The sequence below is a fragment of the Phyllostomus hastatus genome, unplaced genomic scaffold (assembly GCF_019186645.2).
Source record: "Phyllostomus hastatus isolate PE091 unplaced genomic scaffold, TTU_PhHast_1.1 phas_scaffold_93, whole genome shotgun sequence".
In the NCBI taxonomy this organism is placed as follows: domain Eukaryota; kingdom Metazoa; phylum Chordata; class Mammalia; order Chiroptera; family Phyllostomidae; genus Phyllostomus; species Phyllostomus hastatus.
This window is the reverse complement of record NW_025334042.1, coordinates 17977486-18049574: the sequence shown is the minus strand read 5'-3', so window position 1 is coordinate 18049574 and position 72089 is coordinate 17977486. Positions and strand designations below refer to the sequence as shown.

Genomic DNA, 72089 nt, shown 5'->3' with positions numbered 1-72089 from the left:
GGATAATAATGATCACCAATTTCCCCAGTTTCATGCAGCTTGCATTTTTGTGAGGCAGAAAGTATATAAACACCTAAACAAGTATATAAATAAGATAATTTCAAAGCATGTCAAGTGAAGTGAGGGAATAACCAGGTGAGGTGACAGAAGGGACTGGTGGGAGGGCAGATGGGTAACCAGGGAAACTCCCTCTGAGAAGAGACACATGAGCTGTGACCTGAAGGAGAAGGCGTCAGCTGTGCAAACAGCAAGAGGAATAGGGTTCAAAGCAGGGGGAACAGCAAGGGTGAAAACCCTGAGCTGGGAAAGATGCTGTGTGTCCCAGGAGCATGAAGGATGCCAGCACACCTGTGCCGTGCAGAGCAGGAGAGTGGGCTAAGATGAGGTTTGGAGTGGGGGGTGGGGGAGGGGGGATAGGTGGGAGTCAGACTGTGTAGGGCCTACAGGTCCTGGTAAAGAGTTTGGATTTCATTTGAAGTACAATTGAAAAATACCTAATGGTTTTAAGGAGCAGCAGACTGACCAACATAATTTACTATATACTTTAGAAAGATCATTTTGCTTAAATGCTGAAGGGAGGATGAATTGGTAGGGGTCAGAGGGGAGGCAGAGTGGTTAGTCAGAAAGCCCTTGCAGAGTCTGAGGGATAAATCCTGGCAGTGGAACTAGGCTGGTGGCCATGCAGATGGGGAAGGATGAAGTCAAGATGCAGTTCAGACACAGAGTCTAAGACACGTTGATGTGGGGGTTGAGGGAAAGTCAGGATTCAAGATGTACTCATAGGGCTTTGGCTGGTATAATCAAGTATATGCAAGTTATATTTAATGAGATGAGAAGATGAGATAGATACATATATTAAAACACTAATTCAGGTGCAGGAGCAAGGCCATCATACTCTGGCATAAGCAGAAGTTAGGTGGGGGCAATGTGGAGGCTCCACAACACTTCAGACCCAGGCTCTTTTTATCTTGTCACTCTTTTTCAGTATGTGGTTCCATTAGGTGGCCTAGGATGGTGCTACAGCTCCCAGCTCTTCCTCTCATTCCAGTCTGTGCGGAGGGGAGAAAAGAGAAGGGGGGAACATACTCCTTTTCTGTCAAGAATACCACCAAGAATTTGCCCTTATCACATTTGCTCACATCCTACTGACCACAGCCTGGTCACATGGCTCCATGTTTCTGCAAGAAAGCCTAGGAAATGTAGTCACTACCTTCATGGAAAAAATGGCAGAGTCAGTAGGTTGGAAGTCTAGATAAGGTCAAAGAGTTGTTATGACTGGACTTTTAAAGTTAAGGAGATGGAAGATCAGGAGGTTGTAGACAGAGGATGAAATTCTTGAGCTGAAGATTTAGGAGGTTACTATAGCAAAGTGTAAAACAAGGATTGGGGTATGAAGGTCAAGGACCAAGAAGCCAGAAGGTAGGAAACGTCATCTGTGTAGATGCTGAGCATCATCAAGAATGATGACAGGAGCAAGCGGGGGGAGGAAGGCCTGGAGTCAAGGTCAGGAGTGAATGAGGGAGGGGGCCTGGGAGGGGGACAGCCTCCCTTCCGAGCTTCTAAGGAGGGGAGCTTTTGAAGTTGGAAGGAGGGGCAGTGGTGTAGAAGCAGCAATGGGGAGCAAGAAGGATTCCTCCTCCCGGTTTCTGGCTCTGAGGTAATTGATAGTAAGGGAGAAAGCAGCTTCCACTTGAGAGCCCTGTAGAGGCTATGAAGTTCTTAGGAAATAAGGACAGGCAATAGAGAACATTCAAAACAAGACACTAGCAATGTCAGGGAGTGTGCTGATCACAGATCAGGAATTCTAGAGGGCACAGTAAGAGGGCTTGGGAGAAAGAGGCTGGGCAGAGGACTGGGTTGGGTTAGGGGTGGACAGAGCTGCAGGAAGTTGGGAATCTTGTTCATAGAGTCCTGGAGGCTTTGGCTTGGTCCTGGAGATAATTCAGGAAAACAGAACAGGAGAGACAAGAGGAACTTGGTTGCCCACCTTCCTCTAAGAGCAGTTGGGATAGATCATAGACCTCAGTACCTGGCTGGATAGTTTGGGGCCTCTGGCAACTGATTCCCATGGTACCAGGGACTAAGGGGATATGGGTGGTGGCTGGTGCCATGGGAGTAGGAGATGTGCGGTAGCAGAATAATGGCCCCCCCAAATGTCCATGTTCTAATCTCCAGAACCCGAGAATATATTAGATTATCTGGCAAAGGGGAAATAAGGTTGCAGATAGAATTAAAGGTGCTAATCAGCTGGCTTTAAAACAGGGAGACTATCCTAGATTACCCAGGTGGATTCAATGTAATCCCAAGGGTCCTTAATTGGAAAAGGGGTTCAGAAGAGAGAACCAGATTGATGGCAAAGGGAGAAGAACTTGGCTGGATGTTGCTGGCTGTAGAAATGGGAGAACGGGGCCATGAGCCAAGGCATGTGGTCGGCCTTGCGCGGGCAAGGGCACAAAAATGAATTCTCTCCTCGAGCCTCCAGAAAGGATTGTGGCCTTGCTGATACTTTGATTTTAGCCTAGTGAGAGCCATCTTGGACTCTGACCTCCAGGATTATAAAATAATGAATTTGTTTTGTTTTGAGCCAGTACATTTGGGGTAATTTGTAATTAGAAATTGTAATTGGAAAACTAATACAAGGTGAGAGGCTCTCCTCTTCTGGTTGATTGCTCCCTCCAGCAGGGTGAGACGCATAGCAGCTGGAGAGACAAGGTGTAGTGGACACATTTCACCGGGAGTGGAGTTAATGCATTAACAGGAATTTAACAGACTAGCATTGTCTCTTTTTCTGCTGTCCTCTGCTGATGCAAATGCACGCACTTGGACAGGGCTTCCTGCCCGCCCCACCACTGCTCCCCTGGGGGATGTTTGCTATGTCCTTCTGTTTAGTGGCTCACGCAGGGAGGAAGCAGAGGAAGCTCCTTTGGATTTGTGTCTTGATTGCATTCTCCAGCTGAGCTTGCCAGAGAGGTCAGAGTGTTGTGGGTTGTCTGGCACTTGTTTGGCCATTAATAAAATAAATACTCTGGTTTCCTTTGCCCTGTGCTCAGGGTGCCTGCTCCTTTGGCCGGATTGAGTGGGGTGAAGGGATGATGTGCTGGGGGCCTCCCTGGAGCCTTGCTGGTAAAATAAAGGACTGGCCTGGGGGGACTCCTGGGGGGAAACCATGGATTTTAACAGGCATTTAACAGGATTTTAAAAGCTTGCAAGAGAATTCTAATCTGCAGCATTAGAGGTACAGTTGAAGCTGGAATGAAATTACCTCAATTCCATGGGGTAAAGAATAAAAGAATATTTAATTTTGGATTCAGACTATTTGTGCTATCTTTAGTAAGTGATGCTAGGTTGGCCATCCCGGATCCTGACTGTCTACTTTGTCCTGAAGCGCATTTAGGGCTGCAGAAGGAGTGATGGAGGAAGTTTATTTATGGCTTGTCCACAGGCTTCAAGAATTATTATTTCCCACCACACAGTCTCAAGTTGGCTCCCAGCTGTACATTTGTTAAAGTTCTGACAGGGGCTGTGGAGTTCTGATGCCCTCTGTCGTGGACTTCATACAAAGCAAAAGGACCAGGACCCCTTCTATGGCGGCAACGCCAATGGGGTGGAAGTGAAGAAACTCTCAGTGGAATTATTACAAACTTGAAGGACAAGAGACACAAACATGTCTTGTACCTGGAACACTCTGTCTCAAGACATCAGCTGTATTCAGGGAGTCAAGGAGACACAGGGGCCATGTGAGATACAAGTCTTAGTTTTGTAGTGAGAAAGTCAGCAAAAGAGGGAGAGAAAAAAAGGAAGTTCTGCTGATTGAGCTGGGGAAAGAGACGATTTTCATGAGAGAAACATTGACTTCTTAGAGGCCACACTGGAGATATATTAAGAGAGAAGGAAATGTTTCTACACCTAAATGCTTTTACAGATGGAACAACAAAAGAGCAGACAATTTTACTCATTTCTGAATCCGGGAGGATGAGTGGGGTCTAGATTTAATAACACTGTAAAGCCGAGTGAGGCCACTAGAGGGAGTGTGGAGCCAGAAAACTAGTGTAGACATTGACTTGCTTAGCATGAGGGGAAAAAAGGACCAGGAGGTTTAGTGGTGAACACTGCAAGTGTTGTTAGGTAAGTTTGAAAGGGACAATTACTGGGGATTAGGAGGGCAGTATTGCCTATGCCCCTTATTCCTTGATTTCCCCTTCTCAGCACATCCTCCCTTCCCACGGCCCAGGGCACTTAGGAACAGGGTAAGGACAGAGGAGGGAGGGCCTTCACAGAGGGAGTCCTCAGCCCTCCAGGCTTATTTCCTAATACCCCTAATAATCCACAAGTTTAGGCCTCCATTATTTCCAGACTAGGTTGTTTTGGTCCATCTTCTGTGCCTGATGAATCTCCTGAAATTTATTCATGTCACGTTTCTACTCAAAAGTCTTTAATGACCATCCATTACCTATTGGATAACTTGCAAACTCCTCAGCCATGTGTTCAAGGCCCTTCATCTTTCAGGCCTCGTTTCTTCCTCTGTGAATTATTCCCTGCTCACTGCAGTGTTAGATCTGTATTCATGCTGTGTCTCCTCTGTCAGGAGCGAGCCTCCCTCTCTGTCTGCCCGCTGTGTTCCACATCAGATGTTGCCTGCTCCCCCGAGTGAATCCAACTTTTCACGATCACATCTGCCTTTGTCAGTCACCTCACCTTTGTGGTCCCATGATACATCGTTTACATCTTCATCTTTTCATTTTTATATTTCACTACTACTTATTAAGTGCCTGCCATTTTGCAAGTTTTGGGGATACAATGGTATGCAAAATTGCCTGGCCTTGGCCTTATGGCATTTTTTGGCTACCATTTATCACACTCTATTGTAATTCTCTGTTTAGATCTATTGCTCCTACTGGTCAATTACTATTTTGAGAACAAGAGCCATAATTTATTTATCTCTCTTTCCCAATTTATTTAACATAGATCTTAACACTTATAAAGTGCTTTGGTCAATTGAATGCATCAGTTTGTTCATTCAAAGCTGGGCCCTGGGGGATACATTTGCTCCTGGTGGGTAGAGAGGCGTGATACCATACGGGTGCTGGAACTTCAACTCTGAGCAAAACATACCTGGTCCCTGCTCTTCCACTTAGGGTTGTCAGATTGAGGTGCCCAGGAAAATGTGAATTTCAGATAAGCAGCAGATAAATTTTTCTTGTTTAAGTATGTCTGCAATAAAGGACATATGCATACTAAAAGGTTGGTTTATTGTTTACTTGAGATTCATATTTAACTGGATGTTCTGTGTTTTCTTTGCTAAGTATGGTAATCCTACTCCAGGGCTCCAGATCAGCCTCTACCCTCCCTGCACCAGTGGTTCCTCCCAGAGCCCAGCCTCCACCTGTGTGCTCAGCTCCCCACTGTGTAGAAGAAAGATGCACTAAAAAGGTTTCCAAGGGCCACACCTGCAGTTCCCTTCTGAGAAAAGAGGTCACTGTGGTCCTTTGCACACAAGTTCCAGACTTTGGATCAGATGGCCCTATTACTTGGGCCATTCCTATGTGGTGGGGAAGTCTGGGTCTTATCCAGAGACATCCATCAACAGGCTGCACATAGAAGACCAGTGGCTTCTGAGGAACTCTGGGTGAGAAATACGTCCATTTCTGGTGCTCTATATTGGAAGGTTCCTAGCCAAGTCAGCAAGACCCCTCTCAGTGAATTATGAATGTGAGACAGAAGAAAAGCTCACTGAGGTGTAAAAACAGTAGCAGAAAGAGGCTAAAAAGACAGAGGGAGGTCAATATGACCAATGCATAGAGGAGATCCTGGGTCTAAAGTTCTAGCAAGACGACTGTCACCAGAGCAGCTGGAGGGGTGCACAGCCATGGCTATTCCCTGCACAGCACTCCATGAGGCTGCTGAGATGCTTTCCTGGTCATCCGGCCTTCCCGCTGTCATTTCATGAACACTAGTGAGTCTTATAAACTTGAAAAAGCCTATTTTACTAAAAAAAAGCATTAGCTTTTAGTCAGGACACATGCAGCAGATTGTCAATCCACCATTATCTTACTGTGTGGCATTTGACCAGCCACTACTCCTCTCTGGGCCTCCTCCTCCTCTTCAGCAAGGAGAAGGGTCCAGAGGGCTGTCTGAAGGTACCTAGGATGCCTCTTCCAGGATCTGACACCGCTGTGGCCTGGAGGTAGAAACTTCTTTGGAGACTGCCATTCCAGAAAGGATAACAGTATCCAGGCTGGTGAGTCTGGAACTTCAGTGCACACCACAATCAGCCGGGAAAACTTTCCTTTTCTCCATCTAGTGGGTTTGAAATGCAGCCCAGAAACCTGCATTTTAAAACCAGCATCCAGGACAATTCTGATGTGGAGATGACAAGGATCTCACTCCCTTTTGCTCATGGAATGGGTTCTAAGCAAAAGCTCAAACTTTTTCTGGAAAGGAGTTTGGGAGGCAGAGAGTCTATTGTTTTGAGTGTGTGTGTGTGTGTGTGTGTGTGTGTGTGTGATTACTGTAGTGGCTGCTGGCCTGGGCATTGGGTGCTGGAGAAGGGGAAGAGAAGGAGACTAAAGTTCTATGAGATCTGACCTTGAGCCAGATACATTGGTGATTTAATGTTCATAATAATCTGCAGGGTAGTATTGCCTCTGACAGATTGGGAAAACTGAGGCTCAGAGAGGTTAAGTAAAAAAAAATTAAGCACACAAATGTCAACTGGCATGTCTGGAATATGGACTCATATCTGTTTGGCTCTGAGGCCCATGATCTTCCCATAATGCCCTCCTCACCCCCTATTTAAGCATCACCAGAGTCAATGCCACAGTAGAGCAACCATAAACCCTTGGCTTCCCATCAGGGCTTCATTTCACATATTCTGTGTGTTTCCCACACATCCATGGACTGTCCTTGAAAATCAGTATTTCTGTTTCTAAACACTTCCCAGGCTATATTCATCCTCAGGAGCAGTAGGGGAGTCTGTTACCACAATGGAGAGGAAAATAAGGCCATTGATAAGGAAGCTCAGAGGGTAAGAGAGCCAGATGGAGCAGGTCCACATTGGAGCAGGGGAGTGAAGGGGGTCAGGATGGAGTCAGCAAGGGGCAGCTAAGGGCAGACGGAGTCTACCCTCACTCAACCCTGGAGCAGGTGGGGATGGAGAGCAACTTCTGTCCTGCTTCTAAGTCAAGACTCTAGCAGTTCTTCCTGAGTTAGTCTCTAGTTCCCTTCCTTAGAGTCCAGGGCTGAGAAGCCCACTCCAGCCACATCGAGTTTCTCTGCAGGAAGGCCTGAGGCAGACTTGGCTCTACCTGGGTAGTCTGTGGAAAAGACTCTCCATTTGGGAGACAGGACCCTGAGAATGTTGCCCGCATGGGCTGGCTGCTCTGGGAGCAGCATGAGTGTGACAGCTGATGGGCCAACTACACTGAATGCTTGCAGTTACCGGGATGCCTTGGGACCACTCAACTACCCCTGGGACACCAGGCAGGCTTTTTCCCTCTCCTCTTAAAGCCTATATGAACCACCCCTCAAATTACACACACAATGCTATAGTCAGATGTTTTGTGTGAGTATCACTTCACAGCTTTGATCTGTGGGGTTCTATTCCAGTGTGAGGTTTGCAGGCTGTGGGAAGGGGCTATAACAAATCAGGATGGGTGGAGGTTGGACACCTTGGAGTACAGGGGATCTGTCCTTCCTGAATTGGGAGGTGAAATAAAAATGGCAGAGTGCACAGTGGAAGAGATGGAGGATGTTCTTGGGGTGAACATAAAATGATGGAATTTTCTATTTGGAAGTAATCATGTGACTTGTGGACCTTCAATGAGGACTCCAGGTGAGGAAAAGACCCTAACAGGTAGTGGTTATGGCACATTATGGTCACATCTATGTGTTAGGGGTATTTCTATTCTCATTAATTCACTCATGGGGGTGGGTAGAGGGTTTGACACTGACTTTAAAGTGCAGGTTTTGAATGGAACCCAAAGCTCTCAATTTTTCTTGGCTAGCATCAGGTAGGATGCTTTCACTTCCAAATAATAGACAGTCCAATTCAGCTGGCAAAGACAAAGGGAAAGCTATTATCTCCTGTCACAGAATATTGGAGGTAGGCTTGGTTACATCAGGTGTTCAAATAAATCATCAAGGACTTAGAATCTTTCCATTTCTCCACACTGCTATTCTCTATCCAAGAGCCCTGTCTTCTGACTACTTCCCTTCAAGTAAGCAAGATGGCTGCCGCGGTGGCAGGTATCACATCCTTGAAAGATCCAGAGGCAGAAAAAAGACCTTTGTCTTTATGTGTCATTTTAAAATTACATTTTATTGATTATGCTATTACAGTTGTGCTGATTTTTCCCCCTTTGTCCCACTCCCTCAGGCAACCCACTCACCATTGCTCATGACCATGGGTCATGCATATAAGTTCTTTAGCTACTCCATTACCTTTACTGTACTTTACAACCCCATGGCTATTCTGTAACTACCCATTTGTACTTCTTAATCCCCTCACCTTTTCATCCATTCTCCCACACTCCCCTCCCATCTGGCAACCATCAAAATGCTCTCCATATCAATGATCCTGTTTCTGTTCTTGTTTGCTTAGTTTGTTTTTGAGATTCAATTGTTAATAGATATGTACTAACTGTCATTTCATTGTTCATAGTTTTGATCTTCTTTTTCTTAATAAGTCCCTTTAACATTTCATGTAATAATGGTTTAGTGATGATAAACTTCTTTAGTTTTTTCTTGTCTGTGAAGCTCTTTATCTGCCCTTTTATTCTAAATGATAGCTTTGTTGGGTAGGGCAATCTTGGCTGTAGGTCCCTGCTTTTCATGACTTTGAATATTTCTTGCCAATCCCTTCTAGTCTGCAAAGTGTCTTTTGAGAAATCAGCTGACAGTCTTATGGGAACTCCCCTGTAGGTGACTAACTTCGTTTGTCTTGCTGTTTTTAAGATTCTCTCTTTATCTTCAAATTTTGGCATTTTAATTATGATGTCTTAGAGTGGGCCTGTTTGCATCCATCTTGTTTGGGACTCTGTGTGCTTCCTGGACTTGCTTGTCTATTTCCTTCACCAAATGAGGGAAGTTTTCTTTCATTATTTTTTTCAAATAGATTTCCAATTTCTTGCTCTTTCTCTTCCCCTTCTGGCATCCTATCATGCAAATGTTGGATGTCTTGAAATTGTCCCAGAGGCTGCTTATACTATCCCCCCTTTTTTGGATTTTTTTTCTCCTTCTTGTTCTGATTGGTTGCTTTTTTCTTCCATATGTTCCAAATCATTGATTTGATTCTAGGCTTCATCCATTCTACTGTTGTGTCCCTGTAAATTGTTCTTTATTCCAATTAGTGTTTCCTTCATTTCTGACAATCTTTTTTTATACTGTTGAGGTCCTCACTAAGTTCCTTGAGCATCTTTATAACCAGTATTTTCAATTCTGCATCTGAGAGGTTACTTATCTCCATTTCATTTAGCTCTTTCTCTGGAGTTTTGATCTGGTCTTTCATTTGGGCCATGTTTCTTTGTCTCCTTATTTTGGCAGCCTCCCTATGTTTGTTTCTATGTATTAAGTGGAGCTGCTCTGACTCCATGTCTTGATAACGTGGCCTAATGTAGTAGGTGTCTTGTAGGGTCCAGTGGCACAGCCTCCCCATCTCCCAAGCTGGGCACTTGAGGTGCACTCTTTGTGTGGGCTGAGTACACCCTCCTTTTGTAGTTGAGTCTTGGCTGCTGTTGACAGATCAATGGGAGTGATTTACCCAGGCCAGTAGGCTGTAAGGATTGTCTGTGACCACTGACCACCAACCTTTGCCCTCTGTGGAGGATCAGCTGTGCAAGGGCAGGGCAGTGATGCTCTGACACTATGTATGGCCTATAGCTATCCTTGGGTGCACCGGCCCTGGGGTTTCCTGGGTGGTGCAGGCCAAGGTCAGCCCCCCACTTGTGTTTTGCCATGGGCCTCCTTGACTGAGCTATAAAGCAATCTGAGGTGGCTGCTACTTGTGCTGGGCTTGGAAGTTCCCAGGTGAAGCCAAGCTTTGATTCTAGGCTGGCTGCTGCTAGTGCCAGGTCTGGGGCTCACTCAGGCCAGCTGTTGCTTATTTGAGAGGATTTAGAAAGTTGTGCAGGATGAGCCAACACCAACCTTTCACATGGAAAAGCAGCTTGGGTGGGCCCATAAGTTGGGTGGGGAGGGGTCTCTGGGGATCTCCAAGGCAGGTCAAACAGTTTTAGCCAGGTTGATGAAGTGTCAGATATGCCACCAGCCTGCTGGCTCCATGGCTCTGCAGGGGGAAGGCTCAGAAAAGGGACAATGGCATCTGCTTGCCTGGATGCCAGATAATTCAGCCTCTCTCAGTATGCCACTGGTGCCCTTCAAGCTGCTTCCCTGGAGCTGGAGCTCAGAGGGAGTGAGTCTGAGTAGGTGAGTGTGTGTGGGGGTTCTTTAAGAGGAACCGTTTGGGGCTACAGAAGTTTCTTCCACTGACTCAATCCTCACTTTTGCAGTCAGAAGTTGTGGGGGCTTATCTTTCTTGCACTGGAACCCTGGGCTGGGGGGCCTGGTGTGGGGCTGGATAGCTCCTTGCTACTGAGTTATCCTTCCTAAATTTTTATTCACCACATGTGGGTGAAGGACCAGCCCATTCTGCATCTGTGTCCCTCCTACCAGTCTGGATGGATGTGATTTCTTTAATTCTGTAGTTGTCAGACTTCCATTCAACTTGAGTTCTGAGTGATGGTGTTCTATATTTTAGTTGTAACTTTGATGTGGTTGTGTGAAGAGGTGAGTTATGTCTGCCTATGCTGCCATCTTGACCGAAAGTCCATGTGTCATTTTTTTGAGTGTATCATAGTAATGCACACTCAAAAACTCAAAAACCATGTGATCCTATTAACCAATGTTACCTCAGTAAATTTAATTATGAAAAACCTTTCTCAGAAGTCTCCATGGCAAAATCTTCCTTATGTCTCATTAGCCAGAATTGCAACACATGTTAATACTTCAACCAATCTTTGGCAAGGAGAATGGGACCACTTCGGTTGGCTTTGACAAATTTCCATTCACCCCTGGATGGAGTCTGCCTCCTGCAACACACGGCTATGATGAGAGGGCAGAGGGGGAATAAAATGATCTGTCAGTGAAGGAAGAGGTGCTTATAAATTTTGCCTAGGAAACCAACAGCATGTAATGAACAGTCTGAATTAGATATGAAATGGTTTTAGGTTTTTAAATCACTGCCTTAAAAGTACTTTGTTAAAACATCCATTTCTGGTCCCTTAATAATATCTCAGGGATAGCCCATAGTCAAGTCCAGCTTAAAATTTTAATATATCCGATTCAGTGCTCACTTTCTCCATCTCTTCTCTCTTCCTAAGTGTAGTATAGCTCCAAGCTCTGACTTCTTTCTTCAACTCTAGCAGAGGAAGAGATTGGGGAAAATTGCAGACATGTTGGCGAGAAGACATGCGATGCTCAAGATCTATTTTTTCTTTCTAATGAAACAGGCACTTTATGCTACTATGTCCCTTTGGTTTTCCTCTCCACATCCCATCATGCTGATATCTTCTAGAATCTTAGTTCTATGGTATTATAGGCTTAGTTCTATGATATTCTTTTTTATTTTCTTAGTCCTTTAAACAATTGTTTAATAATTTTATTTCCCCTGTCTCCTGATAAATTTTCCTAGATTTGAACTATTTTTATCCATAAGTTTTATTTATCTTTTTATTGTTGTTCAAGTAGAATTGTCTCCATTTTCACCCCCCCCCACATCCCTCTGCCCCACCCATCCCTGCCATGTGTCTTTTGTACATGTTTCTTAATGGCCCTTCCCCTATTTCCCTAATTATCCCTCTCTCCTTCCTCTCTGATTACTGTCAAGTTTGTTTTTCATTTCAGTGTCTCTGGTTGTATTTTACTTGCTTGTTTGTTTTATTGATTATGTTCCACTTATAGGTGAGATCACATGGTATTTGTCTTTCATCACCTGGCTTATTTCACTTTTTTCAGGGGTGTCAAACTCATTTTCACCAGGGGCCAGATCAGCCTCATGGTTGCCTTCAAAGGGCTGAATATAATTTTAGGGCTGTATAAATGTAACTACTTCTTAACTAGGGGCAAGGAGCTCAGTGCTGGGCTGGATAAAACAAGGTGGAGGGCCATATTTGGCCCGCGGGCCTAGTGTTTGCCACCTGTGAATGCACTCCAGTTCCATCCATGCTGTCACAAAGGGTAGCAGCTCCTTCTTTCTTTCTGATAGACCACATAATAGAACACAAAACCAGCTTCAACAAATTCAAGAAAATTGAAATCACATTAAACATTTTCTTAGACCACAAGGGCCTGAAACTGGAAATCCACCACAAGGAGAAAACTCAGAAACACTCATATTCATGGAGATTGAATAGCATGAGATAAAAGAAGAAATCAAAAAGTTTCTGGGAACAAATGAAAATGAACTCACAACAACCCAAACCTGTGGGACACAGAAAAGGCAGTCATAAGATGGAAGTTCATAGCAATACAGGCCTACCTAAGAAAGATAGAAACACTTCAAATAAACAACCTAACCCTACGCCTACAAGAACTGGAGGGACAACAAACAAAGTCTAGAACAACGAGAAGGAAGGAAATAACCAAGAGCAGAGCAGAATTAAACAATGTAGAGACTAAAACAACAATCCAAAGGAGCTGGTTCTTTGAAAAGATAAACAAAATCGACAAGTCTTTAAGCAGACTCATCAAGAAAAAAAGAAAAGAAATCAAGGAAGACACAAACAAATGGAAACATATACTGTGTTCATGGATTGGAAGAATTAATATCATCAAAATGTCCATACTACCCAAAGCAATTTACACATTCAATGCAATTCCTATTAAAGTACCAATGGCTTATTTCACAGACATAGAACAAACACTTCAAAAATTTATATGGAATCATAAACAACTCTGAATAGCTGCTGCAATTTTGAGAAAGAAGAGTAAAGTAGGAGGGATCACAATACCTGACACTAAACTATACTACAAGGCCACTGTAATCAAAATAGCCTGATACTGGCATAAAAACAGGCACATGGACCAATGGAACTGAACGGAGAGCCCAGAAATCAACCCAAGTCTCTACGGTCAATTAATATTTGACAAATGAGGCAGCAACATAAAATGGAGTAAAAATAGCCTCTTCAACAAATGGTGTTGGGAGAACTGGACAGCTATGTGCAAAAAAAAGAAACTCGAGCACCAACTTACACTTTATACAAAAATAAATTCAAGGTGGATAAAATACTTAAATATAAAACATGACACCATTAAAGTCCTAGAGGAGAATGTAGGTAGGAAAATCTCAGATATTTCACGTAGAAACTTTTTTACTGACATGTGCCCTAGAGCAAGGGACATAGAGGAAAGAATAAACAAATGGGACCTCATCAAAATAAAAAGCTACTGCACAGCTAAAGAAAACAGTAACAAAATAAAAAGAGAACCAACTGTATGGGAAAACATATTTGCCAATGATACCTCAGACAAGGGTTTAATCTCTAAAATATATAAAGAACTTACATGACTATACTCTAAGAAGACAAGCAACCCAATTAAAAAATGGGCAAAGGACTTGAACAGACACTTCTCTAAGGAGGACATACAGAAAATTCAAAGACACATGAAATGATGTTCAATGTTGCTAGCTATCAGAGAGATGCAAATTAAAACCACAATGAGATATCACTTCACACCAGTCAGAATGGCCATCATGAAAAAGCAACAAACAACAAGTGTTGGAGAGGTTGTGGAGAAAAGGGGACCCTTGTACACTGTTGGTGGGACTGCTGACTGGTACAACCACTATGGAAAGCAGTATGGAACTTCCTCAGAAAACTAAAAATGGATCTTCCTTTTGACCCAGCAATTCCACTGCTGGGACTATATCCTAAGAACACTAAAACACCATTACAAAAGAACCTATGCACCCCAATGTTCATATGCACCAAAATGTTCATAGCTGCATAATTTACAATAGCTAGGTGCTGGAAGCAACCAAGATGCCCATCAGTAAATGAATGGATCAAAAAACTATGGTACATTTACACAATAGAATTCTATGCAGCAGAAAGAAAGAAGGAGCTCCTACCCTTTCAATAGCTTGGATGGAACTGCAAAGCATTATGCTAAGGGACATAAGCCAGGCAGTGAAAGATAAATACCATATGATTTCACCTTTAACAGGAACCCAAACAACAAAACAAAGAAACAAGCAAAATATAACCAAAGACACTGAAATAGAGGACAGGCTGATAGTGACCAGAGGGGAGAGAAGAGGGAATTTCAGGGGAGAATGGGAAGGGTTTACAGGAACAAATTTAAAGGACACATGGACAAAAACTAGGGGGAGGGTGGTAATGGGAGGGAAGTGGGGAGGGTTGGATGGATGGGCTGGATTGGGAGTAAAAGGGAAAAATCTGTACATGAACAATGATTTAAATTAAAAAAATGTCAAAAAAAAAGAAAAAAGGGCCTAAATAAACACAATTAGAAATGAAAGAGGAGAGATTACAACTGATACCACAGAAATACAAAGGATTGTAAGAAATTACTACTAACAACTATATGCCAAGAAATCTGAAAACCAGGGTGAAATGGACAAATTTCTAGAAAAATATAATTTCCCAAAACTGAATGAAGAAGCAGAAAACCTGAACAGACTGATAACAGCTGATGAAATCAAAGCAGTAATCAAAGAACTTCCAGCACACAAAAGCCCTGGACCAGACAGTTTCTCAGGAGAATTTTACAAAGCATTTAAGGAAGAGCTAACTCCTGTTCTTCTCAGACTATTCAAAAAAATCCAAGAAGAGGGAAGACTCCCAAACTTTTTTTTTATGAAGCTGGCATCATCCTAATCCCCAAACCAGATAAAGACACAACAAAGAAATAAAACTACAGGTCAATATTGCTGATGAACATAGATGCTAAAATCCTCAACAAAATATTGACAAACCACATCTAGCAATATGTTAATAAGATCATACACTATGATCATATGGGATTCATCCCAGGGATGCAAGGATGGAACAATATTCACAACTCAATAAATATAATACATTGCATAAACAAAAGGAAAGACAAACATCACATGATCATATCAATAGATGCAGAAAAAGCATTTGATAAGGCACAACACTCATTTATGATAAAAACACTCAGCAAACTGGGAATGGAGGGAGCATTCCTCAATATGATAAAGTCCATATATGAGAGACCTGCAGCCAACATCATACTCAATGGGCAAAAACTAAAAGCTTTCCCATGAAGATCAGGAACAAGATGAGGAAGCCTGCTTTCACCACTTCTGTTCAACATAGTGCTGGATTGAACTATTTGAATACTCCTTCCATAGTTAAGTGGAAGCTTTTGTGGCAAACCTTCTGTGTGGTTTTATTACCAGTATTATTTAAATGAAAAAATCATCTTTAAGAAACTTGAATGTTGAATTATTGTCATATTCCTTTGCAGAATTTTTTGGATATAACCATATGCTTAAACTTCATTGATCACTGGTACATACAATTATATTCATACATTTCCTAGTACTGAACCATTCTTTTGCTCCTGGTGTGGACTGCACTTACTGCTAGATTCTATTGCTAATATCTTAGGATTTTCCCTCAATGTCTTCAAGTAAGATAGATTGGTCTGTTTTTAAAAAAATGTTATAGGCACTCTTTTGGGTTTTGAAATCAGTGTTTGGCTGGCTTTGTTTCTGTACTTGTGACGTTTTCTCCTCTCTCTGTGCTCTGGAACAATATCAGTGAAACTGGGTTTTTTCAAGGGGCAGTAGACTTCACTTGTGAAATCCTCTGGGCCTGGAATTTTTTGTGTGATAGCTCTTGATAGTTTCTATTTCTTTTTAAATAATTCATCTGTTTATGTAGTTTAGCTCTTCTGGGATCAGTGTTCTTGGATATTTTTCTAGAAAATCATCCATGTTACTCAGGTTTAAACTATTCGTTTGCAGATTGAAGCAAAAACAATCTTTTAATTATTTGAGTTTCCTTTTTATCTGTTATGTCCCCATGCTTGTTTCTTATTTTGTTTTCTCTCACCTCCATACCTCACCTCTTTCTTGTGTTGTTGTTGCTGTCAGGAGTCAGATATCAATTTATTTATATTTTTCCTAAGTAATCAGCTCTAAGGTTTTTTAAAGTTTAGGTTCTATAATTTTTTCTTTTTCATTTAATTAAGTTCTGATTTTACTTTTATTAATTTCACCTTTCTACTTCCATTGGATTTGGTTCTTTAAATTTTTGAGTTGGTTGCTTAATTGATTTATTATTAATTTTTATTTTGACTAATGTTAATATTTAAATGGAAATTTCCTGTGTGTACCATTTTAGCTTCATCTCAAATTTTGATATGTAGTATTTTCATTATTTAAAAATTCTAGATATTTAATAATTTTGGTTTATTTCCTCTTTAAATCAAGTCATTTAAGAGGGTTACAAATTTCTGTATGGATGTGATTTTTGGGGGGTGTTATCTAGTTTTGTTCTTAATTTTTAGTTTTACTGTTTTATGATCAGAGGATGTGCATTTGCATTATTTGTACATTTTAGAGCTTACTGAAACATGGGTTAAGAGTGCAGACTCTGGAGCCAGACTGCCTCAGTTCGGATCCTTAGCTCTATGGTTTTATTGAACTTCTCTGTCTCAAGTTTCATCGCGGGCCTGTTACGTTGACTAAAAAATTAAAATCTTTAAGGTGCTTAGAATAGTGCTTGGCGCATTTTTAAGTTTTATACACGTGTTAGCCATTATTATTGTGGTTGCTTGTCATTATAAAATTTTGATGAATTTTTAATCAGTTCTGAAGTGAAGGAATATTCTCTCTTCCCAAGAGTATTGAATCATCTCTCTCTTACTGTTTAAGTTGCTTAGCTATGTACTTCATAGCTACAGTTTCCTGGTCTACCTGCCATCTAGGGAGTGAAGGTGAATTCAGCTACTAATCCTGCATTTCCCAAAGTTTTGGTGCTCTTTTACAAGGAGCAGACATATTTGTCTGTTAAAATTTTTGTTGTGAATTGTAAACTTTATTTATACTCATATACTCTTCCTTGTCTCATTTAATGTGTTTGTGCTAAAATCAATGTTATCTGATATTAAGATCATTATTCTACTTTCTAAAATTTGCATATGTGCTTTTGCCCATCCTTTGACTTCCTATCTTTCTGAGTTACTTTTCTTCTCTATTGAATTTTATGTAATTCCCACAAATGAGAACATCTTCATCATAACGTCAGTGCCAACATTAAAACTGGAAAATTAACATTTGATACACTATTGATACCTTATTACCATTTAAACCACAGGCCCTATTTGAATGTTGTCAGTTGTCCCAATAAAGTTCCCTATGACAAAAGAACCCAATCCAAGACTAGCATTTAGTTTTCGCAGTTCCTCAATCTTTCCTTGATTTTCATAAATTCCACTCTTGAAGATTACAGGCCAATTGTGTAGAATGTTTCCTAATTTGGGTTTGTCTAATGTTTCCTTATATTAGATTCAGGTTCTGTATTTTTGGCAGGAATAGCAAGAAGTGACACTGTATTCCTCACATTATGTTTTATCAGGTGGTACCTAATTTCTGCTCGCCCTATTTCTGTGATGTTAACTTTGATCACTGGTTAATCTGATGTCTGCCAGATTTCTCCACTTGGAGTTACTCTTTTTCCTCTTTGTAAATATATTGTAGGAAGTTACTTTGAGACTGGGTAAATATCCTGTTCCTCATCAGATTTTACCAGTTAGTTTCAGCACTCATTGATGTTTCTTGCATGAATTATTTATTCCTGTGATTGTTGCCATATAGTGACTTTCTAGTTCAATCATTCTTTCTATGTTCATTAGCTGCCATTCTACTGTAAGGAAAGCCTTTCTTACTTCCCAGTTTATGAATATATTTACATGGACTCATGACTTTTTACGTAGTCAATAAATTATAATCCCGTTACCATCATTATTTATTATTATCATTACTATAATATTTTGTGTTTTTTCCCTTCCTATTAAACTTGGTTAGTCTGGGACAATTTGAAAGTGGTGGGATTAAGCTAGTTTTCTCGTTATCTTTCATACTCTTTGGACATGTATCCATCATTCTTTGAACACTTTTTAACTCTCTAGGACAACCAGGCACTCTGAGCCCATAATGCAGTTCTTTGCCCTAGCCCCGATATCAGTAATTTGTCCAAAGATCTGTGTTCTTTTAGCGGTATTTAGAAATGAAGATATAGGAGGTTTGCTCATTGAAGTTGGAATATCATTGCTTCCAGGCTCTCCCATTTGTCAAAGCCAGGGAATATATGTTTGCATGAATGTATCTATGTTCATACAAATAAATCATACATGCACATTTATACCTAGATGTATTTCTACATCTATAGGGTCTGGCACAAAAACCACCCCCTTTTTTAAATTACAAAATCATAAGCATGTAATTCTGTAACATAACAATATCACACTCAAGCATACCATATGATATTTTAGGTGAAATGTTCAAATTAAAACTATAAATGATTACACCCATATTATTACCCTACCAACCACACTCAAGCAGGTGTTACTTCTGCCGGACCCTGTATTTATATATATAAATTCTGGCACCACAGAATTCTGGCTCAGTCACCCTACATCATGTAGACCCCCTTCTCACCCAGCTTGTGCTCTGACACCCCATGCCAGACCAGTACTTGCCCCCACCCCCTGTACTGCTGGGCAGACCCCCTCCTCATCTCTCTCCAGATCCAACACTGTGCTCCAGCTTTCCAGCATTGCCCACCCCCTGGCCATGCAGAGGCCTGCCTTGCTGGCTCTCTCTACTGGTTTTTGCACTGAATTATTAAGGGAAGAAGGCAGGGATGCAGACAAACAGAAAGGAAAACAAAATAAAGCAGTTATTTTGTTACTGTATATCTTTTAATTGTTTATAGTTTTGTTTGCTTTGTGACTCAATCTGAGAATGTTTGCTTTCTTCTGAGACTTTAAAAAAAAGACTTTGTTTATTTTTTTATTATTTTTAGAGAGAGGGGAAGGGAAAGGGAAAGACAGGGAGAGAAACATCAGTGTTTGAGGGATCCATCAATCAATTGCCCCTCTCAGACCCTCAAATGGGGACCTGGCCTGCAATCCAGGCATGTGCCCTGACTGGGAATTGAACTGGCAACCTTTTGGTTCACAGGTTATCACTCAGTCCACTGAGCTGCACCAGCCAGGGCTGAGAATGTTTGCTTTTAATATATGAATTTGTGCTATTTTTATTTATTCACATGAAAGGTGTGTTTGGTACTAATTTTATCTTCTTAATGCTATCCTTCAATTTTAAAAATTTTTTATTATTTACGTTTTGCCATAAGGTCTATGTTTCCTTTTTGTGTGTAGTTCTTCTGACAGTATAAAAGATGTATATGTTTTTTAATAGTCCTACTGATTATTGTTTAACTATAACTTCAAATGATGTACTCAGTTCCTCACTATTTAGAGTTGATTCCCTCTATAAGAAGTGATTAAAATAGCTTTTCTATTTTCTCCTTTCTCTCCTGCTCTTCACCATCTGATTTTCATGGGTTGAAGTATTAATTTTTCTAGTGATTTTCTTTATACCTTTATTACTGGTCTCAGCAGGTGAAAACAGTTTTTGAACCCTGACGGGTGTAGCTCAGAGGGTTGGATGTCCTCCTGCAACCGAGAAGTCACCGGTTTGATTCCTGGTAGGCGCATATGCCTGTCCCTGGAGAGGTACCCAAGCAGTGTTTTTCTCCCTCTCTGTCTCCCTCACTTCCCCCCTCTCAAAAATACACAAACAAGCAAATAAATGTAAAATATTTAAAAAAATAAAACAGTTTTTATACTCTAACTACAAAAGTTGAGTAAGTCAGCCTACTTTTATTAACTCCCTATCTCTCCTCTATCCCCACCATCCCTATTCTGATCTTTGGTTACATTCTAATAGTTGATAACATTTACCTTCTGCTCCATAGCAATCACTTCTCAGCAATTTTAGCTTTTGCCCTGCACTAAAGTGAATTTAGCACTCTCATCTAATCCTTTTACCTCATTTTCTCCATTTATCTCTTGGCTGGTTAGAAGTTATCATTTAATATATTTTAAAAGGGCTCAGAAGAATGAAATTTCTTGAATTCTTGCATGCTGAAGATATTTGTCTATTGTCTTTAGCCTGATAAAATAATTTGAGGAATTACAAAATGCTTGGATCTCATTTTTCTTCTCTCAGAGGACTTTGTAAGGATTTCTCCATTCTTTTGGTGCTAAAGTTTGAAGCCAGCCTGATTTTATATATATAATTTTCCTCCCAGTTCCTCAGTAGGCATGCTGATAGTTTTGCCTGAATGTCCAATGATTATTTTTGTTTAACAATTTTATTTTTAATTATAGTTGAAATACAATATTATGTTAATTCCAGGGGCACAACATAGTGATTCAACATCTACATACGTTACAAAGGGATTGCCATAGTAAATCTTGTGCTCATCTGTCACCATCCGCAGTTTTCTGATGTTACTGACTGTAGTCCCTAAGCTGTGCATCACAGGCTGTGACTTATTTTACAACTGGAAGTTTGTACTTAATTCCCTTCCTGCTTTTCCAGTCAATCTTTCTTTATCTTTGAATGTAAAAAATTTTATTCAGCCAGTTCTTGGCATTGGTTATTTAAACTCTGATTTTCCTTTCAATATGTAGATTCAAATTATTATTAATTTTAGTTTTTAATTGTGGTAAAATACACATAACATCTAATTCACCATCTAACCCATGTCTAAGCATGCAGTTCAGCAGTGTTAAGTACATGTACAGTGTTGCACAATCTCCAGAACGTTTTCATCTTGCAAAACTGAGACTCTGCATCTATTAAACAACTCCCTATTCCCCCCTTCCCCCAGCAATATTCAAATTTTCTTTTTCTTTTCCTTTTTTGTTTTGTTTTTAATTATCACCCAAGGACATGCTTATTGATTTTAGAGGGAGGGGAAGCTACAGAGAGAGAGAAAGGGAGAGAAACATCAATCAGCCCAGAACCTGTAAAATAGGTATATGTTCTGACCTGGAATTGAACCTGAAACCTTTTGGGATGTCGCTCAAACCAACTGAGCCACACTGGCCAGGGTGAAAATTTTCTTTTATCTTTAAGGAACACTGTCTTCAACTGTGTTTTTCTTTTCTGTGTGTCCAGTTTTCTTTTCCAGGAACAGTCATTATGCATAAGGTGGATCTAGGTACAAAGGAGGTATCTTTGATTTTGTTCCTCTGAATGTTTCGTGCACTTTAGAGATCTTGTTTTACCATTCTGCCCATGATCTGTCATCATCAGGGGACATCATTATGGACATTCACTGTGTCAGCATCCTCTCTCAGATAGGTTCACTTCACTGGACGCTACAGAAGCTCTTCTTGGAAAGTGTTATTTGGGGTTGTAGGTACACTTTCATCCAAAATGGAATTTAGATACTTGTATTTATTTTCCTTGTGGTAAATCAATTCAACTGCTTTCAGAGATAAGACATAGGTAGATGTATCTTTACTCCTCCTCCTTACATTTGGAATTGTGTTATTGAGTGCTTTCCCCATTAATTTGTATTGATTTATTTAGAACAGTGATTGTCAACCTTTGTAAGCTCGTGGCACACATAAGCTAATTACTAAAATTCAGCAGCATACCAAAAAACATATTTTTGCTGTCTGACAAAAAAAAAAGGTATAATTTTGATTCAATCACACTGGACAGCTATTGTTGTGTTGGAGGTTGTCATTTTTTTTAAAAATTTCACAATCTAAGGGGAAAGAGGTCAGTGCCCTTACTAAATAGTCAGGTATTGCATATTTAAAAAATTTTTATGGCACACTGGTTGATAATTGCTGATTTAGAATATTATCCATATCTGAACAGCAAACTTAGATAACCTCAGAAATTGGGAAAACAATTGCAAACACAGAAATAATCCTTTTATAATTGAACAATTATTGTTTGTCATTTCATGACATTTGTGGTGGGAAGGAGGTAGAAAGCTGTGTTTGGCCTTTTATCTGGACACAGATATATTTGCATGTATCTCGAGTGGTTTGTTCCACTGAGATCACTCTCTGTTCCCCACACTCCCAACAAAAGTGGCGTGTTAGAATGGACAGACCTCTACCACACAGAGGAGCTGTGTGTGCCTTTTTCTTGTTAGACGGTCTAGGTCCTTTGAACTGTGGCTATTGTCTGTGGGGATGAAAGGGATTTCACTGGGCTTGGGGTTTCCCCTGACACAGTACCTGGGAAAGCTGTTTCACTTCATCAGACTTTGTGATGATCACTGCAGCTTCAAAGCACTGAGGTTTAAAGGTGAGATCATTAAAGTTTTCTCTCCTTTGTTGGGGAGGAACCTGGCATATGTTGGGGTGCTGCAAGGCAGATATCAGCAGAGCCTGAGTGGGTTCTGTCAATGGGGAGGATGGGGGAAGTCTCCTGAGCAATCACTCTCCTGAGTGAACAGTGCCTACATGAATCTCCGTTGTTCAATATCAGTGTACAGTGTTCAATATCAGCATACAGTTAAGCATGTCTTATCCACTGAGTAATAAGAATACTGAGATGGACTGACTTTTTTTTTTAGATTTTATTTATTTATTTTTAGACAGAGGGGAAGGGTGGGAGAAGGAGAGGGAGAGAAACATCAATGTGTGGTTGCCCCTCACGTGCCCCTTACCGGGGACCTGGCCCACGACACAGGCATGCGCCCTGACTGGGAATCGAAGAGGTGACCCTTTGGTTCACAGGCTGGCACTCAATCTACTGAGCCATACCAGCCAAGGTGGACTTACTTCTGAAGAGTTACTTACCTGGTAGAGATGTAGCACAAGCACAAAAAATACATTCTGAGAATAGAGAAGATGGAAACATTGATTTCATAGGATGAGAATGGAGAGATGGGTAGAAGTGGTGAATTCATTCAATATTGATTCCAGGTGCTGTTTTAGGAACTGGAGATACACCAATGAAAAAAAATAGAAATCCCTGCTCTCATGGTGCTTACATTCTAGTGAAGAAAACAGATAAATAAGTAAATTATATAGGATATTAGGTAGTGAGAAATGCCACGAGATAAGTTCCAGAGATCTGTCATACAACATAGTGGCTGATACGGCATCGTGCACTTAAAAACTTGTTAAGAGGGTAGATCTCATGCTAAGATGCTAAGTGTTCCACAGACACACACATACAGAGCAAGGGGTGACAAGAAGTTTTTTGGAGGTCTTGGATAAGTTTATTACCTTGATTGTGGCAATGGTAGTATCATGGGTGCATGCATATGTACAAACTCACCACAATGTATACATTAAATATGTGCATTTTTTGGTATATTACATAGACCTCAAAAAAGCTGGGGAAAAAAGAAATGCTAAGGATGAAAATAAAGTAGGGAATATGTAGGAGACTTGTAATTTTAGATAGCTGGTCAGGAAAGGCCTCTTTCAAAAAGTGGCATTTGAGCAAAGATCTGAAGGGGGAGGGAGGGAGCCATGTCAATTATATGGAAGATGTTAATCCACTGCATTGCCTTTTGCAATTTTTGAAACCTTCAACAAAAAATTCTAGATTCCAGCTTTAACATGTGCGAAAGGTTACTCAGTTAAAAAAATTCTTTTAGAACAAATTATTAGAAAAATAAACTGAGAAGATAATCTCATTTACAATAATGTCAAAAAGAATAAAATACTGAGGAATAAGTTTAGCCAAGAAAGTAAAAGATCTATGCAGTAAAAACTATATGACATATGTATCAGTTTAATGGAACATTATTCAGCCATGAGAAAAACGGAAATCTGGCCATTTGCACCAATGTGGATAGAGCTTGAAGGCATTATGCTAAGTGAAATAAGTCAGAGAGAGAGAAAGACAAATATTGTATGATTTCACTTATCTGTGGAAACTAAGAAAACCGAAACTCTTGGAAACAGTAGATTGGTGATTTCCAGGGCCTGGTGACCGTGGTCACAGGGTATGACCTTTCAGTTGTAAGAGGAAGCCAGTAGCCCGATGAGCTGATGAAGATGTGAATAGTGGTGTGTATTCGTTTCCTGCTGTAATTAACTGTTATAAACGGAATGACTTAAAACAACATAAATTTATTGTCTCTCAGTTCTGGAGTCTAGAAGTTCAAAATCAAGGTGTCAACAGGCTTGTGCTCCCTCTAAAACCTGTAGGGAAAAACACTTCCCCGGCTCTTCTAGTTTCTGGTGTTTGCTGGCAATCCTTGGCATTCCTTGTTTTATAGAGGCATTGCTCCAGTCCCTGCCTCCATTGTCATATGGCCATTTACCTTTGTGTGTCTTTACATCATCCTCTCACTGTGTGCCTCTGTGTTGAAATTTTTCTCTTTTCATAAGGACATCAGTTTCCAAATAAGGTGACATTCTATGGTACCAGGATTAGGACGTCAACAGATCATTTTGGGAGGACACAATTCAACCCCTAAAATGGTGGCAATCTACACAGTATGAAGTGCCCTGTTCACCCAGTGTTTATTATAATTACTGCTCAGAGGGGGCCTGCTCCTGAAGGTCTCTTTTTGTTTCCTGGGCAGCGTTCTCAAAAATGCACCATGTGTAGCAGTAGTGGGAGGAGTAGGAAGATGTATTTCCTCATTCCTTTAAAACAGGGTCTAGGCTGAATACCCCTCCACCCCAAGATAGAAGAGGAGTGACTCAGACATGGTAGGAGGAAGGACAGTCTAGAATCAATGACTCTGGGGTGAGAGAGAACAGAGATGCCATGTGCTGGGCTTAGGGAGAGTGATGGTTCTTCTCCTCTGCAGTCATGAGTGCTCCTTCCCTGTTCACCTGGGTGCTCAGCATAGTCACGGACAGAGGTGGAGGGAAAGAAGGGATGCAGAACGATCACATGGATAAGTGTAATGGATTCAGTTAGCGCCTCATTATTTACATGAATAATTGTAGTGAATTCAATTAGTGGCTCATTATTTTACTGATCTTATCTAATTAGGCTTCACTTTGGCCCAGTGTGGAAATTATGAATGGAAGGCAGGAGGGATGCATTTTTAATAATGGCACAAGAAAGTGGCTTTCGCAGCAATGGTTCAGGCTTTGACTATTTTCAGAATGACAAATCCTGGCCCTTTGGAAGTTAATTTAATTTTTAGAAATGCTCAAATGTCACTAGGAGCCATGTGCAAAGAATAAGGAGGCAGACCGGAATCCAGAGGCATTTGGATCAAAATGAGGCCCAGCACATGTGTCCATGGCTCAGTGTGACTAAAAGGGCTTATTAGAGGCAGTGTGCTGAAGGCAGGCTGTGACTGGCTCAGGGCCTGGGCTCCAGGCAGGGTTTTTCTCCCTCTCTCCTCAGGGCCCACCCCACGGAGCACAGGCACACGATAGTTGCATGCTTTTGTTTTAATTGCTCTGGGCGACACACATGTTTAAGGCATTAAGTTCCCAGATCCCAATCTTTTCAGATACTAAGAAACCAAAATTTTCTTGGATCCAAAAGAATCTTCCTCAGTCTTTGTATAAAGTCAGCTCCACCTGGAAGAAAGCAGAGATGGGAATGAGGTTTGAAGGTTGCGAGGCACCATCCACCCCTTCTGTCCTTCTCAACCCCATCTTCTTTCCAATCTCACTGCAACCCCAGGGGCCTGACACAGTCAGAGGGAGGGAGGTTAGATTCACCCGAGGCTGAGGACGTGCCCCCTCGCCCACCTGGGAACAGGTGAGAGGGAGAGAAATGAGCCCGATCTGCACTGGGAAGGCTGGGAGTGGGAACTCAGGGGCACCTGGTATTGGAGGACTGTGTAGCTTGAATGTAGATGAGAAATTGGAACCATTTAAGGCACAAAACAAGGGAAGCTTTGATGGAGAGGGGCTGGGGCAGTTCCAGGTCTCCAGTGTTGGGTGGTGGGGGCATGATCTTGCCCACCTTCCCCCACCACGTGGATAGTGGGCAGTGAATATTCCCGTTTCCTCAAGGCTTTGCCTTGGGATGCATTCACCTTCAAATAGCTGTTTTCCATCCTGAATTCCTTCATCAGCTCTCTTTTCTGCTCCATCAAAGGCCTGGTCTGCTAGCAAGAAACTTTTCTCTATGATGGATTCTAATTTTGGAGCAGAAGAATCATCATCAGAAAAGCCACCTCATTTAAAGAGAACTACCCCTCCCCCGCCCCATTATCCCTGTATAAATTCCTAAAGTGGAGCAGTTTTGCTGAGAGGCCCAGCTTCTCTCACACAGGAAAGTGGGTGGGCCAGGAAAGAAAACGTGTATAGTGCTGGCAGCAAAATCTACTATTGCAGAGTTTCTGTGTAGGGGTGCAGTGTTCACCCTATGTTTTTGCCTTGTGTTCAGGTGAATGAGTGAATATCTGCTTCTTCTGGCCTTGTCTTTGTGGGTAGAGGCATCATATACACCTGCTGCCAGAGACTTCTCCAGTTTGTTGTCTGATATAAAGACAGACTTACTCAGGGGATTTAGTCCTTGCCTCCGTAAGGTGATCCTGGCTGGGGCCTCAGCTGCCCCTGAAGTCTTCTGGGCTGCCGTGGCTTCTTGGAGTGAAGTAGATTCTGCTGGAGCTGTGATCTCAAGTTTAGCTACAAACACACCCATTTGTTGATTTTAGCAAATTCAGGTATTTTTTTCCCTCCTAGGAATGTGTGTTGGGGCCTCAGATACCTAATACTTGCTGGGTGTCAGGATACAGAAGTGAAATGGCATACACCCTCCCTCTTATGGGAGATGGGATTTGTACACACTACATGCCCATTATGGGCTGAGTGTTTGTCTCCCACAAACTTATATGTTGAGATCTGAAACCTCCAATGGGATGTTTTAGGAGGTGGGGCTTTTGGGAGGTAATTAGGTCATGAGGTGAAACCCGCAAGAATCAGATTAGGGCCCTTGTAGAAGGGACCGCAGAGAGCTCTCTCTCCCCTTCTTTCCACTGTGTGAGGATGCAATGAAAAACTGGCAGTCTGCAATTCAGAAGAGGGTTCCCACCAGAACCTGGTCATGCTGGCACCCTGAACTCAGACTTTTAACCTCCAGAACTATGATAAATACATTTCTGTTGTTTAAGCCAGTCTGTAGTAATTTGTTGTAACAGCCTGATTGGATTAAGACAGAGCCTCTCAGAAGATGGGCAGGGCTGGGCACTTCCCATGGGCAGGGTTGGAGAGGAATTGGGGCAGGAGTATGGGTCATGGTCGAGAGCACAGTAGAGAGAAACTGGGTGCTGAAGAAAGGACTTTGGCAAGAAGGATGTTCTAAAGGGACTTTTTTTAGGGGCAGGGAGTCAGCAAGAGCTCAGGGGAAGACATGTGTGGGATAGGTGAATGAAATGCAAAGAAGTTCATTGAATTTAGCAGACATGGGTGGTACATGAAGGAAATGGGGTCTGAGGTCAGATAGCAGGAACCTTGCAAAGGATCTGGGAATCACACAAGGTGTTTGCTGGTAAAGATATGAATACTGTGTGCCATATTGCCCTTGTTATCTAACTTCATCTCTGTCTCCCTTTTGTTCACAATAAGCCTTTTTCCCATTCTCCCTAAAAGCTTGCCTGTCTGGGTTCTCATACTTCTTCCTTATCCTTCTCCCATCCCAGTCCATGCACCTCCCATTACCACCCAGAGCAGGACCCAATTTCCTCCTCCTGAAGTTCTCCCCCATCCTCCACTGACATCCCAGCTGTTCAACCTTCCCCAGGGTGGCGGTCAGAGGGAGAGAAGGACTCACAGCTCAGAGAATCCTTAGTTGTAGCAGCTTGAATGTAATCGGTGGTGGTATCATCTGCAACCAAGAAGAGAGATGACAGTGAAGAATCAAGCTGATCCACACTGGGACCGCTCTCCCTCCCATTCCCAATCCTGAGCTCTCAGGAATGTTTGTGGACACAGGGATACATTTCCCTGTTGGTTGAACATGTTCTGCCACACCAGTAGGTTCATCAGGTCATTTTTTCTGATGTTTAACTCCTCCTACGTATTTTTTTTTTAAATAAGCTGTCCTCAGAGAAGTGAAATATTCCTCTGGAAACTGCCCTCCTCTTGACCTGTTTCTGGCTCGTGAAGGTGTCTAAGACTGTGTCAGAGATGGCTGTGGCCTATGGAGGTGGAGGATGACAGTGCAGGGGCCATGGGGCCACATGTGAGTGGTTTATGGGACTGGACTCCAGCCCTGATTCCCCTTATCTGCCAACACAACATTTATGCAAAGCTCTCTGCTAAGTGAAGGGGATTTAATGATGAAAAAGGTGGACAAGACTGCCCTGACAGAGCTAATGTTCTATTACACAATTATTTAGTTTCCGGTGTGATGGTACAATAAGGGCAAATGAGGTTTAATTGATCCTTCATAAATTTTTTTGAGGAAGACTTTTTTGAAGATTCATACCTGAAGTGAGATTTTGCAGAGGAGAAAGCATTGGTCAAGTGACATTCAGAGTTGGCTGGGGGAAGGAGACAGGGAGAAAAAACATCCCAGGCAGAGGGAAGAGCAAGAAGGAAGGTCCAAAAGTTTGAGGAATGGCAGGCAGGGTGGATCTAGGCCCAAATAATGTTTTTGTGTAATTAGAAAAGACATCCTGAGAGACAGCCATGGGTAGGGTATGCTGCTTGGCAAGTGGAACATGGGCTAGATTTCACCCCACCACCACTTGTCTGGCACCCTTGTGCAGGGGACAACCCCTTCTGCTATATACATTGGCCCAGAGGCCCTGCAAGAAGGCCAGTGTGACAATCATAGTGGGTAAAGGAGAACAGTGGGGAGATGAGCCAGAAAGCAGGCAGGGCCAGGGGGTTCCTAGTTCCCTGAACAGTGGGGTGAAGAGGCCACATGTGGAGAACTGGGGACAGTAGTCACTTGCAGAAGCAGGAGAAGCAAGGACAGCACTGGGAGAGGAAGAGGAATAAAGACAGGAGCTAGGACTGCCCTAGGCTTTGAGGACCTGGTGGGTGCAGGGGTAGGGCCATACTCACGGGCACAGACCAGGGCTTCAACCAGAGCAGCCAGAAGAAGGAGAGCCGTGAATCTCATGCTTGAGGGTCAGGAGTGAGTATAACACAGAATCCTCACAGGGTCCAGAATAGAGTGCTGGGACTGCTGGGCCCTTTTAAGGATACCAAGGACCAATGGGAAACAAGTTTGGAGGGGTGTGACTTCCGTGTCCTCCACCCCTTCTTCCCCAGATTGTCACCTGCCAAGTCAACAAAGGTGAGCTGGGCCCAGGTGTTACCTGGCATCTTTGCTGGGATGTCCTTTCCCTGCTAACTTTCAGCCATCTCTTTCCTTCTCCACCCACCTGCCCTCTGGGTTCACATCTTAGGGATCTCAGGGACTGGAGGCAGAGCAGGTTTGGTTTGGGGAGATTCTAAAATGTATCTATTGAGGGTAGTGGTAGGATTCTTAATCCTGACATGTGTCCAGGATGAGGTTGGGGGCTAGGTGATCACATTGCCACTTTTTGCCTAGATCTCCACAGGGCTCAGTGCAAGGGCTTAGAGGTTTCACCAGGCTAAGTGAGCCCCATTCCATGGGAGGCCACACTCAGGACTTTCGGGAACTGAGTTCATGGCTCATTTCTCCTCTTGAGGAGATGGCTTTGAAAGCACATGTGCCTTCTCTGGAGTTGTCTTCTGCTCTTGAAGTTATCTTTCCCATAGGAGAAACTTCCCCAGGCCCACAGGGACCCCTGTCAAACTCTATGTTTGGGCCAACCAATGGCATCCCACATTTCTGAGAGGACATACTAGTTGAAGGAAGATGGTAGTTCACTGAAGTTGGAGCTTAGCTTTCCCTTCAAGTGGGGAGCTGACCCACGGTCCAGAAAAGCAGATAATTCTCTTTGACTTGGGAATTCTTCCTCCCCTACGCTTAGAATTAAGAGGCCTGGATTCTGCATTCTGGCTTTGTCATATACATAAGACAGTGTACTGTCATGTGCTGCTAAAGTTTAGGGTTTTCATTCGTCATCTAGAAGTTACAGCTCCTATGTACAGGAGAGTGGTGAGATGACATATGGCAAAGCATTTCATAGACAATACACTTCTGTGGAAATGCATGGGATTCTTGAACTTTGCAGAGGGTTCATCTTTCTGGGCAGGTTCAATTCAGGCTTTTGCTAAATGCTAAATTGAATAGGGCTGCAAAGTAACAGGAGCCAGCTGAGGAGCTGATGGGTGGAGAATAGGGTGCTGGATACCAATTTGTGACTCTCCACTTGGTGGTGTTCTCACCAAGCCCTGGGTGGTCCTGTAGTCTTCTCTGTCTCATGGCACCCTGAAGATCAGTGTGGGAAAGGGGGGTATTGGGAGATTTTTGACATGAGGGTGTTTTGGGTACCTGGGTTCAGAGCATTAATCTCCTCAGGAGATAAAGGGCTGGGACATTACAGGTGTGAGGAGTGAGTTCTTTCAGACCGTTTCACCTGTCCTTAACCTCCACGTAAGAGGACCATCACAGTCAGACAGCTGATCTCCTCCAGACATTGGGTGTGGGACCTGGGTTAAAGTAATTGCTCCCCTAATTACTCCCTGTGTGGTTTGATATTTGAGATTTATCTGACATCTAATGGTGGTCAGTATATGAAGAAGAGGAATGCATTGAATTAATACAGAGATGGGCCTTGTCAATTGACTGCCCACCTGAGGGTCCAGGCCTGGGAGCCTTGAAGGTGATGGGGAGGGCTGAGAGACAGAAGAAAGTTTTAACTGCATGAGTGCCCTAGGGTGTGTGTGCATGTGTGTGTCTGTGTGTACACTATACAAGAAGAAGCTCTGTTTCTAGATCCCAAACCGTGTCCCTGAGCACATTAAAAAAGCCAACAGAAGCAAACTATGATATTTGCACAAGTTTTTTCTAAGAGGAAATCAGGACTTTGGCATGAACATTAGAGCTGTCAAAGAGCAGGGTCTTCCCAAATGTCACTGCTCATTCCCTTTCCTCTCCTAATCCTCCTATTTGCCTCAGGGATTAAAAAGGCAAGTATTGACATAAATGGGGGTGAGGTAGAGGTACGAACAATTACTCTATAGAAAATTTTCATAACTTTATAACAGGGCCCAGGTCCAATGTTGCCCTAAGTTATAGGGCCAGGGAAAGAAATGGATCCATATATTAAAGAATAGAGATGCACCCCCTGTATCTGGATGAAGGGCTGTTCTCTGTGATGTCTTGTCTTCTACGGTATCTGATCTCCAATATGACTGTTGGTTTGCCCATCTGTGTCTTTTCTCCTGTGCTGGTAATTCTCTGCCCATCCTACTTCCCTCCCCATCCTGCTTCTGATCTCTTCTCCCATCTCTTCCCTGGTCTGGAAGGATGACCTTTGTGGGTTGTGTCACCTGGGCTTCCTTACCTTCTAGCATCTGGTTGAGTTTGGCCAGTGGCACACACTGGTGGGCAATCAGAAAAGGAGAAGAGAGATTGGTCAAGGCACTTGTTCCTCCTGCTCCCTCCCTGCTTTGGCATATGTGATAGGTAGACTTCTAACATGGCTGCAAAGATCCCCACTTCCTGGCACTCATGCCTTTGAGTACTGCCCACTGTCTGGGCTTGGGCTGGACCTAATGATTTTCTTCTAATAAGTGGAAAATCCAAAAGTGGTGGGGTGTCTGTCACTTTTGAAATTAGGTTATAAAAGAATATGACTGTTGGAAGGACCTGGAGAGTATTATGCTAAGTGAAATAAGCAAGTCAGAGAAAGACAAATACCACATGATTTTGCTTATATGTAGAATCTAATGAACAAAATAGAAACAGACTCATAGATATAGAAAAGAGACTGACAGCTGTCAGAGGGGAGGGAGGTTGGGGGTCTGGGTGAAAAGGATGAAAGGATTAAGCAAAAAACAAAAACAAAAAAACAAAACAAAAAATTCATAACACAGACAACAGTATGGTGTTTATCATTTCCAGAGCAGGCAGGTAGAAGAAGGTAAAGGGAGAATAAATGGTGATGGAAGGAGACCTGACTTTGAGTGGTGAACATGCAATGTATAGATAATGTGTTATAGAATTGTACACTTGAAATCTATATAATTTTATTAACCAATGTTACCCCAATAAATTCTATAAAAATTTTGTTAAAAAGGACTATGACTATTGTCTTGCTTATTTCCTCCTACGTTCCCTACTTCAGATCTTCTCAGCTCACTTGCCTCAGTGAAGCCAGTTGCTGTGGTGTGAGCTGCCCTGTGGAGAAGCCCACATGGCCAGGAACTGATGGCAGCTCATGCCTGCAGCCAGGGAGAAATAGAGGCTCTCAGTCCAGCAGTCTTCGATAAGCTGAATCCTGCCAGCAATCATGTGACTGAGCTTGGAATGGACCCTTTTATAGACTTTCTATAACTATTTCAGCCTTGTCAGAGACTCCTAGGGCAGGACTCAGCTAAGCTGCACCTGGACTCCTGGCCCACGGTAAGTGTGAGATAAGAAATAATGCTGTTTGAAGCCACTAGGTTTTGGAATACATAATTGGTTATTTAGCCACAAATAATTAATACTGCATCATGTAGCAATGGCAGTGTTCCTCTGTGACTGTAGCTTCTATCTAGTGGCCCTGGTTTTACTGATCCTTCTTCTAACTGGTCTCAGGGAAAACCATTTCCTTCTTTTGTCACTTCAGTTTTAGGGATGGGAATGGCTCTCTGCTGTTGGTAGTCCTTACTTAAACCTCTACAAATATATATCTTTCTTTCATAAAGAATCCCTTCTGTGTTATCAGTGGGGAGGGGGAGGGGGGTAATGGGTTAAAGGTACAGGGAATAAGAAGCAGAATAGGTAGTCACAAAATAGACAGGGGGAGGTTAAGAATAGTATAGGAAATGGGGAAGCCAAAGAACTTACATGTATGACCCATGGACATGAACTGTGTGGTGGTCGGGGTGGGGGGAGGCTGGAGGGTGAGGGGGGTGGTATAGGGAGGAGGGGGATAAAGGAGAAAAATATTGGGACAACTGTAATAGCATAGTCAATAAAATATAATTAGACTGATATGCCCCATTCCATCTGACCTGTGCTGAGTGTCTTTTCCTTGGTCCCCTCCTGTATGTGAAACCCTGTACTTGGAAAGGAGGGGTAATAGGGGTCACAAAGGGAAGAAGTGACCCAGAGCTTTTGGGGTAGATAGTTCACACATCCAAGACACAGTCATAAGCTGAGTCTACAGAACCATCTTACCCTGACTGCTGTAGTTCACATGGCTTGTCTCTGCTAAGCTCTTGTGGACCCAAGCTCTGTTATAGTCCTCTGTTGCTCTTGACTATTCGCCTTGGCCAATGGGGGTGGTATGAAGAGAAAGCAATAGAGTTTTTAACTCCAACTCTGCTTTAATGAACACACAGCATGTAATATGTGCCGAGCACTGTTCTTGGAACCTTATGAATTTTAAATCATTTAATTCTTATAAGAATACAATGATATAGGTACTATTAATACTTGCTCTTCACAGATGAAGTGACTAAGGCAAAGGCACACTAAGGAAGTGGCCCATGATCACAGAGGTAGTAAGTGTCAGAGCTGGCTTCCAACACAGACTTTCTGTTTCTAGGGGCTGTGCTGTCAGCCACCACTCTCTGCTTGAATATTAAATTCCAGTTTGTAATAAATATTAGGCCTCTGTAACAGTAAGTTTCTCAAATCTTAACTAATCAGTACCTGCCAGGGTTCTCTAGAGAAAACAGAACAAATTGTGTGTATGCATGTGTATGTGTTTATTTATTTAAGGAATGGGTTTACATGACTATGGAGCCTGGCTAGTCTAAAACCTGCAGTTCCAGTATGAAAGCTGTCAGGCTAAAGACCCAAGAAAGAGGTGATATTGTGTCTTAGGTCGAAAGGCCATTTGCTGGCAGAATTCCCTCTTGTTCCAGGGAGGTTAGTTTTTTGTTTTACTCAGTCCTTCACCTGATTTGGGTGGGACCCACTCATATTATGAAGGATAATCTGCTTTACTCAAAGCCCAGTAATTTATGTATTAATCTCATCCAAAAACACTCTTACAGAAATATCCAAAGTAATGTTTGACAGCTGTGGCCCAGCCAAGTTGACACATAAAATAAACCATTGTAGTACCCTTTGACATGTTAATTTTGGAAGCCTAGTGAACATCAGGTAGGGCCCAGAGGGAAAAAGGATAAAGCTTTTTCTAGGCCTTAATAAGAAGAACTCTTTTTTTCCTCTTCTTGGTTTCACAGGTGAAATGGTAAGCTCCAGGGAGCCACAGAGCAAGTCCTCAAGGAACAAAGAGCCAGCCCTCCTCCTGCCTGTGGTGTAAGCAGTTCTTCTGGATCACATGTGGCCCTGCTGCTTTACCTGGCAATGTATGGACAGGGACTTGGAGCCAAAGGTGAGGGTTTGGGGTTGCCAATGTCAATGCCTACAGTAGTCAGGCAAGTGACATAAATGAGCCAGGCAGGCCAGATGTAAGGCTGACAACAGTGTAGGTGCAATGATAAATGGTAAATGTCCCTCCATCTTCAGGCTAGGGAGTCAGGGGCAAGTGGTGGGGCTGGAGAAAATTGGAATGTGCTGTTCTGCCTGTAGTGGTCAGCTGCCCTCCTCAAGGTGACTGTTGCCGGGCGTTCTAGTTCTTCAAGGAAAATTAAAAATATGGATTTCCATTTGAAATCCCCTGATTTTCTTTTCTTTTTTTAAAATATATTTTATGTAATATTTTTACTTTTTATTTTGAAATAACTTCAGATTTACAGAATATTTACAAAAAAAAGGTCATAACAGAAAATACTCTTTGTAGATCTACTGGGGACTAGAGTCCCCACATGTTAACATTCACTAATGCTTGCTTGATCATTCTCTATCTTTGTCTCTGTCTCTTTCTGAACTTTGTTTTTTGAGAATTGGGGCTGAATTTTTAGTACACACTGCAGAAGACCCCTTTAGGAATGGGTGTTCAGTTCTTCACTGTGTCCATGATGGCAGATCCTGGTCCTTGAGGGTTAACATCATCTTTGGAAGCAGTGGTTTACTGACTGGTCAGGACCTGGCAGATTTTTAGCCCCTGCAAATAACGTTTCCAAATATACACTGTCTATTCTCTCTTTCCCATTTTTGAGCAGATTCTACATTTTAAACGTTTTAATCTCCAACCTGTGAGTGAGTCAGAAGCCCCTCACGTGACTTGGAGGGTGGGAGGAACATCTCCTTCCATGGGGTGGTCAGGAAAAATCTCTTTGGTAGGAACATGCATTCCCCACACAGCAAGCCTCCTTCTCCCCTGGGCAGGGAATGATATTCCCGGGATCAACTGAGGTTGGGCTGGCTTTTTAAACTCTTTGTCAGTCCCAGGGTGGAGGTCAGGGTGGTATAAGGTTCCAGATGTCAAAGTTCCCCATAGAATGTGGGACACTCGTGTATGGCCTGTGATATCTAGCTGTGGGCCCGATTCCAGGGCCATGGAAAGTCTCACACAACAAACACATTTATGTACAATAAAATGATATGGGGCAGAGGAAGTGAGGAATAGAGAGGTAACCACTTTGGGATTGAGGCTCATGGGTGAGAGGGTAGCTGTGAATCAAAGAACTTGCTGGGGCCTGTGCTGTCTAAGCAGGCTGAGTCTGGAGGCTGTGGTTCAGGGTGCAGGGCCAGGGTGCCTGTTGAAGTCTCATGGGGCCTCCTTTATCCAGTGGGCTCCAGGCCAGGCTTTGTACCCACCTCTCTTCAGGGACAACACACGTATACTCCAAGTTGGATGCTTTCTGTTTACTAGCTATTTTTTGTTGGTTTGTTTTTAGGCTGCAGACTTAAAACCTGGTGCTCCTGGGCATTATTTCTCAGCTTCTCATTACAGGTTTAGCCCAAGTTGGGTTTTTACTTAAGAGCATGGAGGACATCTAGGATAGCTGTAGAAAAAATGAGGAAAGAAGGTGGGAGGAAAGAGACAAAGGGAAAGGGAGAGGCAGTTGAAGAGGTAGAGGGGAGAGTGGGAGGAAAGAGAACATGAATAAGGCCTGCAGGGTGCCAGGTACTGTCTACCCCTTCCATCCTCCTCAACTCCATCTTCTTTCCAACCTCACTGCACCCCGGGGGGCTGAAGGACATGCCCTCTCTCTGCACCTGGGCAGGAATGAGAGGAAGAGAAACAAGCAGGCTCTGCAGTGAGAAGGCTGGAGGTAAGAGCTGAGAGGGGTCTGGTATCAGGTAACCATACAGTTTGAATGTAGGTGAGAAATTGGAGCCATTTGAAGGCACAAAATGAGGGAAGCTCCCATGGGAGGGGCTAAGGCAGTTCCAGGCCTCCAGTGTGGGGTGGAGCTGGGGACATGGCCCTGAGGGAGTGGTGGGGTTGCTTATCCTGGGGCCCACAAGGCCTTACTTTGGGATGCACTCACCTTCACCCTTGTGTTTTTAGAGCATTAATTGTATGTAGTACTGGTTCTCTAATTCCCTTAATAATTCTTTGTGTTTCCTCCTGTAATTTCTCTATGCTGGATCCTGATTCAAGGCAAAAGAGTTGCTTTATTTATAAGAGAACCTCCTCCCACCCTTCCCCCAGCCTAGGCACCACTGGGACCCTTAAGGTAGAGTGGCTTTGCTGAGGGAACCAACTGCTCTCTCACGGGAAGGTAGGTAGGAAGGTGCACGCAGCAAGTTTTACTACCCTAGAAACCCTGTGTTGGAGCAAGTGTGTGCCTCCCTCCCCTCTCCCCAACACACACACACACACACACACACACACACACACACACAGGAGCTGGGGAGGAGTGTGTGTTTAGGAGCTGGGCTTATCTGGGTGTATCTGTTTCCCTGTGTTTACACCTCAGAGCGAGGCCTGGGGCAGGCTGGCTCCAGAGAGCCTGCTGGATTTTTTTTATTTTTAAAAATTAGGGGACGGGAAGATGGCGGCTTTACTCTAGGCAGCATTTTTCTCGGCTTCTGTGAAGAGGAGGGAAACTCGGGGATCGGTGGAGAAACAGAGCAAGTGGACTAGGTTACTGAATCACTTTTGAAAGCAGGATATCAAAAATTATTGTGATCATGGAAAAACCAGATGGTAAGGAGACTTTTTCAGGACAAAAGGGGCCCAGGGATCGGCATGGGGACTAGGGGTGTGCAGTCCCCAGGCCCGGTGCTCAGGGCTCCCGGGAGAGGGGAGTCGCTGCTCCCTCCCCTGAATACGGGGGGTGAGCAACTCCAGGGGAGAACATGTTGCTAGAAGGAACAGATTGGCCAGTTGGACTGGGAAAAAAATCACCCAGGGACTATGAACATCCGCCCAGAGACTTGGGAGAAGTGAAGACCTCTAGCTGACAGGACCAGGGGCAGCCTGGAAGAACGCCTGCACCCCTAGCCCACACCCCTAGCTCAGAGGAAGTGCAGATCAGTGGAGAGCACAGTTGGAATGCGCTAGGTTCGCACCCCGTAGGGAGGCCTGAATAGCGCTCCGGGATCCCGGGAGGGATGTGGTGCTTGGTGCATTCCTAGAGTAGTGGCTCAGAAATTTCCAGCCAGCCCAACCGGGGGAGCCGGGAAAGGCGCCAACACCCAGTCGGAGTGCAGTTCAGTGGTGACCACGGAGCTGGAAAGGGCTCGGCTTGCGCACCCTCGGGAAGACTGTCTCTCGCTTGCTGTGAAACCGGAACGGGCGAGGCGAGGTGCTTAGGGCGATCCTAGACCCCGAATTTCAAAAGTTTGGGGGAAGGGCGCGCCCTTTTATGATTCCCAGGGAGGGCGCAGTGAATCCCAAAAAGTCACAGGTGCCTCCTGAGATCATAGAGCTGGAATCTTTCAGGACCCCAGAGTCTGGAAGAACATGGAAGTGAGATCCAGAGAGCCAGTGTGCTTGGGACCGCCCAGGGTACAGCAAGTCAGTATTCTGACAGACTTGCTGAGATTTGGGCTGGGAGAGAGAGAAGCATTTCAAAAGTCCCTCAGCCAGCTGAAGCCAGCAAGATCAGAAAAACTGGTCTGGCCAGTTAGAAACCAACAAGAGGTTTGTTGTTGTTGTTGTTGTTGTTGTTGTTTTCTTTTCTTTTTTTTTCTTTCTTTTTTTCTTTTTTTTTCTCCTTTTTTTGTTGTTTTGTTTGGTTTTGTTTGGTTTTGTTTGGTTTTTGTAGCTGTTGTTAGTTGATTGATTTTATCTTGTGTTTTATGTGACACTTTATTTTTCAATTCTTATTATTTTTATCTCGCAATCCCTTATGTTTCTCTTCCATTCATCCTAATATTATTCTTTCCACTCCGAATTTATCTCTCCTGCACTACATCTTCGGCTTTTCTTTCCTTTTTCTTTTTTTTTATCTTGCAAGTTACGGAAAATTTGTATTATCTTTTATCTCACTTTTCTGACATTTTTTATTTTACTATTATTTTGGTATTCTTTTTCTTTCTGTATAATCTTCTTTGCTTGGCTAGTTATACTGTCATTTGATAGGTTCCCCCTGGTATCTCAGTTACAAGGTGTTGATAAGTTACTATCCTTCATCTGTGTTCCATTAATTCACCTCTCAAGGTTCTATACTCTTTATTCTTGTTATCTAGACCTCATCGATTCTGCCACAAGACTGTCACTTTACTATTACTGTTAGTAAGACCTAGTCTATACAATTGTAAATACTTCTCAATACCCCTACCTGATCTCAGCCCACTTTGCAATTTTATGAACTATACTATTGTGGGGGTTGTCTCTATTCTTTTACACACTACTCCTATATACTAATCTTTAATCCAACCCTACCTTAGAATCTGATCTCCCACAGCCTTACAGCTTTCTAGATCCAACCAACAATCCTCTCATCCCCAATAAGAGTCTTACCTTCTTTCCACCCTTTCTAAAACATGGATAGTGGGGTGGAGGATCACAGTTAACACTATAAGGAGCCAAAGGATAACCCATCTCTTCTCTACTGGCTGCTAAAGTAAATATCATAGTATACTGTCTTGCTGTCTTAAAAACCATTTTGCCTTATTCCTCCAACTGATCACAAAAAAGAGTAGAGGGAAGCTGTGAACACCAAGATACACGAAGGAGATTGCACCACTGAATCTCACAAATATTCTACCACAGAAGTTTACACCATAATTACAGGGATTCAGAACAGATCAAATTAACAAACAAGAAGAAAAAAGAAGAAACACACAAACAATGAGAAAACAAAGAAACAGCCCCCAACTGAAGGGAAACGAGGAAGCCTCAGGAAAAATGCTAAATGAAATAGAGGCAACTTAACCATCAGACAGTGAGTTCAAAACAATGATTACCAGGAAGTTCAATGAACTCACATTGAGTTTTCAGAAATTAGAGGGAAACTACATCAATCTCACTGCAAACTATATAAACATGAAAATGGAAATAGAAACTCTCAACAAAGGTCAAGAGGAAATGAAGAATACAATTTATGAACTGAAGAACACAGTAGAAGGAATGAAAAAGCAGGATTGATGAAGCAGAAGATTGGATTAGCGAGCTGGAGGACAAAGTAGAAAACAGCATCCAGAAAGAGCAAGAAAAGGAAAAGAGGCTCAGAAAGAATGAGGAGGGATTAAGAGAAATGCAAGACAATATGAAATGTAATAATATCCGTATAATAGGGATACCAGAATGAGAAGAAGAAGAACAAGGTATCGAAAACCTAGTTGAACAAGTAATGAAGGAGAACTTTCCTAATTTGATGAGAGAAAAAGTCGCACAAATCCAGGAAACACAGAGAGTCCCAATCAAGAGGAACCCAAAGAGGCCCACCTCAAGACACATCATAATTAAAATGGCAAAAATTTCAAGACAAACAGAGAATCTTAAAGGCAGCAAGGGAGAAAAAAGGAAGTAACATACAAGGGAGCCCCAATAAGGCTAACAGCCGACTTCTCAATGGAAACACTTCAAGCCAGAAGAGAATGGCAAGAAATACTCCAGGTAATGAGAACCAGAGGTCTGCAACCAAGGCTGCTATATCCAGCAAGGCTCTCGATCAAGATAGAAGGCCAAATAAGAAGCTTCCCAGACAAAAGAAGTCTAAAAGAATACACCTCAACCAAACCAGCTCTGCAAGAGATCCTAAAGGGACTGCTTTAAGGAAGGGAAGGGAAAAGAGAGAGAGAGAGAGAGGAACACACGTACATAAAAGAAAATGAATAAGTACCTATCAATAATAACCTTAAACGTAAATGGATTAAATGCTCCAATCAAAAGACACAGAATAGCTGAATGGATAAGAAAAAATGACCCACATATCTGCTGTCTACAAGAGACCCACCTCAGGATAAAAGACCTACACAGGCTGAAAGTGAAGGGCTGGAAACAAATCTTCCAAGCAAACAGACAGGGAAAAAAAGCCGGGGTAGCAATACTCATATCAGACAAAATAGACGTCCAAAAAAGGTCCATAAAGAGAGACCCAGAAGGTCACTTCATAATACTCAAGGGAAGAATCCATCAAGAAGACATAAATATTGTAAATATATATGCACCCAACATAGGAGCACCCAAATACATAAAGAAAATCTTAGAGGACTTCAAGAAAGATATGGACAGCAGCACAATTATAGTGGGAGATTTTAACACCCCACTATCAAAAATGGACAGATCTTCTAAATAAAATATCAACAAAGATATTGTGGCATTGAACAATACCCTTGAGGAAATGGACTTTACTGATATATACAGAGCCCTCCATCCAAAAGAAGCTAAATATACATTCTCTTCAAATGTACACAGAACATTCTCAAAGATAGACCACATGATAAGACACAAAACACGCCTCAAGAATTTCAAGAAAATTGAAATCATACCAAGCATTTTCTCAGACCACAAGGGACTGAAGCTAGAAACCAACCCTAAGGAAAAAAACCAAAAACACTCAAAATCATGGAGATTAAATAGCATGCTATTAAACAATGAATGGGTCAAGAATGACATTAGGGAAGAAATCAAAACATTTCTGGAAACAAATGAAAATGAACTCACAACAACCCAAAACTTATGGGACACAGCCAAGGCAGTCCTGAGAGGGAAGTTCATAGCAATACAGGCCCACCTAAAAAGGTTAGAAACATTCCAAACAAACAACCTAACCCTACGTCTACAAGAACTCGAGGAACAACAACAAAGGCAGCCCAGAGCAAGCAGAAGGAAGGAAATAACCAAGATCAGAGCAGAATTAAATGACATAGAGACTAAAAGCACAATTCTAAGGATCAATGAATCCAAGAGCTGGTTCTTTGAAAAGATAAACAAAATTGACAAGCCCTTAAGCAGACTCATCAAGAAAAAAAGAGAGAAGACCCAAATAAACACAATCAGAAATGAAAGAGGAGAGATTACAACAGATACCACAGAAATACAAAGGATTGTAAGAAATTACTACAAAGAACTGTAAGCCAAGAAATTTGAAAACTTAGGTGAAATGGACAACTTTCTAGAAAAATATAGTCTTCTAAAACTTAATGAAAAAGAAGCAGAAAGCCTGAACAGACCAATAACAACAAAAGAAATTGAAGCAGTAATCAAAAAACTCCCAACACACAAAAGCCTGGGACCAGATGGTTTCACAGGAGAATTCTACAAAGCATTTAAGGAAGAGCTAACCCCTATCCTTCACAGACTATTCCAAAAAATCCAAAAAGATGGGAGTCTCCCAAACTCTTTTTATGAGGCCAACATCATCCTAATTCCAAAACCAGATAAAGACACAACAAAGAAAGAAAACTTCAGGCCAATATCACTGATGAACATTGACGCTAAAATCCTCAACAAAATACTGGCAAACCGCATCCAACAATACATGAAAAAGATCATACACCATGACCAAGTGGGATTCATTCCAGGGATGCAAGGATGGTTCAATATTTGCAAGTCAGTAAATGTAATACATCACATAAACAAAAGCAAAGACAAAAAACCACATGATTATATCAATTGATGCAGAAAAAAGCATTTGACAAGGTACAGCACCCATTCATGATAAAAACACTCGGCAAAGTGGGAATAGAGGAAACATTCCTCAACATAATAAAGGCCATATATGAGAGACCTACAGCCAGCATCATACTCAATGGGCAAAAATTAAAATCTTTTCCACTAAGATCAGAAACAAGGCAAGGCTGTCCAGTTTCACCACTTCTGTTCAATATAGTACTGGAAGTTTTAGCCACAGCAATCAGACAAGAAAAAGAAATAAAAGGCATCCAAATTGGAAAGGAGGAAACAAAACTGTCACTGTTTGCAGATGACATGATAGTATACATGGAAAATCCTATAGACTCTACCAAAAAACTGCGTAACCTAACAAATGAATTTGGCAAAACAGCGGGATACAAAGTCAATATCCAGAAATCAAAGGCATTTCTGTATACCAACAATGAAACAGCAGAAGCAGAGATCAAGGAAAAAATTCCATTTGAAATAGCAAAAAAAAAAATAAAATATCTAGGAATAAACCTAACCAAAGAGGTAAAAGACCTGTATTCAGAAAACTATATAACACTCAGGAAAGAAATCAAGGAAGACACAAACAAATGGAAACATATACCGTGTTCATGGATTGGAAGAATTAATATCATCAAAATGTCCATACTACCCAAAGCAATTTACACATTCAATGCAATTCCTATTAAAGTACCAATGGCTTATTTCACAGACATAGAACAAACACTTAAAAAATTTATATGGAATTATAAACGACCCCAAATAGCTGCTGCAACTTTGAGAAAGAAGAGTAAAGTAGGAGGGATCACAACACCTGACACTAAACTATACTACAAGGCCACTATAATCAAAACAGCCTGGTACTGGCATAAAAACAGGCACATAGACCAATGGAACTGAACGGAGAGCCCAGAAATCAACCCAAGTCTCTACGGTCAATTAATATTTGACAAAGGAGGCAGCAACATAAAATGGAGTAAAAATAGCCTCTTCAACAAATGGTGTTGGGAGAACTGGACAGCCATGTGCAAAAAAATGAAACTCGAGCACCAACTTACACCATGTACAAAAATAAATTCAAGGTGGATAAAATACTTAAATATAAAAGGTGACACCATTAAAGTCCTAGAGGAGAACGTAGGTAGGAAAATCTCAGATATTTCACGCAGAAACTTTTTTACTGACTTGTCCCCTAGAGCAAGGGACATAAAGGAAAGAATAAACAAATGGGACCTCATCAAAATTAAAAGCTTCTGCACAGCCAAAGAAAACAGTAACAAAATAAAAAGAGAACCAACTGTATGGGAAAACATATTTGCCAATGATACCTCAGACAAGGGTTTAATCTCCAAAATATATAAAGAATTTACAAGACTGTACTCTAAGAAGACAAGGAATCCAATTAAAAAGTGGGCAAAGGACTTGAACAGACACTTCTCCAAGGAGGACATACAGAAAATCCAAAGACACATGAAACGATGTTCAATATCGCAAGCTATCAGAGAGATGCAGATTAAAACCACAATGAGATACCACTTCACACCAGACAGAATGGCCATCATAAACAAAGCAACAAACAACAAGTGTTGGAGAGGTTGTGGAGAAAAGGGATCCCTAGTGCACTGTTGGTGGGACTGCTGACTGGTACAACCACTATGGAAAGCAGTATGGAACTTCCTCAGAAAACTAAAAATGGATCTGCCTTTTGACCCTGTAATTCCACTGCTGGGACTCTATCCTAAGAATACTAAAACACCAATTCAAAAGAACCTATGCATCCCAATGTTCATAGCAGCACAATTTACAATAGCTAGATGCTGGAAGCAACCAAGATGCTCATAAGTAAATGAATGGATAAAAAAATTATGGTACATTTACACAATGGAATTCTATGCAGCAGAAAGAAAGAAGGAGCTCCTACCCTATGCAACAGCGTGGATGGAGCTGGAAAACATTATGCTAAGTGAAACAAGCCAGGCAGTGAAAGACAAATACCATATGATCTCACCTTTAACAGGAACCTAAATAACAAAACAAAGAAACAAACAAAATGTAACCAAAGACACTGAAACAGAGGACAGGCTGACAGTGACCACAGGGGAGAGTAGAGGGAATTTCAGGGGAGAATGGGAAGGGTTCACAGGAACAAACTTAAAGGACACATGGTCATAAACTAAGGGGAGGGTGGTAATGGGAGGGAAGTGGGGAGGGGTGGGAGGGGGGAATGGATTGGGAGTAAAAAGGAGAAAACTGTATTTGAACAATGATTAAAAAAATAATAATAAAAAAATTAAAGTATAGTTGACATGCAATATTATATTAGTTTCAGGTGTACAACATGCTGATTAGACATTTATATACCGTATGAACTGATCACCACAATAAGTCTAGCAACCTTCTCTCACTACACAAAGTTATTAAAATATTATTGACTGTATTCCCTATTCTGTACATTATATACCTGTGACTTATTGATAATATAAGTTCAAGTGTGTACCTTTCAATCCCCTTCACCTTACTGTTGCACTTCTCCATGCCACCCTCCCACTGCTCTGTGCATCCTAATTTAAGACTCTGAAGTTGACAAAGAGATTACCCAGAGGGATGGCTTTGGTGTCTTTTTGGCTAAAAAGTTGGAAACTTGGTACTTGTCTTTTTGGTTGTTGATGCCTCATGAGATGCTGCAGGAGGTGAGGATGGAAGAAATAATAGCTCCCTGCCTGCCTCACCCACCTCAAGTTCTTGCTTTAGGGGACGCTCCCTCTCTTGCAGGTGTTTTAGGTTTTCAGCATCTTTCAAGTCTTTTCCTGCTTCATCAAAGTTGTTTCCTGTCTTTTCAGGGCATTTTTCTAGAGTGGATTGTGATTCAGGGAGAGGAAAAGTAATATTGGTCATATCACTTTATTTTTTAAAGATTTTATTTATTTATTTTTAGAGAGAGGGGAGAGGAGGGAGAAAAAGGGAGAGAAAAATCAATGTGTGGTTGCTTCTCATGCATCTCCTACTGGGGACCTGCCCTGCAACCCAGGCATGTGCCCTGACTGAGAATTGAACCTGCAACCCTTTAGTTCGCAGGCCAACATGCAGTCCACTGTGCCACAGCAGCCAGAACAAGATCACATTGCTTTAAAGTGAACCAAGACCCCTCATCCCTTAGTTTTCATCCACTGACCTCCCTTTTCCCCGACCCTGCCCAAGTGAGGAGAGGTCTTGCTGAGGGAGTGACTAGCTTCTCCCTCAGGAGAATGTGGTAGGTCAAGACAGAAACTATACTTATAGTAAAATCATATGATAGAAACTTGTGTGTGAGTACCAGTGTGGGTAGGCTGGTGCTTAGATGAAAAGGAGAAGCCTGCAGCACAGAATCATGGAAACCTTGAGGCCTTCTTTGTATCTAACTAGAGTGGGGTTGAGGTGGGGCTTCAGAGAGCAGCTGGGGCCTGAGGCATGCTAGACCTGGAAGGGTATTCAGGAGAACCGAAGTGGAGGCATAGGAAGTAGTTCATAAGGCTGATGAAGGATGCAAGAAGTGGAGTCTGGGGAAGTTAGATTTGAAAAGTAGTGTGGATCCAGATCATGGGTGGTTAGAAAGTGGGAGTTATGTGGTAGGAAATGGGGAAAAGTTTAAATGGGAGAACCTCAGGTGGGTAGACAGGGCGAGGCTCTGGCCTGTGCTCTGGATGGGCCACCCTCACCCCGTGCTGGGTTAATTGTGAACCTCTCTGGGCTTGGTCCCTTCAGCACAAAGCATCTTAAAAATAAACAGACAAATGTTTCCTTTATGTTGTATCTGTCTAGCTTCTTTCCAATCCTTTTACAACCAAGATTTTTGGAACAAAACATTTTTCCCCTCAACACCCTCATTTTACTTTATGTTCTTACACCCCATAATGTTCCCACTACCGTCCCTGGGACAGGAACAGTCATTGCCAGGCACCCTGACACAGCCTCCACTTGCTGGCATGTAGGGCTGTGACACTGCTAACCACTGGGCTTTTGAAATGCTGAGGTGCATTCTCTCTCTCTGTCTCCCTCCTTCTCTCCCCTCCCTATTTTTTGGCCCCCTCCTGCTACCCTTTGAGTCCTCTTTCCCTGCCCCTTCAATATTCTCCAGCATTCTACTCTTAGCCCCTTTCTCTTCTTCTCTTACATGCTCCACTGTGTGACTCACTCTTGGAGTTATGCCTATGACTCCCACATCTTCATCCCAGCCCCCTTCCTGAACGTTAATACCCACCAGCCAGTGGGCAATCACAGGATGTCTAAGTCTATCAAACCCTACAGGTTCAAAACTGGTTCATCCAGCTTCTTCCCTTCACCTGCTTATCCTCCTCCACTGTTTTCTATTCTGACAGCACCAGTGTTCACCTAGGAATCTCCATAGAGATTGGAGGGTAATTTATATTTTTGCTTCTCCCCGACCACCTACCTTATGAGGACATGGGGTCTTATCAATTCTTCTTTTTGACCTGTTGTCCCTTTATCACTTCCAGGGCTTCCGCCTCAGCTCTGGATCTGGCCATTTCTTATCTCTACTAAAGAAGCAGCCTCATAACTGACTTTTCCTCTGATTGTCTCAGCTTCCATCTACCCACTGTCCAAGTGACTTCTAACACACAAATGTGTGGCGAGCTCGAGTGTCCTTTCACACAGGCTCCTATCCGTCCCTTTCTTTTCAACCCCTCCTTGCTCCCTCGTCTGGACCCTGCCTTGGTCACATCAAATTTCTTTCAATTTCTTGCATTGATTTTGTTTCTCTTTTTCCTTGCCTCTTCACATATTTTCTTCCACATACTGTTTTTAATGATTTCCTAGTGATTCCTTGAGTTAGGGAAGAGAGCTTGCATATTCTTAAAGGTAGAGTCTTTTGGGGGTTCCATGGTGAAGAGGGCTGGCACTGGGCCTCAAATTCCTAAGAAGTCCATGGTAGGACCCCGTCAGAAGGGCCTTGAAGATGAGTTAAGATACGGGGAACATTTGGCTTATGAGATTTAGGTGCTGCTCTGTTTAACTGATGGCTTTCTGGAGGGTCTTCAGAAGGAAGGTAAGGTAGTTCCAGTGGTCCAGGGTGAGAATACAGAAGAGTTGGGTGTTAGTGGGTGAATTAATTTGCATATCAAAGGCAGGTATAGAGGCCTTTGATGGGAGAAACATCAAGAATTCAGAAGCAGGTAGCCTGGGGCTGCAGCCCTTCTGCAGAGTCAGGGAACTGGCATCAGAGAGGTAAGTGTGACAGGGTTTCTGCCCTCATAGAGCTCACAGCCCAGGCTTGGTAATAAGTTACAGAATTTGATATTAATATAGCCTGTAGTGGGGAGTACCTAAAAGAGAAAAAAAGTTAGGTCCGAAGTAGTACAGGGATGTGGAGAGGGGAGAAGGGGGAATGTTAGATGAAACACTCAGGCTGAGTGGTCAGGAGAGTAGGGAGAGGAAGTGCTACATTCCTGAAGATCTGAAACTGAACCAGTGAGAGAGTCAGACACTGGATGGCCCGAGCTGGGCGAAGCCTCCGATTGCAGGAGAGCACAGGGTATGCGTGTGTGTGTGGTGTGTGTGTGGGTGTAGTGGTGTGTGGTGTGTGTCTCTGTGTGAATAGTATGTGTGGTGTGTGGTGTGTGGTTTGTGTGGGCATGTGTGCATAGGGGCTGTATTTGGTGTGTGACTTCACTGGTCCATCCGTCAAGTCCCCATGAGTACAGCAGTCCTGAGTTGTTTCCCTGAGCTGGTAGAAGCTTGGTCAAGTGCACTAGGTATGATGAGAAAGTAAACCAGCTGAATTTAATATATGCCTGCCAGGAAAATGTTCTCAGGGTCAATGTCTCCGTCTTGGAATAACCTCAAAGTGACATTACGTACCATTCACTGAAAGGTGAGTTAGTATTTGGAAATGGTCAACTATCATTAAGAAGCACGGGTGAGGAATAAGGTGGAGAGAGGTGTGGGCTGAAAAGTTGATTTTGTTACTTCATCATGAGGCTCCCTTTTTTATCCATCTCCTGAACTGGTTCTGAAAATCAATTTGAAAGGGAATTTTGGAGCATTGGAAGTCCATTTGGGATGATCATGGCTTTCCATAGTAACTTGCTTGAAGAATGTGGTGCTCATGTAGATAGAAAAATTCTGCTTTCTTTGGGACAAATATGTTCTCTTTTTATTACCATCAAGCTGAGTCTTAGCCAGGTCTTTGGAACACTTAGTACATTCTAAATTCCTTTATTCTGATGGGCTGGAAAGTTAAGAAATTTCAGACAGGGGAAGGAATTAATCTGGGGAGACTTCTTAGACCAAGAGGCCTGCAGTGAGGAGATGGAAGGGAAGGTCTTCAGCGCTGGGGACTTGTCAATGTAAGGCTTGAATGCAGAGCTGGGGCAAATGAATCAAGTGGCATTGGCTTTGGGGACCCTTGAAATAAGGGGATAAAATAGATGAGGGGGGCAGTTGGTAGAAAGCTAAGGTAAATGTAACAATGGAGTTTTAAGCAGGAGGAAAGGAAGGTCATATTGGTTGCCTGCCATTCCCTGATTCTGGATAATAGCAGCCAGTTCTAAAGTACCGAAGGGGTCTGAGCAGGTCTGGGGCCTCCTAGACCTCCAGCCTTTGTGACACACCTCCTTAATTTCCAGAGGCACTGGGGTTCAGGTCTAGCTGCATGGAGAGCCAATTTCTTCATGAAGATGACTTGGACAAATAAAAATTTTATGTTCTTGCTAATTCATGTGTGAACCTGGGGCCCTGTGGTGCTGACGGCTGAGGAAAGGAGTAGCCAATGAGATTTGCAGGAGGCAACTGGTCTTGCTCCTGCTGAGATTCTAGGAAATCCGGGAGGCCTTTGTCATTAAAGGCCTTGAACTGGCCACAGGTTCTGGCTCCCTCTTGGCCTCTGGCTTTCTCCTGAGTAGGATTCTAACCTCTTCCCTGATTCCTGTTCTGAGTTAATGAGAAGGAAGGAGCCCTCTGGGCAAGTGGGAACATTTAACCTCCTCAGAGACCTGGAGACACTTAGAGGGGAGGGCCTTATGGAGAAGTCATTTCGTTTACATCCATCAGACTGGCACAGAGAAGGGAAGCAAATGGCTAGGGCTGAGGGTGCAATGGAGAGGGCAAGAGTAATTCCTTCCCTTTGGCTCTGCCATACCCTGCAAATGTGTACTTCTTGCTGTATCACATGTTCTCTGTTTCATGCATTTGTGGCCCAACTTTCTGAATGTGGGGTCAGGGGAAGAAGTTTCCAGTCCTATCTGTTTTCTTAAATACTTATTTCTGATACTCAATTAATAAGCTTGATACCTCTCCCACTGGGAGAAACACAACTCCCCTGTCAACATCCATGTGGGCTCCTAGGTGCTTCTTACCTTTTGATCACTTTTTCCTATGACTTCCACTGCTTGCTGAAATCGTCAGTATCACTTTATGTCTTGATTCCTTGAGCTCCTCTTTGTGCCCCAAATCCCCCAACCGACATAAGGTTTTTGTCTTTGCTGAAAAGTTGGGGTTAAATTCCAACTCGAAAACAACTTAAAAGTGAATATTAATCATCCATGTCCCAAATTTCATTGGCCCTCACCACCACAGGGAACTGCGCACCCTCTCTGGCTCCTTAGATCTTGCCTCTCCTCTCCATTCTCTTTCCCCTGAGCCCCTTTACCCATTCACCCAACTTTATTCTTCATCTGCTCCCAGAAACTGTTTATTGAGGGCACACCCTATGTCACTAATTAGTTTAAGTAGTTTAGTTCTTGTTGTCTCCTACCACCCAGGGGAACCTCACTATCTCCACTGAGAATCCAAATCAGATAACCATTTCTGACCAGGTGTGCCCATGACATACCTCAGTCAGGGAAAAATCTTGTATCTTGTGATAAAACCACAACAACCACAACTCAAGTATTATCCTTTATTCTGACCCTTTCTACTGTGAGTTTTGACTCCCTAATGAAAAAAAACCCTTATCTTTGCCTGCAGACAATGTAATGACCCTTGCTGATACTTGTGTAGGAGCCCAATGAATAAAGAACAGGCCAACTGCTACTTTTGCTTTTTTCCTTTATCTTCTGTGTGTTTTATTCAGAGAGCACAGTTCTTCTAAAGGAATTCCTTGCAAACAATGGGAAGGAAAATAATTTGTTTTAAATGCTCAAATTTGCCTCTAGTTCTCTAGTTTTCTTTTGACATCACCTGAATGTCCTTTCTTTAAGCATTATGTGAAGCTCACTGAAATATTATCTTAAGCACAAAACCATGTGTACCTGGATAAATCATGCCATTATTTTGGAGGACAAGAGGTCTACAGCCAATTATTTTTGTCATAAGTTATTCTATAATAAGACTGATGTAATTTGGTTTGCATGTATGATCACAGCCTAGGGAGAAGGAGCAGGGTCCCCTGAAGGCTGAGGTAATTCCTTGGGCAATGGTTGATCCTCAGGGCCCTACTGGTTCTGACTCTGATTCTCAGTGTGTAGCACACTCTCTGCCTCCGCTCTGTCCCACCCCTGGACCACCACCCCTTCCCCAGCTTTATAGTTGGCCACCACGCAGAAACTAGAACCAACTAGCTGATCATAGATCTCATGACTTTATGGGACGCAGCAATTAGCTATATCATTGATAGATGGTGTGGAAAAGTATTCTCTAGAATGAACACAGTTCTCTAGAGTTCTTTAAGGATGAGGGGCATCAGAACCCAGATTTCTGCAAGTTGTTTCAGGAGCCCTAGCAGCAGTCTTGTGAGGCAGGAGGTAGCAGGGGGCAGCCTGTGAGCCCTGGCAGTGTGCTCCTCACAGGCTCAGGATTCTCTTGGTTAAACAGTTTGAATACTGGCTTTTTGTTTTAAATTTCCCTGTTTATTCTCCTTAAATAAAATCATGCCAAGCATTTCAGACTACTTCTGCTATGCTAAATGAATTAAACAAAGGGTGTTTTTCCGTGCGTGAGCCAGGAGGATTTTAGGGGCCAGAATGGGGTGAGATGGCAGGGACATTCTCCAGAACAAGTTATGGGACAGATTCTGGCTGCTTGACTTGGCTCTCTCCCCTCTCTCCTCCAGCACAAAACTCTCACATGGTGTTTCTGAGTTTAGAGTTAAGAAGACAGTTCTTCTATTCAGGGCTCATTTAAAGGCTGAGTTTTCAAAGAAGGTTGAGGGTATGGGGAACAGCAAGAAAACGAGCCTTGCTGGAGCAGAGCATCTGTGGACATACTCTGGGCCTGGTTGGAGGATTCTCTAGGGCCCCATCCTGGGTTTCCACACCCATTAAGCAGTTACCTGGTACTCCCCCACTTCCCTTTGCTTTAGAATGTTATTCACTTTTGTCATAGCTAAATGCTTACAACCGTGAACTTCTGATCCCTGGTTATATCATATCCATGGGAAGTATCTTGCCATGTGTCTGGTTCACCTTTGGTCTGTGAAGGCCATTCTCTGGGAACATTTCCTCTGAGTGACTTAAAGAATTTGGATCCTTCTCTCAGCTTTGCCACTGGCTCACTGGATCTCCCTGGAAAGCCACCACACCTCCTTTGACCTTTGTGCCTTCCTTTGTCGAACAAGTGAGCTTCATTAGATCCCTTATAAGGCCCCAGGGCAGTTCTGCCACCCAGCGAGTGGGCTGGCCATGCCCCAGGTCTCCAAGGGCTCTCTGGCTGATAAAAGACTCCCTGAGACTCAGGGCTGGAGCTGTGCCTGGGTGGAAAGTTCCCTTTCCAGGGAAGATTCTGAATTTATGCTCTGGACTGACAATATTCACCTCCACCTCCACTCTTCTTCCCCTGCCCAGGACACTTTTGCCTCAGAGAAACACTGGCTTAAGAACATCTCTGTGTGTTTTCTGCTTCTCCAAAGTCCCAAGACCCACTCTCAAGATGTGGAGACTGCCCTCTGTGTGAATGAGGATCCAAGTCTGTTGGAGGATGCACATACCCCCTGGATCAGGAGCTCCACATTCACAGCCATGACAAGTCTGGGACAGCAGAGGGTGCTGTGGGAGCAGCGGGGTGGTCCCCACAGCCCCCCTTACCCTCCAAAAGTCATCTCAGGCCACTCCTGCCTTTAAACCAGACTCTGCCTCAGCCAGCCCAGTGTAGTCTCTGCTTTAAAAAAGAATTGTCATTCCACAGTGCACTGTACATAGAAGGTATTTGTCAAATGCATGAATGATGGAAAGAAGCAGGAATCTTTTCTTGGTTCCTACCTTCAATGGACAAAGGATAGATGCCCTGACCCCAGCTGGTCACCTGTGCCTCTTCAGCCTTGTTGGCATACTGAGGTCTCACTCTAAGCCATGCTGCTTCCAAGTGGCTAGAGATCATGGAAGCAGGCAGTGTTGAGTGTTGAATCACTGTTCTGGTTGTATGTAGGTTCTGTTCTTTATTTGACTAAATCCCAGGGAGCTCCATTCAACTTCAAGAATATCCCTGAGGGGGAAACAAATAGAGAGGGGGCCAGGGAGCCTCTGACCAGGACCATGCACTGGAGGGGAGGTGGAGATGTCTTCCTACTATCTCTGATGGGCAAGTAACCAAGAAACTGAGGTCCTGGAAGATGGGGGCTCATGGGGCAGCATGTCCTCCTCCTCTCTGAGTGGTTCTGGGGCTCAATGTTGGGGTGAGGCCTGATGCGGAGAAGGGTGGGCTAACGGCCTGAGCTCTGCAGTCTGGTCCCTTGGGGGAAGAACTCAGGCTGCTAAGAAGGAATGTGTCCAAGCAACAGTCATGTCCTATTGTTAGGGGCACTGACACATCGGTTCTCTCAAGTCCATGCCCTCCTATTTGTCATCATTGTCACTTCCTAAGGCCTAACTTCTGTAACTTGTTTGTACCTCCTAGCCGGTCCTTGTCTCTGACCTTTTTGTCCCTGATGGTTTTGCCAGAATGATTTTGAAAACACATATCAAGCCAGGCCTGCTTTCACTTTTAAAATTCTTGTCAGCCCATTACCTGCAGGATGAAGTCTAAACTCTTAGCATGGCATTAACGCTGTAAAAAAATTAGCCCATTTTTAGAGAAATCTGAGAAAATGGGGCAGCTGTGACATATATTTAGAGTTTTTCTGAACCTCCACTTAAAAATACAGTAACTGGATAGCAAAACCCCAGACCCATGGACAACATTTACAACAAAACTAGGTGATAAATATTCTTACAAACCCCCAAATACAGGAGGGGTGAGGGAAGGTCATCTATTGAAATAAGAGTGTGTTACTGGTGTCCAGAAGGGAGAGAGCAGAGACCAGTGATGGGATCCTGAACCATATTTTCTTCTAAAAGTTCAGTGATACTAATTTCATGTAAAAATGAGCAAGAGAAAAGTAATGAGGTCAAATATAATTTTTTTTATGAAAAAGAAAAAGAAATGGAATAGCATCCTTGCAAAGAAAGCATGTCGATGAAACATACCCACAGAACAGATCAAATCTTACAATAATTACAGAACACTATAAATATACAGAAGAACACTATAAATAAGAATTATGAAGTCATAAATGAGGTGACAAAACTCAGGAAAGAATGAGAAATAAAAGGCAAAAAACTTTTCAGAATGAGCTTAATGAGGAGGAATACAAGAGTGAATTAACAAAGCAGATAATGCCTCAGGTAAATGACAGTGAAAAGTAGGAAAAATTTTAAAATAAAAAGAAATTACAAAAGAGATAGTATTCAAGAGGAAGTGACAAATATTGAAAAGAGGCAAAGGAGAGCCACATACACATAATAGAAGTCTGTAGAGAAGAAAGCCAAAGTGGGAGTGGGACAAACTAAAAACCATACTTCAAGAAAATTTTCCTTAAAGAAAAGGACATTATTGAGATTTTTTAAAGAAGAAAACTTTCCTGAAGTTGGAAAGATTCAAAGCTACAAACAGAAAGAGCATACTTGAAACTATCAGTCTGGAGTCACCAGCACCAGGACAGAATGTAATAAAGTTGCTGGGCTTCAGAGTAAGATAAAAGCCTTTGGGCTGTAGGCAAAAACAGTCAGTTTTCCTTCAAAGAAGAACATTAGATTATCATCAGACTTCTCTGATGGAAGGGCTTTGTGCAAGAAGGAAATGAAGTAACATATTTAAGACTGCAAGGAAAGAAAAAGTGATCCAAGGATTTTGTATCTAGAAAAACTGATTTTAAAATATAAAGGCCCACAGTGTTATCAGTGTGCCCTTCCTGAGGAATCTAGAGAATGAGCTCCAGACAATCAAAATGACAAGAGGGATATCACCATAAGGAATGGTGGCAAGCATTAAAAATATGGTTACATGTAGAACTATAACTAAATGAGAGTTCAAAAGGAGGGGATAGCATGAAATGGTTATGTATTCAGCCAATTGAGATGTGAGGTTACGAAAATGAGGAAAGTGCATAGGCAATTAAGAGAAACTGTTTTGAGGTTCAGAGGTGGTAGTATTAATATTGTTACTTTCAGACTGTTGTATAATGGAGGATAATGTAAACGACTAATTATGGGACTGTTCAATCATTCTGTGTTTTTAAGAACTAAGTTTTTATTTTCTCCAGGAGAAAAAAACTTGCTGGGATTTTTATTGGGATAACATTGAATCCATAGATCAATTTGGAGATAGTAGACAGCTTTACAATATTGAATCTTTCCATCTATGAATATGATCTATCCCTTAATTTATTAAGTTATTAATTAGTAATATAATATTAAGATATTAAAGTCTTTACCCAAGGGCATTTTTTAATTTTAATTTTATTTTTTTATTGTTTTAATCATTGTTCAAGTACAGTTTTCTCCCCTTTACTCCCATTCCAGCACACCCACCCATCCCTCTCCACTTCCCTCCTATTCCAAGGGCATTTTTTTCATTGCTTGAGAGAGGGGCCGGGGGGAGGAAAGAGAGAAATATCGATGCGAGAGAGAATCACTGATTGGTGGTCTCCCATACAGGCCTGGACCTGAGATTGAACCTAGATGTGTGCTATGACCATGGAGTATTTGTCTTTCTATGTGTGGCTTATTGATCACCTTTGGAGGATGATAGGAAATTAATTCATTATCTTTAAAACTGATAAGTAAAAGGAAAAACTCAAGCATTTATTCTTTCTATATGAACTGTACCACTGGGTAACCAAAGAGTAGATGAAGGAAGTACTTCAATAAATGCATTCCCCTGGTAAATTAAAAAAAAAACATTAGACTATCACCACTTTGAAACTCTCAATTAATTAATAGATTTAGACATTGGATATCAATAACTGCTAACATCACACAGAAAAAAGAAAGAATCAGATATTTTCTTCTCTTATTAGAAGAACATACCACACCTAGGTAGTCCTAGTTTAAGGGCCAAACATCAGTCTGACCCAGGCTCTGGACTCAGCTGTCAGTTTTCTGAAAAGAGAAGAGAGAAACATATTTAACTGAGTCATGAATATGGAATAGACAATCTAGATTGTCAGAAACTATATGGGTCAAATGTGTATCTCCAAGTCAAAAGTTATCTTCAACAGCTTTATCCAAAAGAAACGCAAGGGATTGAGGGGAAACCTTTTAATTAAATGTGATTTAAAAAGCATTATACATTTTTTAGCATTATATATTTTTTAAATAAGATTTTTAAACTATGGTAGACAGGGATGCACACGTGAGTGACAAAATCATAAACATACACAAGGAAAATCTTATCAACGTCAAGAATGTGGCCACTTTTGGTTGGAAGGAGGCAGTTATGACTTGGGTAGATTTCTACTGTGGCCAGCAAAGTTCTATGATGTGTGTGATGGGGTAAATGGGTGTTTTAAAAATAACTCAGTAAGCTATACATTTATTTTGAGTGGTTTTCTGCATCTGTATTTTGTTTTGTAATAAAAAGTTTCAAATAAATCTAGTCCTTTTCTAGAAAGTTCTCCTCCTCATATTCTAATCTCCTTGCACCCTTTGATTTCCCCGTCCTGAGCATTAATGTCTCTGAAAGGTCAGTACTCTTTTCTCCTCTACCACTTTGCCTAGAATAATCCTTTCAGGTCATCCAGCTAATAAACAGAAGAGTTGGCACTAAATCCCTAGCCGGCTTATTCTTAGTCCTAGTTCTACTATAATAGACTGTTCCTCATTTGTTACCCAAATTGATTCAGAAATCTGCCATTACCACTTCTTAGGCAATAAGCCTCCTGGCCTTTGTAGGGTTCTTTCATTACCTACTTAATTCTTGGGGACCCTCATCTTCTTTTAGTCTCTGGTTTTGGAATTTAAGACTATGTTCCTTCTACTGATTTCCCTATGAGTTTATGGTCTTTGACATTGCTCTCCTTCCTTTTGGAGACCTGGGAAGTTCTAATCTTAGTCTTAACTTCAGGTAAGATTACACCACATGTAATTTGTCCTCCTTTTCAGTCTTTAGCTTACTTATTTGGCAGTTGGGAAGGCTAATGAATCCAAGAGAAGGTCAGTACCTGGCTTTAAGTTCTTTCATTAGAGAGGCAGCCAGTGTAGTGAATGAAGAGCCAGCACAACAGTAGTGCCAGGCTCAGGTGCAAAGTCATTGTTCTTTCTTTTGACCTCGTGCCCTGTCCTTGTTCCCAAAACCCAAGCTAGAGTTTCTGGGTAAAAGGTCTTTTTTTTTAAAATTTTACTTATTTATTTTATAAAGTGGAGAAGGGAGGGAGAAAGAGAGGGAGAGAAACCTCAATGTGTGGTTGCCTCTCATGTGCTCCCTATGGGGAACCTGGCCTGCAACCCAGGCATGTGCCCTGGACTGGGAATTGAACCGGCGACCCTTTGATTCACAGGTCAGTGCTCAATCCACTGAGCCACCCCAGCCAGGGTGGGTTTTTTTTTTTTTTATCACATCAACATGTTGGGCTGGAATAGACTCCCCCTCATCTCACTCTGGACCTTGTGTAGTGAAAGCCCCTTTTGGGGGCTTTTGATATCATTTTCTGTCCATAGACTGCATTAGGATAACCTCAGTCAATAAGAGGGGAGTGTAATACTATTTAATCCTGGGGTGAAGGAGTTACTACTGTCTTGATCCCTTTCCTTTTAGAAACCTTTTTGAACTCTGCAAATTTACCTACTTTTACCCCAGGGATCTGCTCCAGCTTTTAAGGATCTTAAATAAACTAGCCTTGTCTGGCCATATATAAAAAGTCTGATGATACCATTTCCCCAGGAGATTGGAAATCTATCCACCTGGCAACTCAATCAAAATAACTATTTAGTGTTTCCTCCTGTAATAACGAAAATCTACTCAGACTTGATCCTCTTTTCTTTATGTATAGAAGAGGCTGGTGAAATCTTACATTCTGTATTACTAAGCATTCTATTACTTAAGTAATAATCAATTCCAGTATTTGTATTAACTATGACACATAACTTGATTGATATAAGCTAATTAGAGTTGTCACATTGGCTTTATATAATTTAAAATGAAATGAGTGGTATATTTTATATTTTGTTATATATATATCATTAATTACATGTGCACTAATTATTATTAGAATTGTTAAAAGGCTGAAAATAGTTAGCGGCCCTACATTAACACCCTCATGGACCACCAGTCATCTGGGCAACCCAGGCAGGGAATCTTTGTTTTATCTGACATAGGCCTAGAATATATGCTCTCTCAGGGCTTTCTAAAAGGGTGCTGCACTGGGCCTGAAAGGACACATGTCCTGCTCTGCATGTTTGTTCATGTCTGTCATGGGCTCTGCTGGGGCTTTCTTACTAGATACACAAGCCCATGTGTGTTTATGTGTGTGCACATGTGTGTGTATGCACATGTGTCCCCACACACCAGAAGGCTCATGAGAAGGGCATTACCCACATGGTTGAGGTGGCAGGGATTGTTAAAGATCCTCTGGAGACCAAGAGGCTTGTGGATGAAGATTCTCTTTATTCCTCATTTGTTTTGTCCACTAATGGTGTAAAATTATTGAGCTCCCACTATATGCCAGACATTGACTTGGTCCTGGGGATTCAGAAGAAAAAGGGACTTATTTTATTTTCATAGTCTTAGTGGTGAAGACAGATGAGAAACTCATGATTATAGTAGCATCTGAGAGACTAGTGGTAAGCTATTTAAACCATATAGGTCTGCATCCTGGCTCTACTACTTACCAACTAGGCAACCTTAGAAAAGTTACTTAATCTTCTTATGCTGATGGGCAAAATATATATCATAGTTGCATCTACTTCTAAGTGGTTATTTTCAAGAGTGGAATAAAATAATTTATTTATTTCAGAGTGGGTAAAATACTTACCAGAGTACCTGGCACACAGTAGTGCTCAATAAATGTTAGGTATTATAATACATGCTAAGGTACAGCTAGGGTCCTACAGGTGTGTTACATTATGGGAAGTCAGAGAACATGTTTAAAGTGAGGTAATACTTGGTAATTCCTGAAATTCATTTGTTTATGGCCAAGTCATCTAACTTTAGCATCTCAGCCTCTTCATCTATAACATATAGGTAAGATGCCCATCCCATTAGTGTTGTTATGCCACTTAAATGAGATAATTAATGTTATATCTGGCCAAAGTAGGTGCTCAGTACATGTCAAATTTTTCCTATCCTGATCTCTTTTCTTCTCTTTCTTTTAGGAAGAGACTCCTGCAGTTTGCAGTGATGGGAACTGTGGGGGTGGGGGCAGGTGTCTTGAGGAGAGAGGTTTTCATCCACTGTGACTTCAGGTAGCAATGGCTCAGTAACTATAATGTAGGAATGATGGTACCTCTGACCATGTAGAAAACTCTGGAACTGTTGTGAATTTCCTCCTACTTATTACTATTAGCTTTATTTCTATTTGTTCATTTAGTAAAATCATTTTATAAAGGGATTTAGGTGGTAGCAAAAAAATGGGTAGCTGGGGAGATGGGACCCCTTCTCATGGCCAGACCTGGGGGAAGAAGAGTAGGCCAGTGGTGGTGCCTGGAGGAGGAGTCCTTGTGCCCAGAGGGTCCTGCAGAGTGTCAGGGACTAGACCAAAAGGAGGCCCATCATGTGGGTTCCCCATACTCCTTACCTCCCCAAGCTCCCGAGTGACATTTTGTTGGAGGAGAGGCCTGGCCCTAGGGATTCAGGTGACTTGGAAGAAACGTTTATTACTCCCCAACCTGTGTCTCTACCACTGCCCACCCTCCCAGACCAGGGCTGCTCTGACCTTGGCCACAGCCAATCACAGGACTGAGGAAATGCCAAGGTAAATACCAGATTGGTACTGGCCTTGGGGCCTAGAAGATAAGATACTTGGCAAAGAGCAAAATATGTGCACTTGAGGCAGCAAGAGGTGAATCAACAGATTATTTTGAGGGCGGTAGAGGTGGTGGGTGAGATGTAGAGGGGAGGGCTCCTTGTGTCATCTGGTTGTTGTCCCTCCTGGTCAATGACAAATTCCCCGGGAAGATTCTTTCAGGTGTCTGAGGAACATTTGGTAATAAATGTGTGCTCTCACAGCAGGAAATGTTTGAAAGAACCAGGAGATAAAACATAAACAAGGTTTGGGGTGAGGGTGAGTGTCAAGAAGTGTGGGTGGGCAGAAGCATACAAAGAGCAGAGACAGCTGCAGAAAGAGAGTAAGAAAGGCAAATGGATAAAATGAGTAAAAGAGACATGGGTGATGGAAAGAGATGGGGAGCTCAGAGGCAGAGATTCAGCATGGAGAGGAGTTAAAGGAAGGTCCTGAGAAACATCCACCACTTCAGGTTTGGCTTTGTGATGGGGATGTTGTAATTTGCCCTAAAGGTTTCAGCTCTCAAAGGCTTCCCATGGTCTCTGGAAATTAGGACAGAACTGGAGGATGGAAGAGATCTCATTCAAGGCTCTAGTGGCTGGAAGAGGGAAGAAGGAGTTGGCTAGAGGTGAATCATTGCACTTAGGGTAAGGTCCTGCTTCCCAGTCCCCAGGGGGACAAAATAGATAGAATAGAATGTGGTTTTAAGGAATGAACTTTTTTTTAAAAGATTTTATTTATTTGTTTTTAGAGAGGGAAGGGAGAGAGATAGAGAGAGAGAAACATCAATGTGCAGTTGCTGGGGGGTCATAGCCTGCAACCCAGGCATGTGCCCCGACACTTTGGTTCGCAGCCCACGCTCAATCCACTGAGCTACGCCAGCCAGGGCCAGGAATGAACTTTATAAAGCCCTGGCTGGCGTAGCTCAGTGGATTGAACACTGGCCTGTGAACCAAAGGGTTGCTGGTTTGATTCCCAGGCACATGCCTGGGTTGTGGGCTGGGTCCCCAGTTGGGGGCACATGAGAGGCAGCCACACATTGATGTTTCTCTCTCTCTCTCTCTTTCTCCTTCTCTTCCCTTCTTTCTATAAAATAAATAAATATAATCTTTAAAAAGCAAACAAACAAAAAAGGAGTGCACTTTCTTGTGCTGATGACAGGGAAATATAGACCCTGATGGCTGAAGTGGGTGATGATAGCACCTTCCTTGGGGTGGTGGTGGTGGTGGTGGTACTTAAAAAATTGTTCTGTGTTTTTCCCCCTTTTCTTTAGGCATCCTTGGGGATAGCTGACAATGATCAGTGATCACTGTGTATGTAACATGTGCCTATGCCTGTGCAATTTACCTGCCTGTGCCATTTGTAACCTGGATCTGTGTGTAACACGATTAGCAGGCCCCCTCACATTCCTGAGAGAGACAAACTGATGAGGCACCAAAGGGAAAAGAGCCTATTCCAGGGGAGTGGGGTGAAGTACTGGAGCCTGAGTCTTATTCTTTGCCCAGTCTTATACTTCAGGATAGTGCAAACAGGGTTTTGCACTAGCTAGTAAGTCAGAAAGGCAGGCAGGGCAGAATTCTGGGCACCCTGGCTCTGCCTGGGTTATTCTGCTCCCAGTCTCCTTTCCACCGGAAGTACTGACCTGTCCTTCTTGGCTTTATTATGTGTAAGAATGATCTTTTCCACACTCCTATCTCAGAGATCCTTGACATGTGGAACTCAGATCCATTTCTGTTTTCTCTATTTTAGTTACACCAGCAAGACAGATTATTAGCTTTTTTTTTTTTTAGCAGAGTTTGTGTTTTTGGGACCACAAGGTTATCTGACAAGAGGTGAACAAATTTCCAGACCTCACTTAAACCAATCCATTTGGGGTTTTAATGAGGACTTGGGATTCATTTTATGTTTGAGTGGTTATACACACTGACTTCTTTCTTGGTCAGTCCCCCAGGTTCATCAAATCTTTAACATTTGGTTCAGAGTCTTCATCTGTATTCCTTTGAGGCCATTATCTATTTGGATGTCCAATAATTGGGAAATACTGTTTCCCAATCCTCCCTCCCCACCTACACACACATACTTAGTGGCCTCTGTTCCCATACTTTCTCCCCCACCGACCTTCACCCTCAGACCATCCCCCAAGTCTCCGAGGATAAAGCATTGTTCCAAAACCCATGGTTTTTATTCCCATATTTTTTGCAACATTTTGAACTTATTCCTCTCCTAGCAGTTTCCCCTCAGCCCACAAACATTTTTTTTCCTTGTAGAGAAATTTCTTTTAATCCTGTGCTCTCCTCTACTTGCTCTGTCATGTTTTAATCTTTTACCCAAATTTCTACACACTTTTATTCTTTCACTCATCTCTCCATTTAATTCCTATATCAATTTATCTGGATTCTGTTCCAACACTCCTTCAGGGAAAAAAACCCCATAACTCTTTATTTGATATTTGTTTTATGAATTTAATTTTTTCTGACTAGTTCTCTTTGCACAAATAAGATTATGCACTACTTTTCATTATACATGTTCATTTAAAATATTTGAAAATATACAATGATAAACAAAATAAAGAAAAAATACATCTTTAAAAATATTTATTGAACTCTGGAGGAAGTATGAGGGGAAAGTGGATCGAAAAAATGAATTTGGGCCCTGGCTGGTGTAGCTCAGTGGACTGAGCGTGAGCTGCGAACCAAAGCATCTCAGGTTTGATTCCCAGTCAGGGCACATGCCTGGGTTGCAGGCCATGGCCCCCAGCAACCGCACATTGATGTTTCTCTCTCTCTCTCTCTTTCTCCCTCCCTTCCCTCTCTAAAAATAAATAAATTTAAAAAAATTAAAAAATGCTTAAAAAAATTTTAAATGTTCAAATCCAATGTTTTCTGGTTTACCCTTTTTGAAAACATTCCATTTCCTCATCACCATGCAGTTTCATTTTGTAAAAAAAAGGATTCTTCCCATCATCTTTTTGGAACTTCATTTTTTTCCATTTTAAACAAATAAATCCAATTTCATAATTCTGATTTAAAAAAATGAATTTGGTTTCCAAAATGTTGAATTGAGCTGGCTGGGTTTTATCCTACATACTATTTAGACAGTTAAATATGTAGGCATATAATCCTGGAGAGCATTTTGGGCTGGCAACATAGAGATGACAAAAATAGTAAGATATGTATCAGATACTGTGCTAGAAGTTTTATAGTTATTTTCTTATCTAATCCTGTTAACATCTGTATGTTCTTACAAATTGGGAAATTAAAGCAAGACCATTTTGTAATTCGTCCAGATTAATAAGTAGTATAGATGGCATTTGAGTCCAGGTTGCCTGTCTCTAGAGTTCACACTCTAAACTCTCTATTCTACTTCCTTTCTCCATCTCTCTTCATTTCAGCCTCTCTTAGTCTTAATTTGGATATGAGGCTATTTTATCTTATTTGTCCTAAGGGATGTTTATATATTAATTAATGCATGTTTTACTAGCTCCTGCCCAACTATTAAGAGATTCAGTCATAGTCTTAATGCCTCATTTGTTCTCTCCCCTCTGGACCTTCTGGCTTGACTTTTTCTCTATAGGTTTTCCAAAGGCAAAAATAACAATTCCTATCACATTTCATTCAAACAAGGAAATAGCTCTGAGTCTTGATTGAAAGGAAACTTTAAACCTCAGGAACTCCCTGTGTGTCGGGTGAGGACCACTTGCTAGGTGGCATTCAGAAGACCGTCTGGTCTCCCTGACACCCCTCCCCTGTGACTGCAGTAGTCAGTTTGAGAAGGACATCTGACCTCTGAAGTGTAGCCAAGAAGGGAAAATTAGAGGTTGGTGTTCTGCTGGTGAGTTGATAAAGGGGTCAATGGGAAATGAAGAAGTGAGGACAGTGATTAGAGGCACTTTCGAGACGTTTGTCCTGGGTGATGACAGGTCCATGTGTTCAGGGCTGTGGTTTGGAGGGAGGATTTTTTCCAAAATGAGAGAGGTGTGGCTGTATTTAAATGATGATGGAAAAGAACTTGCAGATAAACACTGTTAATATTTTTTTTTGCTTATCCATCTAGATGTCTCAAATATTTTTCATATATATTATGGTAATTTTAGACAAATAAAATATATACATAAAAAGTCAAAAGAATTTAAAAAATCACTTGAAATGTGATATAGGGATAGCTGTTGCTAAACTCAGTTTTTTGTGGGTATATATATGTATATATATATATATATACACATAAATTGTATATATAATAATTCCAATTCCATATGTATATATGGCAGGGCTCAGTCTCTTCCAGTTTTGTTACCAGTATCGCAAGGACTGTTTCTTTTTCTCTCCTCCCTTAGTCCATACTGAAGAAGACACAAAGATCTAAATCTCATTTTAAGTTGAAGACAAAGATTCAGATGCATGCTTGCAGAGCTAGGGTTTCCGGATCAGACAAGGCAGAACTGGAGGGGAGAGGAGGAGTCGGAGTGGAGCTGGAGAAGAGGAAAGATCAGGGTCTTTGACTGACATGTAGAAGATCTTCCATGGTCAGCACCTGGAAGTAGCTTGTAAAAACCCAGTGCTGAACCAGTCCTTGAATGTGGACCCCCCTTTTCCACTGATCATGTAGACAACTGTCTCCCCAAAACGCTGGATTCTCAGAGCCACTCTGAACAGACAGTGGTGTACATAATTATCTAGGATGAGGTTGAGCCTGGAGAGAAATCCTGGCCTCTAGACCATGGGCAACTATCCCAAATGGCTGAGAATCCTCCTGTGTGTTGGAGTGGCAGAGGAATCAGCGCCACTGGTACATGTATAAATGGTGTATTGAATATGGACGTTGTGGGAGGAAAGAAGAGAAACTTAATATTTTCTCACCACCATCTTTGGAAACATGCTCTGTAAAACCATTCTTCCACCCAGTTTTTATACTGTTTCAAACACTGTCAGTCAATAAAAACTCCAGTTTAGTGTAATACCTAAATTCTATAAACTTTCACCCATTTAAAACCTTTCCCTTCCCTTAGAGACTATTCTGGATTGGAAGCATATAGAGGGAAAGGCGAGGCATGGACAATTTTAATCTCTCTTTTACCACCTGTTCTTTTACTCCTTCCCTGTGTAGAAGCCTGCATCTTACTCTTCTGGAGTTGGAATAGGGTGGAGGAGAGGTATGGGAGGAAAGGAATTCCCTGGCACAGTTGTAATCTGGTGTTGGTACCTCTAGATGTAGCAAATCCCTGTGTGAATTCTTCCTGCAGCCTGTCTCCCCACATCACAGAGTATCTCTCATGTATATACCTTTGGCTTGTCTGTCGATGCTCCTCTCTGTGTCCCTGACCCCCTCTCTCTTGTGTCACTCTATTGGATGTCCTTCTGATAGAGTCTGTCTCAGTGCAACTCAGTGAGCCCCTCTCCCAAGGACACCCTACCTCTGGCACATGGGAAACTCGGGCAACATTTGCCCTACCAGTTTCTGGAAAACATGGATTGTAATAAACTCAGCCCCCCGCCCCCCACTTTTTTAAAAAAAGATTTCATTTATTTATTTTTAGAGAGAAGGGAAGGGAGGGAGAAAGAGAAGGACAAAAACATCAATGTGTGGTTGCCTCTCACGTACCCCCTACTGGGGACCTGGCTTGCAACCCAGGCCTGTGCCCTGGCTGGGAATCAAACCAGTGACTCTTTGGTTCCCAGGCCCATGCTCAATCCACTAGGCCACACCAGCTGTGGCTGAACTCAGCCCTTTTTATCCCACTGTTCAGAGTGGTGTGACAGGCATAGCTTCCTCCTTTTGGAATTCTCTGGAGAAAGGCTATTAGTCCCCATTCTTTCAACTCCAGAAGACACATCATGTTCCCTAGATGCTCCACTGATGCATCCATTTAGTTTAAGCCTCTCATTTAGCTTAATGTGAAGTGAAGAAGCACACTCTTCCTTCTCAGCACACTGACATGCCTCTCCAACTGAATAACCAACAAATGGGCTATAGATATTCCATGAATTCTCCAGTTTCTCTCATAGAATCTGGAGATGGGTGGTGGTGATGGCAGAATCCTTTGGACTATCTTTGTGCTGGTATAGCAACTTTCCTTAGAAATGAGCACCCTTGGCACCTATCACTTGGTTTTCCTTCTTGGGGCCTTTTGCCAACATACGGACAAGAGGTCTCATTCAAACATCCAGTTACACATTGTACATAGGACACATACATTCAAATATACTGCTTTTCTCAATAAATGCCATATTGTAATATTTTTCCAGTGTGAATAACTATACTTCCATATGCTTACCTTAATGAAGTATATTTTTCATTTCAATTATTTAAAAATCCAAAGGCAATGTATGCTCTTATAAAAATTTAGATAATATGGAAAACTGAAAGTTCTCTTTTATTGTACTATTGAAATTCTTCTCTCTATGGGAAGCCACTTCAGTTTCTTATGTACCCTTCAAAATCTTTTCCTACCAATTTATAAACATATGTAGAGACCGAAACATTAAAGTGAGGATTTTATATTCATTTTTATATTCAGCTCAGTGCCTTAATGATTTGACCTCTCATCTTATATATCTTTCTTATTTTATTAGTATATATAGCCTATCTCATTTCTTTATTAAACCATAGCATAGTATATTTCAAAGAATAAATGTACTAATTTTGTTTAGCCACTTCCCTATTGGTGGCTTTTTTATGGGTTATTTATAATTTTTCCCTTTTATAAGTAATGCTGAAGTAAAATTTCTGTGTAAGTATGAATATTTTTGAAGGATAGAGTCTTACAATTCAATTGCTGGCTCAAAAGACATGTTCGTGGAAAATCTCGATAGATACTTGATGGACACTGTGTTCTTAAAGGTCGTTGAAATTATGTTTCCACCAACAGTGTGTGAAAGTGCCTGTTTCCTGTACCCTGATCACCACTGGATACTGTTGATTAAAATTTTGGCCAACTCAGTGAACAAAAAATAACATTTTGTTGTTACTTTAATTTGTATTTCTCAGATTCCCAGTGAGTTTGAACATCCTAGAATAGGATTATTTATTTTTTGTGTTTTCTCTCCTGTGAATCACTTGTTTATGTCCTTTGGCTTCTCTGCCATTGCATTTTTTTTTTAAACTTCATTATCTCTCTGAGAGTAGCTCCTTAAATACTTTCATTATGAATCTTTTGTTTGTTATGTGTTGTTAGAAGATTGATCACTTTTCTCCCATTCATAATATTTCTTTTCAGGTTGAGAAAACTCCATGCATAACACTCATGGCTTCAATTCACTTCTAAGTAAGAGTGATTTAAACTGACTGGAAAGTTTTGGAAGAAGAGAATGGGTGGGTGTGGCCTTGTTCTCTTCCTCCCCTTTGGACCTAATCTGCCCATAGAGAGCCTGTGTTCTGCTGTTCTCCTCCACGATAAGAACCTCCTGTGTGGGTGGCATGTGGTGGTCCAGCCCGCCTGTGAATGGATGGGCAACTGTGTCTACTTCTGGGATCCAGTGGTAGAAAGTTTCTTTCATAAAGATATGAGCCTTATTCTCTACTATCAAATTTATCAGTAGGAAAAATGACATCTTGATCAGCTTCTGCCATATTCTTTAAAAAAAGGGTTAACTTTTGAATTTTGAAATACTTTCATACTTCAAGAAAACTTACACAAATAAACAGAGAACTTCTGTACATCCTTTACCCAGAATGTCCAATTAATAATGTACTGCATTCACCTTATCATTCTCTCATTATTTCAGCAAATTGTATTTCCTAAAGATAAAGACATTCTTCTAAATAACCATAGTATATCCATCACAATCAGAAAATTAACACTGATACATTATCATCTAATCTATATTCAGATGATGTCAGTTGTCCCCATTATAACACTTATAGTGAAACAAATAAAAAACAAACCAACAACAACAAACTTTTTTCTCTTTCATGCCTTGACTTTCTTTCCTGGATTAAATCCAGGATCATGCATGATATTTGGTCTTCATGTCTCCTTAACCTCCTTCAAACTGGAAAAGTTCACTGTTGTATCTCCAGGGCCCTCACAAATATTTGTTGAATGAATTAATACCAAAGACTTTCCCAGTTAAAAAGTTAAAAGGAAAAGAAACTGTCTGGGACAAGGTGGTGGAGAAACTCAACCAGAGATAAAAGCAGGAGAGGGCAACTGCAGAAATGAGAACTGCTCTCCTCCCAGGAACCCTGGAGAGACTTGAAGCCTGAGGAGAAACTGACCAATGGGATGATCTAAAGGCAAATAAGCAAATGACTCTTCTTGGATACCCAGGCTAGTCACTATCCCTCCGCCCACCAGTGCCTCTTGTTTATGTAAAGATTGGCGGAACAATTTGCCCTGGAGTGAGCAGAGGAGTGGGCCAGGACCTGTGGGAACTCTGGGCCTTCCAATGGTTACAGAGGAGAAAAGAAAGGAAGGACTGTTCTTTGGGAGGAGACACCAGCTTAACTGTTGACTCCACTTTCATAAACCAATGTACCTTAATAGGAAACCCTGGTGTCAGCATCCTCATCCTGTTTGGCCCTTGGGTCCTTCCAACAGAAGAGAGGACTATTGTGGAGGCAGACATACAGAAAGTTGTAGAAACTTATCCCAGATATCTATCTGTAGCACTATAACGTGCCAAGAGAGAAGGTCTCAAGGTATCTCATTTAAAACAAAGAATTACCAAATATTTGAGGAAAATGAACAAATTAAAAAGGAAAAACCAAGATAAATAGACAACTGATTCACAAGGAAGAAAACTTTCTTTTCATTTAATATAAACATTATAATCACTTAGAAAACATCAAGTGGATGAATATTAAATCTGCAAAACTAGGGCAGCTTTTCATGAAAAAGAGACAATAACTAAACAAGAAAGATTCATCATTTTAAAAGATGATCATAAAAAGAAATCAATGATAGGAGGTTTGAATAACTGAAAGTACATGGCTAAAGAATAAACTGGTGATTTGGAAAATTTTTTCTGTAATGTTAAGCAACAAGACAATAGACATTATGAGGCTAAGGGTAAGATATATAGAGGATATGCCCAGGAAAATAAATATTCATGTAAGAGGCATTAAAGGAAAGAAAACAGAAGGGAGACATAAAATCAAAGAAATAACAGAAAAAAATTTCCCTGAGGGTAACATATATCAAGACTTTGAATCTCAAGTGCCCATTAACAGCTTGGTAGGAGCATTGCAAGGAGACACTTACATTAAACACACCAAGGTGAAATTTCTGAATTTCAAGGATAAAGAAAAGTCTTATCACTTTATGGAGACAGAAGTCACTCCCAAAGGAAAGCAAGTCAGATTAGCACCAGGTGTCTTTTCTGCTACACAGAAAGCTAATGGACAATGGATCAGAGCCTGTCATGTTTTTAAGCTAGAGTTCTTTTTTATTGTTGTTCAAGTACACTTGTCTCCTAAGCTAGAGTTCTGTAGTCAGTTAAATATTGCAAGGGAACATAAAGAGCTATAAAAGAATATCATTTCTTCCTGAGAAAAATTTTTCTGTAAAATACAATTTTAAGAAAGGAAAACATGATGTACAAGAAAAAGTGGTAAGCAGAGAAACACAAATGTAAAATATTCTTATCATTGTGTTCAATACATTAAAAATAATTTTTAAAGTAGGACTATAGTCTCAGTTATCTTGACAATTATATTATTATCTATTATGTAGATATTTTAATGTGTAACTATATATAAAATTATGCATCCTATAATGTATTACTATATGTTATATAGTAACAACAAAAATTAACAAAATCTGAAATAAAATTATAGATAATTTTATTAAACTCTTGGAAGACTGAATGGTTAAGAGGGGGAAATTATACATAAAACAGGTCTCATCTTTGGGGAGGGAAAGTCATGGATATTAATTGTTGATACTGATGCAGAAATAGATTTAAATGGTTTTGTTAGAAGTTTAAACATACTAGCAGAGTGAGTATAGTGTGTAGATTGTGGCAGTGGCTACTTCCCTGCTCAGTATCCATTCTGGCTTTCTTCCTTCGTAATAGAGTTCTGATTTCATTTAGGGAGGTAACGTCTAGTGACAAGACCACGTGTCCCAGCCCTGCTTGCTGTAAGTACTGCCACTTTACTAAATGTAAATGGAAGTGCAGTGTGAAATGGGAGGAAAAGCTTCTTGAGAGGCAGTGACTCACTCAATCTGCCCTTTGTGCCCTTTCTTCTTGCTGTTTGGAAATTGGCCGTGATGGCTAAAGCCCTAGCTGCTGCATTAGGACTTGGAGGAATAGGAGTTATGTTCTGAGAATGGTGGAGCAAAAAGAGAAAGGGGGCTGACTCCTGAGGCCAATGGAGCCTCCATACCAGTCCTGGACTTCATCTAGACTTTTTTTTTGTGGCGGGAGGTGGGGGGGCAAAAAAAGCTTATGTCTTTAAGCTGTTTATTTTGGAGTTTCTACTCTGTGCAGCTGAACTAAATCTTAACTGATTTATAGGTCTTCCAAGCAGGTAGAGGGAAAAGAGGAACAACAACAAAAAACTTGATCAATCCAGAAAATGGAAAGAAGGCAAGGACAAAAAGAAATAAATAACAAAAAAAATAAATGCCAGGGTTAGAAAGTGAACTGAATTATAGATTCGTTTTATGAGACACACACACACACACACACACAAAGACACACACAAGTTGAAAATAAAGGGGTGGTTAAAGGAATGTCAGATGAATGGGATGGCAATGTCAATATCTGTCAAAATAGAATTCAAGGCCTAAATAATTAAAGGAATATAAAATGTTATTTTAAATAACATAGATAGAAAAAAGGTAAAATTCTCCAGGAAAATAGAATAGTTACAAATCTTTATGTACTGAACTTGTATTGAAAGAAAGTAAAAACTGTTATAAATGGGAGCCCTTTCTAACAATACCACAGTCTCCACAGGAGACATCAATCCATATGTCTTGGGAAGTGACAATTTATGTGGACCAAATATAATTTTGTGCAGAGGATTTGAATAACACAATGGACAAACTTCCTTTGAATGTTATATTCAATGAAAATAGAATAAATGTTCTTTTCAAGACCCACAGGGCTTTACAAAATTGATTAAATACTATGTACCAAAGAAAATCTGAAGCAATTCTCCAAAGAAGACATAAGCCACATTCTCAGAAATTAAAAATGAAATGGAACTAATAATAATTTACAAAAAACTAATTGCTGGGGAAAAAGAACAATCTTCTAAACAATTTTGGGTCCAAAAGAAAACTGAACCATAAGTTATGACTGTTTGGAAATGGACATTATGTGAATGCTGCACATCTTTACCTGGATGCAGCCAATGCAGTTCTTAGATGACCCCTGTTTTTTAGCTTATTTTATGAGGAAAGAATACCTAGCAAAAAGAAACTCAAGTTTCATAGCTAGAAAATGGACAGCAGAATACCCTGATAAAAAGGGGAGAAGAGGGAATTAATAAATATAGAAACAGAAATTATTTGACTAAATTTAAAAAGAAGCAATCCCAACAGAAAACACAACTCTCCCCAAGCACCCGCCTTTCCCTCTGAAGTGTAGCACTCTCACATTCCCACAGTTCCTAAGGTTGGGCAGTGCAGCACACAAACATGTAGATCACCTTGAACTCTACTGCAGTGTCCACTGACAACCCCTCCTCCAAGGAGCTGTGGTTCATCTGTGCACCCTCATTGTTTCATCTACTGAGCTCTCAGTTACTTTCCTTTCTTCATGAAGACTGACTTCTGGACAGTGGTCTTCCCTTTTGACTCACGATTCTGGATAACTTCAAGGATCATGAGCCGCAGTCTGGGTAGCCAGTTCCTCCTCATGACTTCCACCTCAACTTCTATGGCCAATCATGGACCTGGTCATTACTTAGAACTACTCCACTTCCGAAAACTGTCACTCTCTGATCACAACCTCCCATCCTTCCAGCTCTCTCAGTTTGATGCTTCCTTTATATTTATATTCCAAACTTCATTTGCTTGACCTTTTAATTCTCTCTTTGTATATGCTTACTCCAGTCTTCTCTTGCTTCTCTCTGCAGATTAAATCACATGGCCTACCTCTCACACAACTCTTTTTGCCAACATACACTAGACCCTGGCCATATTTTTACAAAGTATGGCAAAATTCTAATCCTTTATGAATTCAGTTACTTGCTTTCTCTAGTATATCCCAGGTTTACTGAGCACATTTAGAAAAGAAAAGATACAAAATTATGAAGATGATACATTTGAATTTCTGGATCATAACCTTAACTAGGCCCTCAGCTCTGCCTCAGCAAATCCACGGTGCTTCCTTTCCGAGCCAGTGCTGTCTCAGTCTCCACTGGAGCTACAGCAGACCTTCTTCTAGCTCCTTAAACCACCCATCCCACCACATCCCGCTTCATCCACAGCAGGTAACCTCATCAGCTTCACTGAAAAGAATAGAAGGGTTTTGATAAAGAGTTCCTTTATTTCCTGGTAATATCTACAATCTTACACGTATTTACATCCATCCTTTTTCTCTTTTCTATGGCTATGATGTGAGTTTTTTCTTCTGTTGTCTAAGACTTAACCCTTCATCCAGACTCTGAATCCCATCTTCTGCCTTCTTAGAAACCTTGCCCTGTTGATTATCTCTAATCTTTCCTGCACTTAAATTTTTCCTGTCCCTTTAATAACAGCAACTAAACATGGCTGCACGGTGCTTCACAATTTGGCCTCTTACCACCTCATCAGCTTTTAACTCTCCCACTTCTCACCTCCCAGCCTATGTCCTAGCCACGTAGGTTTTCTTTCAGTTCCTTCAGCCTGCCTTGTTTTCACTAGCCCTGGGATTTTGTACATGCTGATCATTACATCTGTAATGTTACCTTCCCCGTCCCCTCCAGTCTCCATGTTTGAGTAATGCTTTTTACATCTTCCATCGTATATCACTTTTCTCTGGGAAATCTCCTATCCTTTAAGTTTCGATTGGGCATAGTTCTAG

General features: G+C 41.7%; 1 protein-coding gene across 1 annotated transcript; it reads right to left on the bottom strand.

Moving 5' to 3' along the window:
- Positions 1 to 25452: 25452 nt before the first annotated feature.
- LACRT (lacritin) lies at positions 25453 to 29152 on the bottom strand. Its single transcript, XM_045829971.1, has 5 exons — positions 29044 to 29152; positions 27803 to 27856; positions 26530 to 26658; positions 26064 to 26165; positions 25453 to 25599 (listed from the first exon to the last, which is right to left on the bottom strand). Exons 1-5 carry the CDS (start codon positions 29099 to 29101, stop codon positions 25526 to 25528), a joined length of 417 nt encoding a protein of 138 aa, XP_045685927.1. The 5' UTR covers positions 29102 to 29152; the 3' UTR covers positions 25453 to 25525.
- Between the last annotated feature and the right edge of the window lie 42937 nt (positions 29153 to 72089).

Coding starts and splice junctions, on each gene's coding strand:
- LACRT (XM_045829971.1), bottom strand. CDS start 29,101: ATGAGATTCACGGCTCTCCTTCTTCTGGCTGCTCTGGTTGAAGCCCTG. Junction 26,659..27,802: donor AACTAAGGATTCTCTGAGCT/GTGAGTCCTTCT, acceptor GTGTGTTTGTAG/CTAAACTTGAGATCACAGCT. Junction 26,166..26,529: donor GCAAGGACTAAATCCCCTGA/GTAAGTCTGTCT, acceptor CTCCAAAATTAG/AATCCATCATAGAGAAAAGT.